This window comes from Ictidomys tridecemlineatus, chromosome 6 (genome assembly GCF_052094955.1).
Source record: "Ictidomys tridecemlineatus isolate mIctTri1 chromosome 6, mIctTri1.hap1, whole genome shotgun sequence".
Taxonomy (NCBI): Eukaryota; Metazoa; Chordata; class Mammalia; order Rodentia; family Sciuridae; genus Ictidomys; species Ictidomys tridecemlineatus.
In genome coordinates this window covers 123,072,172-123,144,260 of record NC_135482.1, presented here as the reverse complement: position 1 = coordinate 123,144,260, position 72,089 = coordinate 123,072,172, and the positions used below count along the sequence as shown (strand labels likewise).

The following is a 72,089-nucleotide window of genomic DNA, read 5'->3' as shown; positions in this document are numbered from 1 at the left end:
GACACTATCAACAGAGTAAAAAGGCAACCCATCGGATGAAAGAAAATAATTGAAAATCATGTATCTGATAAGGGATTAATATCCAGAATATGTGGAGAAGTCCTAAAACTGAATAACAACTTGATTGAAAAAGGAGCAAAGGTCTTGACTGGACATTTCTCTGAAGATGATATACCAATGGTCAATAAGCACATGAAGAGATTTTCAGTATCATTAGGAAAATGCAAATCAAAACCTCAATGAGATATCCCCTAGTATCAGTTAGGATGTGGACATTAGAGTTCTTGTGCACTATTTCTGGGAATATAAAATGGTGTAGTTGTTGTGGAAAACAATATGGTGGTTCCTTAAAAAATTAAAAATAGAATTACCTTATGGTCCAGAATTTCTGAGTGTATTCCTCAAATAATTAAAAGCAGGGTCTTGAAGAGATATTGGTACACCCATGTTCATAGCAGCATTATTTACAGTAACTAAAATGTGAATGCAACTTATGAACCCATTCACAGATTAATGGATAAGCAAAATATACACACAATGGAGTATGTCAGCCTTGAAAAGAAAGGAAATTCTGACACATGCTGCAATATGCATCATGTGGGGATATCATTGTGGGAGGCCATCCTCACACGTGATTTGAGTTACCTTCCTGGCTGGGTGAGAGGCACTTAAACACAGCTGTGTCTGAGTTTCCCCCACCCTTTCCCAGGTCCAAGGGCTTGTCCGTGCAGAGGTGTGCCTGGCTACTGACCTGAAGACCCAATGGTCATCCTTGACCTTGGGATGCTGCCCCCCTTAACCTTCATTGGATGGGATTTTCCCTTTATTTTTTTGTTCCCCAATAAAAGCTCACTCCCTGGGTGCTCTCCCTCTTTTGCTAGTCTCTTTGTAAACCTCACCACCGCATTAGGTGGCAGGAGGCGGGAGCTACGAGAAGCCATCTCCTAGCTCCTACATTTAAGCTGTGTTAAAGGTAATGAGAGTCTGTCTCTTTAATTTAAAACTCACTAGCAATTTCTTATGACTCGAACCTTCTTTCACGAAGCTCACGCTGGTTGCGTGGCAGATATCATGCTAAATGAAATAAGAGGACCAAAACTGATTCCACTTTCTGCCTCATAGAGACAGAAAGTAAAATTGTAGTTTCCAGGAGCTGGAAAGAGAGATGAGTTGTTGTTTAATGGTTGCAGAGTTTCTTTGGGAATATGATAAAGTTCTAGAGAGAGAATGATGATGATGGTTGCACAGAAATGATTGTAATTAATGTCATTGAACTGTACTGAAAATAGTTAAGACAGTAAATTTTATGTTGTACATCTTTGCTACCATATACACACAAAACATAATGGAACATGTCCACAGGTCTGAAAAGAGTCCACTTGGTCTGGAGTGAAGGATTTCACTTGGAAAGCAATAAAAAATGAATGTGAAAGTTTAGACTAGGGCCGGAATGTGGAAGGTCCTTGGGTGGCAGACCAGTGAGGATGGAATTTATCTTCCATACAATAGGAAAATTTGGGAAGATACTTGCCCTTGTGAATATCCAGTTTCTAGGCCCTGACACTTTCTAGGAAGATGAATTAATTCTATTTCTTTGCTTTTGGGAACTAGAAGCAATAATAGAGGAATTCTGCTCCACACCTGGGCTCCCTGAACATTCAGGAATGTGAGGATGAGTCAAAAGACTGCTGTACAATATCAACAGTTAGAGATAGAGCATTGGCCCTAGTGAATGGGCACAGTTCCTTAATGTTCCTTGGTAGGAGCATGTGCAGCAAGATTGCTAGAAGACAAATCCAACACCAGGGATCAGCAGGTCAGTGAGGTAAGGGCTGAGGTGCTAGCCAGGGTGTGAGGTGGCAGGAGGTAGAATAAGGAGGGGCCAACAGGTGGGAGGGACTGGGAGACCCACAGGATCTAATGGAGTGTTGAGAGTAGAAGCAAAGTGTATGAGAGCCTTTGGACTTTGATGGCCATTTGTCATGTGAGGATGGTGCAGTGCTATGAACTTAGGTTGGTCCATTTTTTAAAAATTTTGTTTATTTATTTTTATGTGATGCTGAAGATTGAACCCAGGGTCTCTCATGTGCAAGGCGAGCGCTCTACCACTGAGCCACAACCCCAGCCCAGGTTTTGAAAGGACAACTTGTGTAAATGAGAACAAGGGAATGAAACAGTGTTTTTTTTTTTCATCTTTATATGATGAGAACTGTGGCAGAGCTCACTTGGAATAAATTGGTCACAGAGGGAAGGACTGTCACCTTTCAAGTCCTAGGAAATGGAGAAATGGTAGCTGAAGGTCAACATTGTCAGTGATAAATTAGATAGGGGAGATAGGTCACTTCCAAGGACAAAAGCAGTGACCAGTTTGTGTCCACAGTGCTTTACCAGGGACTGATCTTCTACTGTACCTTCCTCTTGAGCTGGTGGGAGGTGGCCATAGGAGCATGACAGTCATGAGATCACATGACCTGGAGGATGCAGAGAAGTCTGAGAATTGACATCTACCCTACCGTGAAGCTAGGGCCTTGGCAGCTCATCCCATCGCAGCAGAATCTCTGAACATGACAGTAGATAATCTGTTGGAGAGGAACACTTGGAGCCTTCCAGAACTGGTGAACTTGAGGTTGGCAAAGAGGAAATCAAGTGGGGTTTCCACTAGCCATCTGAGTGTCAGAAGAGGATGGTTATGGGCTCTTGCTGGGGAATACTGACCCTGGCTCCAGGGAGAGTGTGGGTCTTTGAACAGGCCTGTGTCAGGCTGTTCTCAGGGAGAGGAGGAAGCAATATTGAGTCCAAATGCCTATGGTGTGCACTTAACAGGCTGCTCATCTGCCCAGCATGCTTGCCTGGCCCCGTTTCCTCTGCTTTCGTGAAATTTTGCTCCTCCTCACCGATATCCTTCCAGGCTTTATTAAACACTCTCACCACGTGAAGTATTCCCTGGGTACCAGAGGCAGAGGGAACCACTCCTTTCTTTGTTCTGTAGATGGAGGTTCACTGCAAATTTGGAACTGACAGGAAGGAGAGAGATGTTCTGAGAGGTCAGAGAATTTTGTTGAATTGTGGATCAACATTAAGGTGTGGTGGGGGGACATCCTTTGAGCTCCCCTCCTTAGTTCCCTTTCTGTTGCTATAATAGGACACCTGAGACGACATAATTTGTAAAGAAAAGATATTTGTTTTGTCTCATGGTTCTGGAAGCAGAGAAGTTCAACATTAGGTACCAGAATCACACCAGTTTCTGGTGAGGGCCTCATGTTGCTCTATGCATGGTGAGAAGTAGAAGGGAAAGTGGGCATGTGCAAAAAAGAGGAAAAGGGGGCAAACTCTTATCATAGACGACTCACTCCCATAAGAAAAACGTTAACCCACTATGAATGCAGATCCCTGTTGGCCCAAATGTCTTTTAAAGGCGTCTCCATCTCTCAACACCATTACATTGAGGACCAATCCTCAACATGAGTTTGGGGAAGGGAGAGAAACCATGTCCAAACTAAAGCACTTTCCAAATTCAGAATGAAACAAGAAATTAGATAGATAGGCAGATAGAAATCAAGATCTCAGTTTCATAAAACCAAGATAAGGTGACTTTTGATACCCCTTTCCAAAATAAAGTACCTGCTTACAAATGACAGCACATTCCATCGGGAGATCACAACCCTTAGTCTGCAGGTAGTCATGCACTGAAAAGGTCAGAGAGCACCCAGCTTTGAAGGGCTGGTTCCATCTTCCATCTTCACTTCATGGAAAGGAGAGACTGATGAGGTTAGGGGTGGTGGACAGCAGCAGGTCAGAGGAGGTAGGAGGGGAGAGGGAGAGGAACATTCAGTGTTATTCAATCAGGCAGCCTCAAGAAATATGAGTGCAGGATGGAGTCCCACCTGGGGCACTGTATGATGCTTATCTTCCTGTCTCACCTTCTTATCTGAATCTCAGTCTTTGTCAGCAGTAATCTTTATTCACTTTTGTGCTCTTAAGAGGAGGACTGGTATGTTAAGTGTTTAGTAGGTGTTTTGACTAAGTGGAATGGGCAGGGGACAGGACCACTTTTTCCAGTTTGAAGACCCCTAGATCTCATGTTCTCTGATGACTTGGGTGAGGGCTGGAGTAGAGCAACTTGGTGAGTACTGTTTCCTCATGCAGATATGGTCCCATAGTTAGCACATTCCAGGTGTCCTCATGGCCTAGTGGCCAAATGGTTGTCTCTTACACTGATAGACCTCAATGCCTAGCAACTAACTCCCCTCAACTTGTACTGATGTTCCTTTAGCCATGCTTGCCTGTCATCTGGACAGTGTCTGAGACCTTGAACATCACAGTGTTTTGTTTTAGTATTTTTTTAGTTGCCAATGAACCTTTATTTATTTATTTATTTATTTACATGCATTGTTGAGAATTAAATCCAATGCCTCACACATGCTAGGCAAGTACTCCACCACCGAGCCACAATCCCAACCCCAACATCATAGTTTTAAACTTCCCTTCATATCACTTCTCCATCTAGTTAAAACCTCCAACAAGTTATTATTCCTTCCTCACTAAGACTCTTCTGCTTCTTAATTGGTTGTTGAAGATGAGGCCTCCACGCCCTTTAAAAAAACCTGTCCTGACCTAGTCTTGGCACTGACTCAGAGAAAAATCAAAATGTTTGCTGAATCATCCTCACTTCCCACAACACCCCCACATTTTTGATAATTATGGTCTCCCTTCCTCAGGTTGAATCACTTGGAGATCTGAAGTCTGCCCCAGCTCCCCTGAAGGTGGTACTTAATGAGCAGGACTGAGTCTCCTCTTGGATGGAACTCCAGAACTGAGGGCCCTGCCTGCTTTCTGCCTTCAGCTGAGGAGGAAGTAAACACATGTAGATTAATATAAGATCATTTTCGTTTTGTTTGTCTTGGACTAAGTACTTGAGAATTCAAACATGTGTACTCTTGACCCTGCAGTGGTGGGGTTATTTGATTCTATTTCAGTCTAACTGCTAAATAGTTCCCCTCCAATGAATTTCAAAGTCACCAGCCTGATACTATTTTAATTTTCTTGGTGGTGCTGAGGATGGAACCCAGAGCCTCACCCATGCTAGGCAAGTGCTGTACCACTGAGCTACAGCCCAGCTCCCTGATACCATCTTAAAAACAGAGAATGCTCTTGTCTTGACTGCCAGTTGTTGAAATACTAGGAAAGTTTGAAGTAATTTACTAATTATGTAAAAAATATATTGGGCATATATTCAAATTGAATTATAAAGCTGAATTATAAATTGAATTACATAAAATATAAAAGACTAAGGTCTTTCAAATCCCAACTTAGCCACTTTTTTGTTGTCTTACACACTTGTTTGCTCTGGTTCTTTGAAGTGTACTTGCTTGCTGTAACATGGGGAAGGTCACTTCTATTTTATTAGTATGACAGAGATAAAAACATTGGCAAAGAGAAGGGACAATTAAATATATTGAAACTACACGTGTATTAGCTACTCTGACAAGTGTCTCTTCGTTGTTGTGTTTTTTTTTTTTAGAATTAGTTTGAACACTTATAAAGTTATGTAAATGTTAGTTATTATAAGTAGTATTACCTTGGCAGAAGTTAATCTCTCTGAACTCTATTTCTTTATCTGTGAACACAGAATAATAGCACCAAACTTAAAGACTGTCATTAGACTTAAATATAGAAGTAAAGGGGGGTATGCAGAGTTATAGAGGAGCTTACAAATATTGATATTCTTATTGATGCTGTTGATGAATTCTTCAAATTGTTGCTTGACAATGATCTCTCCAGTTTTCCCCAAAGGGATCTATCTTTCCAATCTGGGCGGTACCAGTTAATGAAGACTTGCCAGAATCTCTGTATCCTTTTATCCAATCCAGACCTTCTGATTAGATCACACTGTCAATTTGAAAAAAGGATCAGAGCCAAAGTCCACACTGTGTGTAAAGGGGGTGAAGGCTATGTGGCTGCCATTCCAAATTCTGAAAGGGGGAGGGCTCTCCTTCCAGGAAAAGAGGCACAAGTGTTTTTCATGGTTTTGGTTTTCTGTTTTTAAGACAAAATGTGCTTTGGGATATTTTTATCTTAAGAATCATATGGTTGTGAAAGAAAGCAAAGCAGCCACTGTTCAGGTGACCTCTTTCTGCTGTGAATAGTTTGCACCCGATGAAGTCAGCTCAAGACATTTTGAATAGCCTCTGCATACCTGAGACCTGGCAAACAGGTGAGACTAACTATCCTTCAAAGAGAAGGCCTTTAAAAGAGGGGGGGAGGGAGTGGAGAAGGAGTCACACAGGTAACAATTGATCCTCAGCATTCTGTGGAAAGGAAGTACTGGTGGTAAATGACCTCATTTACTCTTTGAATGTTCAGTGAGAAAAGCCAGCTATGTCTCTGGCCCTAGGATCTCACCTGGGTGACAAGCTTGAGCTGTGGAGTCTCTACCTGTCTTTCAGCTGTGAGTGCCTTCACTACCTTCAAGAAGGACCCCAAGCAGGTGTGATCTTCATCCTGGCCCCTCAACAAGCCAAGCCCAGATTGGGTAAATTTGGTCCCAGGCAAATGCAACAATCAATACTATGGCTTTTGCCCACAGGATGAATGTGTGAGTACAAAACAACCATGATTTGGGTGACAGACTAAAAACTGTAGATGCTATGAAGTGAGCAAATTACCCTGCCCTCAAAAAATGGCTCTAATTCTATGCTGCTCTGGGTAGGCGACTGCTCCTGGCAGAGCTGCTGTTTTCAGGCTGTAGGTGGAACCAATGCTATTATTTTTGTTTTATTGGGGGACTGACAGGGTCTGGAAAGGTCTGGCCCTCTGCTTCCAGTTCTCTGGGAAACGTTCAGGGATGCTGTTCAGAAACTCTTGGCGAGATGCAGGCGCTGTGTGACGGAAAGCACCCGGACATGTTCCTGTTTTATCTGCAGAGACATCCTCTTTGGAGACAGGCAGCCATGTCGCCTCCTGACATGTTTTATTGGAAACAGGACCCGTCTTGGAGAAGTGGAGGGCTGTGCTGGCAGCAATGAGCCCCTGGAATAGGAAAGCGCACCTGGAGCACCCCCTCAAAGTAGAGTGGAAAACAGCTGCTTGCCCCAGCCACGCCTCCATTGGCCTTTGCCCCTCCCCCTTTCTTTTCAGCCCCAAACTTTTCTCTTTAGTGGAAAAGGAACCTAGGGCCTCCGCTAGGCAAGCCCTCTCCTACCGCTGGGCTACAGCCCCAGCCCTAAATCACTCTCTCTTTTTAAAGTTTTAGTTTTCACTGGCATCTCCATCACCTCAAATACTTATCATTTCCTTGTGGTGTGAATATTCAAAATCCTTTCTAGTTGTTTTGAAAGTCACAATATAATATTATTGACTATAGTCACACTAGTATAAAATAGAGCATCAGAATTTCTGTTTGTCTATGTTGGTCTTATTTTACTTAGTACAATGTCCTCCAGGTTCATCCATGCTTTCACAAATGATAAGATTTCCTTTTTTTAAAATTAATTTTTAAATTAAAATCAAATTTATTTTAAACTGGAACATAAAACATGAAATTGTACGTATTCATGTGTTAACCCCTTTATTTAAGGTAAATAGTACTCCTGTGTGTATATACATCACATATTCTTCATCCATTCATCCATCGATGGACACTTAGATGGATTCCATATCTTGGCTGTTATGGATAGTATTGAAATAAACATGGGGTGCATATATCTTTTTGAAATACGGATTTTGTTTCCTTTAAGTATAGACCCAGCAGTAGGATTGCTGAACCAATGACAGTTCTATTTTTAATTGTTTGAAGAATTTCCATACTACTTCCTATAATGGCTAATGTACTAATTTATATTCCCATGGACAGTGGGCAGGCCTTCCTTTTTTCCTCAACATCTGAAGCACCACCTGTTATCTTTTGACTTTTTCATAACAGCCATTCTAACAGGTGTGAGGTGATCTCATCGTGGTTTTGATTTGCATTTCACCAATGATTAGGGATATTGAGCCTTGCTGTCTCTTCCCACACCTTCCCCTGCCCACTCCACTTCCTTAACCAGTGCCCTCCAGACCTAATATGGCAGCTTGTACATCACACCCTCCTTGGCCTCACCTTTGACTTCACTCCTTTCCTGGAAGGTGCTGCCAGAACTCTGCTTACCCCAGCCCTTTGGGTCCATTACATTTCCAGTCCAGACTGCCCTGCGGCACTTGCCTTTTCATTGGACTTTGCCTCTGAGCACTGTGGGCTGTCCCTGCTTGGAGATATCTGAGGAAAGAGGGGGTCCTTAGCTAATGATTGACAGGTGTGGGGTGAACAGGACCAGAGCCCATACCTGTGGCTGGGCTTGCAGAGCTTCCTGCAAGAGGGAACTGTGTTTGGCCACAGTAATGCCCAGTGAGGCTCCCTTGTCCTTCCTGTGGATGATCCCCACTCCATTGCCATGATTCCCTTTATCTCCCAAGAAACTACACGCACTCAGTTCTGTCCTAGGGTCTTGTTTGTGGGAACCCAACTACCTTTCCTGACTCCTGATGAAAGACTCTATTCTTTTTGCTTTTTTCAGATTCTTCATTTTTCTTGGTCCCCTCTCATCCCAAATAGAGACCTCACCACCTCCCTTGCCTGCCATCTCCTCTTTCCCTTCAGGATCTTGCCTCCTTTCATGACCTCAGTCTTCAGCTGCAAGGAAAGTTGCCCACATGAATGTTTCTAGCCCCAGTATGTTTGTACTTTTTTTTGTGTGTGTGGTGCTAGGAATGGAACCCAGGGCCTTGTGTGTACTAGGCAAGTGCTCTCTCACTGAGGTACACCCCTATCCTTTGCCCTGATTGTTTGGCACAAATTTTAGTAAAGTCTTTCTAAGACATGCCTACTTTCCCCACCTTGCAAGTGCCTTATTTTCAATATGTTTTAAATTAGATTATTTTCTCCCTTTATGATACAGATACCTCGTGGACTTCCTTGTTTCTATTGTGTACTGCTCAGGCATGAGAAATCAGGCATGTTTGTCTTCCTTTTCCCTCTCACCCTGAATAATTAATCCACAACAATGAAAGTTATGGTCATTTAAAAAAAATTTTGTAGTTGTAGATAGACAGCATGCCTTTATTTTACTTGTTTATTTTTATGTAGTGCTAAGGATCAAACTCAGTGCTTCACATGTGCTAGGAAGGCGTTCTGCCACTGAACTACAGCCCCGCTCCTAGTTGTGGTTATTATTAAAACATTATTTAATATGTATTTTGCCCTTCTGTAACCAAATTAAGTTGGCTACAATTTCTGTATCTGCCTATTCTGGTAGCCTTCCAAATAATATTTCTGTCTCTTTTTAGTCCTTCTTGTTTTATTACCCTATTTAAGTTAAAGTTAATCTTTCTGGAGCTTGGATCTGAGTGTGTGGTTCTCTAGCTTGGAAGCATTTAAGAGCTTCCCATTGTTCACCAAGTCTATCTTTCTGCTCAAGGACCTGCAACATCAGCTTTGCCAGCTTCCTGCTCTCCTCAGCATGCTGGAAACTCTCCTGCTTAACTAAACTTTATTCCTCTGCACTTTGCTTATTTTCAGGAATGTGAGCAGAGTGGTCTTCTCTTGCTCTCATTCCCTTCTGCAAGGTTCTACAGCCCAAGACTGGATTTTAGCTTTTTAACTTCTTTAGAGTCAAGTTAGACTGAGTTTGTAAGTCTAGAATTATTTAGTGTTTTTTCAGCTAGAGGACCCTTGGATTCAACTTAGTTTCCCCGAAGATATCCTGGGTTTTCTTGTGCTCTTCTCTGGATGAAGAAGTAACATCATTTTACAAAATTCTGAACACACATAAATAACTCAGAGAATCAAAGTGCAGGACATTTGTCACTTCTAGAATATTCTTTTGTTCGAGAGGGACATGATTCTCCCATAACATAGACCATTTTTCCATTCAGAATGCAGAATAAGCTAAGAGAAAAATCTCTCTCTTTTTTTTAAAGAGAGAGAGAGAGAGAGAGAGAGAGAGAGAGAGAGAGAGAGAGAGAGAAAGAGAGGGGGGGAGAGAGAGGGAATTTTTAATATTATTTTTTAGTTTTCAGCAGACACAGCATCTTTATTTGTATGTGGTGCTGAGGATCGAACCCAGGCTGCACACATGCTAGGGGAGCGCGCTACCGCTTGAGCCACATCCCCAGCACCTCTCTCTCTCTCTCTTTTTTTTTTTTAAAGAACAATGGCAACAAAAGGTGTCCATTTCTTGTTTTTCATTAAGACTTTGTTGGCTACTTATTGGAGCATGGGAGTGTTTTTGGAAACTCAAAGATAGTACAAAGACTCAAGAGGCTGAAAAATATTTTTTTTCAAGAAAAAAATTATTTTTTCCAAGGAATCTTCATACTGCTTTCCATATTGGCTGCACCAATTTGCAGTCCCACCAGCAATGCATGAGCGTACCTTTTCCCCACATACTTGCCAACACTTACTGTTTTTTTTTTCACTTTTTGAAAATATTTTATTTGCTCTTCTCACTAGGATATAAACTTCTTTTTTAAAAATTTTCATTCTTTTTTATTTATATATGACAGCAGAATGCATTATAATTCTTATTATACATATAGAGCACAATTTTTCATATCTCTGATTGTATACAAAGTATATTCACACCAATTTATGTCTTCATACATGTACTTTGGATAATAATGTCCATCACATTCCACCATCATTTATTATTGTTGTTTATGTTCTTAATAGCTGCCCTTCTGACTGGAGTGAGATGAAACCTTAGAGTGGTTTTGATTGCATTTCTCTAATTGCTAGAGATGTTGAACATTTTTTCATATATTTGTTGATTGATTGTATATCATCTTCTGAGAGGTGTCTGTTCAGTTCCTTGGCCCATTTATTGACTGGGCTATTTGTTTTCTTGGTGTTTAGCTTTTTGAGTTCTTTATATACCTTAGAGATTACTGCTCTATCTGATTTGTGAGTGGTAAAGATTTGCTCCTGAGTTATAGGATCTCTATTCACCTCACTGATTGTTTCTTTTGCTGAGAAGAAGCTTTTTAGTTTGAATCCATCCCATTTACTGATTCTTGATTTTATCATCTTACTCCTCAGTCTGTACCCAAAGGACTTAAAAACATGTGTGCAGGGACACAGCCACGTCAATGTTTATAGCAGCACAATTCACAATAGCTAAACTGTGGAACCAACCTAGATGCCTTCAGTAGATGAACGCATAAAGAAAATGTGTTATATATACACAATGGAATATTACTCAGCAATAAAAGAGAATAAAATCATGTTATTTGCAGGTAAATGGATGGAGTTAGAGAAAATAATGCTAAGTGAAGTTAGCCAATCCCCCCAAAACCAAATGCTGAATGTTTTCTCTGATACAAGGAGGTTGATTCATTGTGGGGTTAAGAGAGGGAACATGGGAGGTTTAGACAAACCCTAGATAGAGCAAAGGAGTGGGAGGCGAAGGGAGGGGGCACGGGGATTGCTAAGGCCAATGTCTCGGCTTGGCACCAGAATCACGAGGCACTCACAGCTTAGTAGGTTCAAACAGCAATTCTTTATTCCAGCTCTCACACCACCTCCACACAGGTCCAGGGGCAAACGCGTTCTGCTGTCTCCCGCACAAACCACCTACTCCACGAGGCTCTCTCCAAATCCCCTTTTAATCTCACGAGAACTCAATGGGAACAAGCAGCAGGAACACCCTAATCCCAGCAATAATCTTCAACTTCCAACTTCCCTAAAACCCATTATCTTAAACTGGCAACGCCTTAAACTCAAGGAGCCGGTTACTTCCTCAAACCTGATCAGCTCTAAACCCGAATCCGCCTTGGTCCTTGAGCAAGGTCACCTTATTAAAGCATGCATGCAATGTTCCATCAAATGTCCTCTAAGCAGCATGGGGTATGCTTGGCAAGGAAATTTCGATGCGTCATTCCTACTTGGTAATGGCCCTCAGCAGGGGATAAAAAAGATGGAATGAGATGGATATCATTACCCTAAGTACATGTATGAAGACATGAATGGTATGAATATACTTTATATACAACCAGAGATATAAAGAATTGTGCTCTATATGTGTAATATAAATTGTAATGCATTCTGCTGTCATACAAAACAAATCAGAATAAAAAGTAAATTTAAAAAATAAGATAAAATTTAAGGTAAAAAATTAATTTTTTGACTTTTTTTGTATGGGTGTGTGGTGATGGGGTTCAAGCCTGGGTCCTTGCACAGGCTAGTCAAGTGTCCTTCTCTGAGCTACCTCATTTAGCCCCAGTTTTTCCCCCTATACCATTTACAAGTGGGAACAAATTCTTCCAAACTCTCATATACTTCTGGATATAGAAGATGTGATTATTACTAAAACTTCTGCTTATGGATAGAAATGAAAACTCCAAAATGAGATATTGAAATAAATGTGAAGTCATACTACATTTTGGAAATAATTGACCAGAGAACTTAACAGCACAGGGACTTAGAGAAATATGAGCTTTTAAAAAGCTTATCATGGAAGCAAACCCCATTTTTATTATCTTTCCTGAGAATAATTTTTACTCATAGAATATTCTACATAGATAGGCTATCAAGGGTATATTGGTATATTTTTGAGAGTAGGAAAGACCACTTTTGGCATGTTATTTGAATTTGAAGCAAAGTTATTTTCTAGTACTTCTTTCCTAAATAACTTGACTGGTTTGAATGCGGTTGTTTTCCATGATACAGGATAAGACTTAGGTCTGTGCTCAGACTTGTTCAATGAGTTTAATGTTTACAGTTAATATACATGAGCTTTGGAATTTATTTTGGTGCATGATAGTGTTAATAAAATAAGAGATGTTAACAGTGTTGGATGTGTGTCTGAGTTCAAAACACATTTTAACATGCTTTTAATCACAGTGTCTTTCAGTGCAGACCATCCATTATCTCTTGTAAGAAAAGAGATCTTTTTAAATTTTCCAAATAATAATTGTATTAAGAACATAACAAAAAATTTGTCATCTTAACCATTTTAAAGCTAAGGGCACAGTTCAGTGGCAATAAGTATATGCACCATCCAGCTCCAGAACTTTTTCATGTACCCAAACTGAAACTCTGAACTCATTAAACAACTCTCATTCCTCTTTTCCTCCAGCCCTGATTACCATTCAGTTTTCTGTCTTTATAAATTTGACTATTTAGGTACCTCATTTAAGAGGTATTTTAAGAGGTATATTTGTCCTATATGGTTTATTTAACTTAGCATGATGTCCTCAAAGCTCATTCATATTATAGCATGTACCTGATTTTCCTTCCTTTTAAAGGCTTAATGATATTCCCTTGCATGTGCATACCATATTTTGTGTATTTATTCACCGGTTGATGGACATTTGGGTTGCTTCAACCTTTGAACTGTTGTGAATAATGCTACCGTGAACATGGGTGTACAAATCTGTTTAGTTTGAGATTGTTCTCTCTTTGGCAAAGGCAGGGAAAAAGGGAAAAATTCTTTCTTGAGTTACTGTGATTCAAAATTTCCATAAACCCATATTTTAGGTTTTTAAAAAGAGACATTGCAATTAACAAAGAGTGCAATTTTTGAGTGATTTCTCTCCTTAAGAATATAAAAGTATTAAAACCAAACGATGCTGACTCTTTAAAGAGCTGCCATCTTAATGTTAGACAATGACTTTTTTTGTGTGATGGTACTGGGAATTGAACTTAGGGGCACTTTACCATTGAGTTTCATCCCCAGCACTTTTTATTTTATTTTGAGACAGGGTCTCACTAAGTTGCCAAGGCTGACTTTGAACTTGAAATATCCCTGTCTCAGCCTCTAAAGTAACTGGGATTACAGGTATGCATAACAATGCATAAATTGTTATCTGGTTAAGATAACAATTTAAACTTTTTTTTTTTTAAATTAGGGAAATTTCCCTGCATGGACTAGTATTGAGAAAGAAGTAATCTGATTTCATGGCATTTATGGTCCTAAGTGGCAGAATTGTTAGTGAAGTCTGAGGAAAAACTAAAATAAGAACCTTATAGAAAGCCACTAAGTATAACTGTGAGATTATGAACATTTACTGATATTGCACTTCTTTTACTTATAAGTTATACTGTTGGTGAGAAGAAATAGTTATGTTTGTGTGAATTTGTGTTTTTCATTTTTTTATGGTTAATCTAACAAAACAACAATGGGTAGGTATCCACAAACTGGAAATACAAACTCCTGAACAATGGCAACAATGAGGTTTTTATGGAGGGATAAAAGTGGCTATTCAGGGGGAGGAATTTCTTAGATAGGGACTGGTGCCCCAGGGGTTTGGAAAGAGGCAGTGTCCTAACTCCTTATAGACAGAAGATGGCAGCAGAGAGAGGCTTTACACATCATTGCACGTTCTAGTCTGGACAAAGGGCTTCCAAGAAATCCTTCAGCCAGTTATAATATCAAGTAGCAAAACGAGTCTTTGATAAGTTAACTTTTCAAAGAAACCAAAATATCAAACTAACCACCAGTCTGAGGTCGTTTTCAGGCAAAAGCCTGTGGTCTTTTGTGATTTAATTTTCATGAAGGTGTTCCTGGGACTTTCAAGAAAATCAAAATAACCATTTCAATGTCCTGACCTCTTGTAGGCTTTGTTGCACCTTTCATTTCCAACTTGCCACAAACTGTAATGTTTTGTAAAGTACCCACTTTATATGCATCTGTCACCTGCATTCTGACCTTTCAAATCCATCTTTGTGTCCTAGAGGCCTAGAATAATGCTCTGCTCATATGAAGATCTTGTTAAATGTATTTTGAAAATGATTAATGAAATGGTAGACACGCTTAGATAATTTTTTTTTTTTTTGCAAAACACTTGACAAAGCCTTACTGTCATGGTGGAAACTTGCAAACTAAATGTGGCTTAGTACATTTATTCTTAAAACTTCAATCTTGAATCTCTTTGGTAAATGAACTCATGGGGAGCTAGAAAGAAATCTTTGGTGGCATTCCACATTCAACATTTTTATTGGCTTAAGTGACCACAGAGAAAGCACGCTCATTAAACTGACAGATGCTGTAAAGTTGGATGGAACTGCTAATAAACTGAAGACACGATTCAAAAAGATCTGGATGAACCAGAAGGATGAGCCAGAACCAGGAAGATGAGCCAAAACCAGTAAGATGAGGCTTAACATGGAAAATGGACAGCCCTGAATGTAGGTTAGAAAAATGTATTTAACTGCAAAGGGAAAATCTGTTTTGATAGGAGGTGGAAGGGCAGTTTTATGAAAAGTTGGAAATGGCATAACTGTTTCTGAACAAGGAGATGGTTAAATAACACAACTCTGTCATTCTATGGGACAATGTACATTGTTGAAAGAATAAATATTTATATATACTGATCTTGAAAGATTTCCAAGGCACATTACTAAATAGGAAAATATCACAGAGAAAAATGATATAGGAAGTGCAAACCAAAATCATTATGCATGCTTTTGTGTATATGTATATAAGTAAAGAGGTTCCTTTACTTCTGATGGGGTTACATACTATAACCCCACTGTAAGTTGAAAGTATTTTAAGTTGAAAATTCATTTAATCCATCAACCTACAAACATAGCTTAGCAACATAGCATACCATAGAGTGTTGGTTATTTTCTCTGGTGTTCATGGAGTTTTGCGGGGGTGATGGGGAATTAGGATGTGGTCTCTGTTGCTGTCACTGCCCAGCATTGAGAGAGGATCTGCCCTCATGGTGCTCAAACCCAGGAAAAGATCTAAGTTAAAAATTCAAGGTATTATTTCTACTATATGTGTACTGCTTTTACACATTAGAAAGTTTTAAAATCCTAAATTGAACCATAGTTGGTTGGGGGACAGTCTGTTTGTATAATTATATGGAAAAAAATATGAACTATATACATTGAGATGTGGATACTGAGATTACTGGATAGGAGAGTGAAATGAGATTGAATTCTCCCCTTCTCCTTTTATTTTTTAGTACAAAGGATTGAACCCAGGGTGTTCTACATCTCCAATTTAAAAAAAAATTTTAAAAGACATAGTCTCACCCAGTTGCCCAGGCTGGTCTCCAATTTGTGATCCTCCTGCCTCAGTTTTCTGACTTGCTGGAATTACAGGTGCACACCACCACCTGGCTCTGAATTTCCCTTTTGATTTTGTATGTTTCTATATTATTTAAAATGAAATTATATATTGTCTATAATTATACAAGTTACATTGTTGCCTTTTTGTTTTAAACTGAGCAAAGTTGACAAAGCTGTTAAAATGATAAATGGAAATTACCCAATGTACCCATAACAGTGGTACATAAAGTGTGTATTTCCTGCCATGAGGAGGAATCTTCTGGCAGTCACTACAGCTTGACAATCAGAGAATGCTCTTCATTCTTTCTTAGGGAAGCTTAAGGCAGTCTTTACCTACTAGGGCAGTACACAGCAGTAGCTTAATGTTGCATAAGTAAATAAATATCTGTGTAAATAGAGAATAAAGTCAAGATTGAATTTGGCTCTATTCTCATCTATTTTCAGGGTGTTGGAGTAGAAAGTGGACTTATTTCTGGTCTACCAAGAGAGGGCAGAAAAAATGCTACAGAACAGGTGCAGTAAGGAGGCAGATTTGGGTATAACATGGGAAAGAGTCTTGCAATTTTAAGTCCTCACAGTGGCCTGCACACCACATCTGACCCAACTGCCTTCTTGTTTGGTCTCATTTCCTCCCATCAAGCCACACTGTGATGTCCTGACCTTCCTCTTTCACTAGAACATTTTCCTAAAAGACATTTATGTTGCTTGTTATCCAGTTCCTGTAGGTGTCAACAGAGAGACCTTCCCTGATCAGCCTACCTTAAATAGCATTTTTTGGGTGCCCAGGCACTTCCTGTTTCCCTTACATGGTCTTATTTTTCTCCATCACTTTCCAATAGCAGATGGTATCTGCAGGGATTTTTTTACAGTTTGCCTCCTTCATCAAGAAAGCTGAGCTTTTGTTTTGTTCAAAGTTATAGTCCCAGTACCTAATATTTCCTGGCACTTAGTTGGTGTGCAATATGTATCACCTAAGGAAATGAATCATTAACAATATGTAGGAATGGAATAGAATGTCTCATGAAGTTGAAATTGTCTCCTGAATCTTATCAACATTAGGAAAGATGGGCTGGGGAAGGACTCCTATTGGACCAACAGGTCCAATCCATCTCCTTTGTGTGGTAGGATGGGCTGCTGTTGGCTTTTGGACTTGATATGTTGTTTTGTTGAGCTGCATCTTCTCGATCCATTCCGTAGAAGTAAGCCTAATAGCCTAACACTTTAGTGCTGCTGTGGGGATGAACAAGGAGGTAATAGATGTAAAGTATTTGGTGATACATATGAAAGGTAGAGACTTTGACCAGCAAATCAATATCTTTCTTTGTTACAGTGTTGAGTTTCTTGAATTATGGACTCACATAGCTGTCATCACCTTATCTTTTTTTCTGCTGCTGTATCTGCACTCAGCTATGCTACCCAATGCTGATGTGGTTGGTCTCTCTTACCCCTGCCTCATACTTTTTTTTTTCATACTTTGTGTAAATGTGTATTTTTTTTCAAGCTTCCAGGTGATCAAACTTTGTTAGAGTCCTTCCTATCTAAAAAATCATCCATCATTTCTCTAGCTTGGGATTTATCAAGTGGAAAAGAGATGACAATATATCTTACTTAGTGCCATCCCAGGTGAAGAGATTTTACATAAGTTTTCTCAATTGACTGCCACTAAATTGGGGAAGTATTCAGGAAGCCCACTGTAGGATAAGGAAATTGAGGTTAGAGTGAGTGAGCTCCCATCTACACTTCTAGCCTCTCAGAATTTGCTGGCTGCTTTCTGGTGGATGACTTGGTTAGGGACAGTGACTAGGGCAGCTCAGGCCATGGACCTTCATAGAACACCCCATTGGTCCTCTGAGTAGACCTGATCCACTCACACCAGCTGTGGCCTGTCTTTTGAAAGTACACATCTATGAAGAATTGTTTGACAACTGTTCTCTAGTTTGTTAATGAATCTCATGCAGGTAAAATTGGTCACTTGGCTGTACTCACTGCTCATAAACCACCAGAGCTCATACACACGGAGGGCTCAGCTGGCAGGACACCCTTCTAAACAGGTTTTTTTTTTCTTCCCCATACAAATTGCTAGTCATTGATTTGAGATACAAATACAGATTTGGAATTATTGCTTTCAGAGTTCAAACTTTAATTTTCAGACTTATGTCCAGACCTTTTTATCGGTTCTTTAAAATGGGCAGTAGTGGTCTGTAATTACTTGGGCTCTGTCTTTTAATACCTTGAGAGTAATAATCTTCATAGTTTGTAGGAGTGAAACTAGCTATTTAAAAAGTTGTGAGTTATTTTAACAGCCTATGTGCAGGGCACTTTGGAAAGTAGGTAGGGATTATGTACCTCTTTTCTAATACCTAGGTGGGAAGTGGGCTTCTTTTTATCCTTTTGAATTCATTTTTAAAATGTATGGCACTCTATAAAATACTCAATTATTGATGTGTGAAATGCTTTGAGGCCTTGGACAGAAAGCTTGTACCTCGAAGGACAGAGGCATTGGTGGCCATCTGGAGACAGCTGCATACATACAGTCAGTCATGCTCAGACAGGCTGGTCTGGCAGGTGTATTTCCCTTGGTATGACCACCAAGAAACACAAAGCAGTTTCATAAGCCAGCTTTGGTTACATACTACTAGAGAGAAATAAATTTCCATGGAAAAGGTACCTTAGAAGAACTTTTTTTTTTCATGCCTCAGCCAGTTTTCTTCTTATGCAAAACTAAAATTTTTGAAAAGAGGCCATCTCAAATTAATTTTTTTAATTTGAATTCTATATATGAAGAATATTTTAAAAATGTTAAGTCCTGTGATTCATCTAGGAGCCAAACTGACCACATAACTAACCCCAGTTTAGTATTCTCTAAGCTTTTTCTAATCTTCACATTGTATCCTTCTTAGGACGGTGTTAGTCAAAATCTGTGAGAAATAGCATGAGTTTGGACAGAAATAATCTTTTTCTTCCTTTCTTACCAATATTTTTTTTTAGTCACAGAGGTTTTGCTTTAACTGAAGCAGGAGAATCCCAGAACAGTGGGTAGATATATCCTGTTAATATACTCATGAGGTGTTATCAAATATAAAATATGAATATACTTATGCAAAATAGCTGTATATGAAGTTAAAATTTGATATTTTACAAAAACTTAGATTTTAAAGAATCAGTGTGTGGATTAGTTATACTTTAACATTTTCAGTGATATCTGAGACTTTACAAAAGTATTTCAGTAACAAGCAAGTAATGAAAGCTATTTATTATTACAAAACGGTCTTACATTACTATTTTTTTGCCAACAGGAAAATGTTTCCCCTCATTGAAGTATGTCGATTATTGTTTTTTGGAAATGTCAAGCATAATGGTAATATCAGGATCCAATTTGTCCTATTAAACTATTACATATTGATCTAAACCCTAGTTTCTATTTCTACAAAGGCCTATTCTATTTTCACTTAAAAAAATGGATGCAGAAGAGAACAGCAAACAAATATTCAAAGTAGAAAAAAACTCATTTTTAATCAACAGACTTTAGAGTCTAGTCTTTCCATTGGTTCTTTAAAAATAGTAAACCCCCCTGTCTCCCAACCCCCTTTTGTTCTGCACCATTAAATTGTACTGTGGCAAAACAATTCCGGCGCAACCTCTTTAAATCAGTGTTTTTTTGAGGTTGGGTACTATGTACCACAGTAATGAAGAAGGCAAATGTTGGAAGGGAAGAGAGGATGTTGAGTTAGCCTTGTTGCAAGTAGCAACTGGTGGTATCTCTAGTCTGTACTTCTTATGCAAAACTAAAATTTTTGAAAAGAGGCCATCTGCTATCATAGGCCATCACTAAGAACTTCTAGTTTGTCTTGAGAGAGGCTGCAACGTTGTTGTGCACAACATAATCACTATTAACATAGCAGGCTGCCTCTTGGCAGCACTGCAAAGTACTCATAACCAAAAGGCCATCTTTTAAATTACATTGTAGGATCTAATACAAACCGTTTACATATCACAATCTGAGACTTTGAAATAGGAGGAACATATAATGGTTTCCAAAACATCAAAAGAACCTATCTTATTTTAAAGTCTTCATTAAAAAAAAAAAAAGTACAACAGAGCTTGAAGCATTAGATAACTTTGTCCATTGTTACAGATTAAAACTTCCAAAGCAAATAAAAGAACCACAATTTTCTATGTTCACCTTTAACTGGGGGAAACTTGGCAAAAAAGGGAAGCACTTGAACTTTCTCAGCATTTCTTTTATAACCTGGCTCTTTCTCTCTCCCGTCCCCAAAGAAGAAGAAACAAATACCAGAATCCTTTGTTTAAAATATGAAAATATCTTACAGGAATAAGCCCTAACAATACAGGATCTTACTGGAACTAACTTTAGTGAAAATTAATACAGGCAGAGAATTAGGGCTTTATTTTGGAGCTTTGGGAGGGTAGAGCCCCATGGAGGCATCTGGAGTTTCATGTGAGGCCTCCTGGGGAGGGGGTTGAATGGTAGCCTTTAAGATGGGAATCTTTTGTCTTGGGAAATGCTGGTGACTGAACCTTGACAGCTAAGCACAGGTTGCTTCATTCTTTCATGCAATCTTTTTCTAACAGCTGGGCAAATGTGTTAAACTGGTTTTCTGGACTTCCCTGAGCAGTATCTAATGAGCAAATAACACAATTCTGTGACATTTAGCAGGATACATATTCCAGACACTGCAATCATGAACACCGTAAAGACAGTCTTTTCTGTGGGCCTGGAGATAAAGCAGTCCACCGTATTGGGACAAGGCCAGGCGTTACACTTCACCAGACGCTGCATGAAGAAGCCATTGTACATGACGTAAAAGACATACATGAAGACAGCTTCGAAGATGACCCGGAAGAAGATGCTGCTGGTGTAGGTCCACCACAGGGACCCTTCAATACGAACCTTCTGGGTTTTGATCTCTTCAATGTCCTTATATTCATTCTTCATCTCTCCCTTCATGAACTTCCTTTTCTTCTCATGTCTCCGGTAGGCCACGTGCATGGCCACCAGGAGTGCTGGTGTGGATACAAAGATCAGCTGCAGTGCCCAAAGCCGGATGTGAGAGATGGGGAAGTGGTGGTCATAGCAAACATTTTTGCAGCCAGGCTGGAGTGTGTTACAGATAAAATCAGCTTGCTCATCTCCCCATACCTCCTTGGCAGCCACCACAAGGATCATGATGCGAAAAATGAAGAGGACAGTGAGCCAGATTTTACCAATACTGGTGGAGTGTTTGTTGACACCCCCCAGGATAGTCTGTAGTGTGCCCCAATCCATCCTGTTCTCTGGGAGGTTGGTGCTGGAAAAGAAAAATGAACATGACATAGAGATCACTAGTCTGGTCAGAATCTGGATAATTATCTCTGGGTCTGGGAAAGTAAGCACTTTTAAATCTCTTCCTGAGCACTGACTCTATCCTCCTCCAAAATGGTGAAGGCAAAACCAATCTGGTTTGCCACAGGATTAAATATATAGCTCCTAAATATATAAAATATATAGCTGTCCAATCTTGAACAAGTTTCTATATGTTCTCTAATAATGAGTAGCTTGTTCACTTGAGTAATTCACCCAATCTTTAGCATATAATAAATATTTGGGGTATGGGGTACACCAATGCAAAGTACTTGTTAGCTTAAAGGTACAAATGAGTTCTGACCAATCTATTGATTCTTCCACAGATTCTCCTGGGATATTCCCAACTCCACCACAGCCATTCAGGGTTCAATAGTTAGATCCACTGGTAGCAACAAGTTTTGGACTGTACCAGTGGAACTGCCCTAGTTTTGACCAACTTTACCTTAAATGCTGAGAGGCCAAGTTCAGGGGATATAATTTATGGAAGTCCACCTAATCCAGTCTTGTATCAATTTTCCCTGCAGAACCCCTTTACTTAAAATATTTCAGTTCATTTTCATAGGCTTGGGATATAGCAGTGAAAGGGTTATTACAAATGGTTATATTTACATTTGACACCCCCTGCAAATTAACATTTCACCAAGGGCCTTGATTCCTTCTTCTATATGGAGAAAAGTAGGAATAAGTACTTTTTTTTTTCAAGTAGAAAAGTTGCTCTGTGCATGGATTTTTGTGTACAGGTTGGTGGCCTCACTGTCACATTGGGACTGACTGGTTAGTACTCAAAGTTTAGATAAGTGTTGCAACAGCATTGTTGTTATGGGTTATGGTTAGAAGTATTTCTAAGAGACACTTTATGAAAAATGACCAAAAATTCAACCAGTGGTTCCCCATGGCTGGTCCAGTGAAGCCTATCATTGTTGTAGTTTAGAACCAAAATCTGCTGGGGCAACATACTCCTTACTGAAAGCAGGTGTGAAGGGGCCCATGGATACATCTTCCATGAGCCAGAGGCCTTCTATTTCATCCCAGGATATGAACTGTCTTCATTGATTCATAGCTACACCCTGTCTGACACAATCGACTTCTCTTCTAAACAAGATTCCATCCTCTCCACAGTCCTCATGAGTCACCTCTTTTCCACCCTTTCTAAGCTGTAATGAATCCTCCTTCTCTTACTTAAAAGCATCCTGCGCTCCTGATTTTAGGCAAGTTGCATCCTGTTTCCTGCTGGACTCTCAAGGCAGGCTCAGACTGAATGTCTCTCATTACCTACAGTTGCTGCTGTGGGACACCCAGATCTGACTGAACCTATTCAATGCCACCTTGATCAGAGGAGGCAGAAGATCCCTGGGCAAGAAAGTTAAGTCAGACTGAAATATACGGAAATGGTAAAAAAAAATTTAGCCTCATTCAGTTTGAAAGAAGAAATGTCACTAGAAAAAAAAAATGGTGATTTAGTTCAGGTTCAGCCCTGACCCATTTAAATTCAGACTATCAGAGAGGCCCTTATGTGAGTCAGTTGTCCTTTGAAAAGTCTCACAGCTCAATCTAATACTGCCTTCAACAGCAAAACCACTGAAAGAAACAGCATTCAGGTTTTAATAAAACCACCTCCTGGAATTAGATTTCCCAGTTTTTCATGGGCACTCACTAAAGGGAAAATAGGACACTCATTGAAATAAGCCTCCATATACCTGGTCAAAACTATGGAGGTGGAAGGGGAATTTGGGATTTATGCTTGGCCCACCTCTATAGTATCAAACACAGATCCTCTACATTTCTATAGAACAGTCTAGTCACCCTCAGTTGAGAAAAATACAGTTCCAAGTAACCTCTATCTTGTTGTTGTTCTAAAACCAAAGTTATAGCTACTTGTTTTTTGAGTATTGCTATCTTGACCAGGCTGGTTTCCAACTTCTGGGCTCAAGTGATCCTTCAGCCTCAGCCTTCCAAGTAGCTGAGACTACAGGTGCATGCCATTGCACCCACATTACTGCTTGCTACCTGCTTTAAAGGCCCTTTCAAGAAGAGGAATAAATTAAAATTTGAGCCCCCAATGGGATAAGAATAACAAGGTAAGATGGACGAAAAAAGCAGGGTGAAACTGTTCTTAATGGACAAACTTGTCCCAGAGCTGCTCTCCTGGCCTCCTGACTTGGGCAGTCACATGCAGGTTCCTACCTGGCCCAGGCCACTCTGCAATTGCTTGGAGCATTGCCAGAGCACGAGTCCAGGGGTTGGTTCACTTCTTTTGGGAAGGCACTAGGTGAATCACCCAGTTCCAGAAAAGGAACAAGGAGTTATTTGCCCCTTACCTTCCCACCCCTTACCTAACTGGTGGGTCCATCGAAAGGACCTGTCCCTACACAGCTCCCCACCTTCTTACAAGTGTCTTTAATTGTGACTGACTTAACCCAGTTTTAAAATGGACTCAAAGGGCACAGGGAGGCATGGCTGTCCTACACATCTCAAGATAGTCTCAGGTCCTCAAGTCTAGCTCTGAGGAATCTGGAAAAAGCTCACTGGGCAGGCTTATTTCCCACCTCCATAAGGAGCGACGGAGGGACTGATGCAAGCATCCTAAAAGGACATGTTTCTCAACTGCACACCACCTCCTCTGAGAGTAAGTGTCCTATGAGTTTTCCTTCCAGTTGGAGAACTTCTCCTGGAAGCAAAAGCTCTTGAAGTGTTAAAAAAAAAAAAAAGAAAGAAAGAAAAGAAAAGCAACCAAAGTCCTAGGTAATCGCCTCGACTTCACCCTAGTACTTTCTTTGCAAAGAGAACGCGAGGAGGTAAAGGTCGGTTTCTTCCCGTGGAGGCTTCCTGCTTAACAAACTAAAGTGAGTTTGCTTTCTAAAAAAAAGCTTTTAGTTGATTTAAAACTTTTGGTGGTGGCAGATAAAGTAGCCAGAAGACTGTGGGGGGAATTAGCCCCTAGTAATATCGGCAACAGTCGCCACCATAGCTCTCGGGTTGGCCTGGTCCCGCTTTTCCCTCTGATACGCGCACCACGCGCCAAACTCGATTTCTAGGTCGGGGGTTGTGCCACCTCGTCCCTTTCCCCAGCGCGCCACCGCAAACCCAGCCCCGGCAGCCCCATTCAACTTCCAGAGTCCGGCCCTGGATACTCCTGCCCAGAAATGGACTCTCGCCACTTGCCTGCGGCCCCCAGGCAGCGGTCACGACTCGCTCCTGTGAACTCCTCGCCAGACCCTAGGGGTCCCTAGACCTCGGCGGTGGGGCATCCGGGCTTAGTTTCCCGGGCCTTCCCCAAGTCCCTCTCGGCTTTGCGTCTCCCGGCCTAGACCGCCCCGGGGCATCACAGGTCGGCGCCCGGCGTACAGCTGTGAGCGGGGGGGCGCTGGCCCGGGGCCTCACCTGCGTCCGGAGAGAGCGTGCGGCGGGGCCCGGCGGGCGGCGAAGGGTCTCGGGCAGCTCCTGCGGCGCTCCCTCGGATCTGGGGCTAGTCCTGGGCGGGGGCCGCCTCCGCGCTCGCTCGCAGCAGGCCGGAGCGCAGCCGAACGGCTCCGAGTCGGGACAGCCGAGCGCGCCGGGCGCTGCGGGTCTTCAACACCTGTCTGCTGCAGCGCCGCCTTTTAACCGCACCCCACACCCCGCCTCTTCCCTGGAGCTACCGAGAAAGTTACGGAGGGGGCGGCTCCTTGCCGCCCGCACCGCCCCCCCCCCCAGCGCCTCGGGCGGGGCACTCCGGGCCTCCCCGGCTCCTGAAGCTTCTTGGGGCCCCCGAACCCCAAGAGGTCACCAAAGCCTCTAAGCCTCCGGAGTCCCCTTGTGACCCTCTGGAGCTTCCCTAGAGTCCAGGGCTCCACGAATGCCCTATTTCCCTTCCCTTCAGCCCCTGGGCAGGCCAGGCAGGAGCCAGCTAAGGCTCTGCGTCTCCACCTCGGAGGACGCCAAGCCCCAGGCCCCAGCTCCCTGCATTTGAAGGAGTAGGTGGGTTTGAAGAGTAGTTGTTGATGTTATTTCTACTCCTACTAGTTCAAGACTACGATTGCATTTGAAGTTCTGTTTATTATTATTATTTAAGCAGGCGTTCCAAGGATGTGAAAATTTATTTGCAAGTCCTGAGATTCCAATGCAGGAGAGGCTGTCACTTAGGGGAACCACAGAGCAGGGCTCAGGGCCTCTGGAAATTGGGTTCAGGGCCAGCGAAGATGGAGTGCCATGAGTGTTGGCTAAATCCCCACTTGTATTTCTCTGAGTTGCCTATTTAATTCCATCACTTTGAAGGGTATGCCAAGAGCCAAGAATGGGTGTGTGTGGAGGTGACAAGTCTTGCTTCTTTTTGCCAAAGCTGGCCACAGGGTCTCTGTCTGCCTAGAGGGAGTCGTCCGGCCATCAGCAGAGGGTGCTCTGGCTCTGACCCTGACAGCTTCATCCTCTTTCCACAATTGGAAAATTACAAGGAGGTTACTTTTTTTTTTTTTTTTTTTGCTGGGGGTGGAGGGGTAGTTGCCCAGATTATTCAGAAAGGAAAGAGCACAGAATGAAGTCTACCAATCCCATCCCTCCCTCCCAGTGCACATACTGCTAGAAGGGGTACTGATAGGATTTCTGGAGAAGCTTCTGGGAAGCATGTCCCGCACACTTTAGTTCTTTCTCTGCGAAGCTTGATGCCTCAATGTGAGGACTTAGGGTTGGGTATTTGGTTGGGCATTTTGATGTCTTGAGATGCTAGTGACAGGAAGTCAGATGAGAAATGAATGTGAGGAGTAGGCCACGTTTGTCCAGTCTCCTCCCACTCCTTGCTTCATGATTCCTGCAGAGCAGCCAGTTCTTAGAGGAGCAGGCTGCACATTCTCACGCAGGGTTTTCTCAGGTCAGTTCTACCTGAAGTGAGGATGATTCATCCTGACAAGGCAGAAATGGATTTCCCATGATTACCATAGTTTGCGTGAAGGTATTGACTTTTCCTTGCAAAGCTGGAGCCCCGTAGGCCATAAGCCGACATCTGCCGTTCTTGCATGGGTGAACGTGAGTACCGTGGGTACCGTGGCTACTACCTCACCTTCTAGTTCTAAGTCTTAGTTTAAGAGGGAGTGTCTGTTCATGAAGAGACAAAGCCCCAGGAGCTGCCCAAAGCCCTGCCACTGGAGAGATGTGCTGAATCAGCTTGTGAAAAATTAGGCCAGTCCTGTGTAGGCAGCTTCCTGGCCTGAACACACCTTAAGGTTGAGAGGTCTTGGGGTGGAGTAGCTGGCCGGTGAGCTCTCCCTTTAGTCTCTTAGGGTCAGTGTTGTTAGGAATCTATTGAAGTCCTGGCTGGGTTAGAATGAAAAAAAGCCAGTGTAGGACGTTGGCTGGTAAAGATGGTTTGGAGATTGTAGATTGATTTTCCCTCAATGAAAAATTTCATCTTAGGCTTTAGTGCCCATATCACAATGACAAGTTCAGCCTTCTTTCCCTTGTATTCCTTGACTTGATTCTCTAAATTTGAATAACGATTGTGTATTGTTGGCTAACTATCACTCCAGATTTTGGAATTTATAGTCAAAACTCCTACGGCTCTGAAGTCTTCAGTTACAATTCAACATTTGATTTTATTCTGTTTTCCCTGATTTCTGTTGTTTTTCTTTGTATTGGTGTTTTCTTCCTAAGTAGCTTTGGAGTTCTCCGAGGGCAGGGAATTTTGTGTATGTGTGTGTTCCAGAGTAGGGGAGAAAAAAAGAGAAGAGGTAAGATGAAAAACAGTAGGGAAAGGTTTGGATATTTGAGATCATCTCCAAATGAACTTAGATATGTACCCAATTAGCAGATTGCACCACAAATTAATATTTTAAAAAATAAATCCTGTAGTCATTTTGTAAATAGGACTGTCATACTGCTGCATTTTTTTCTATTAAAAGTATTACTTTGGTAAATGTAAGCATTGGAAATAAACCATAATTTTCTCATCCTGTTTTCATCTTTTGACACTTTAATCCTAGAGAAGCTCAGCACCAGTCAGCCCTTCTCCTCTACCCGAATCCTTCCTACTCCTTCGTGAGATCAGTAGAGCTCTGGACATACCTGCTGCTGACCAACTCAACTTTAACTCATTAACTGGTAGGGATTAACCAGACACAGAATAGTTTTGGGCTTGGCTTTAAGCAAAGAACTCTGGTATCTCCCAGTTTGATTTTGAATGAAATTAATAGGATGGACAATGGCCAGGGAAGAACAGAGACCTGTGGAGTAACTATTGATGATTAACCAGTGAGGATCTGTGACAGCCACACCTTGTCACATCAAAGAGAAATGAATGCTAATTTTACATATGTTAGTACCAAGTAGGTAAATCCTGGTCCATTATGATTGAACTGAACTTTTATGCAGATGTTGCAAATGATGCACTTGTAAGATTACAAGGTGAAAAGTCTAACATTTAAAGCTATTTGTATTTTAATTTGACAGTTGTTTTAAAATAAATCCAGTAGAAAGATCTGATTGTTGTGAAAGAAATCAGTGCTAGATAAATCATATTTCTTGACATTTTGATGAATGATTATTTGCCTGCTGCCTGTTAGTGCAACCTTCTGAATTCCCTCAGGAAGGATGCTCTGAGTGCACATTAAAAATATATCAGTTACATTTCTGACTCACAAATCATCTGTTGGCAGAAAATGTTGCAATATGAGAAGAGACTTAATAGCATGGAGCCCCTGCCTACTAGTTGGCAATTTTAGGGCAAGTTGAATCCATTAGCTATAGGGCCACACCCTCTTTTCTTGACTTTAATGATGAAATATTAATCATATTAATAACTGGTTAAAAAAAGAGAAAATTCAGCCTTTCCCAAAATAGCAGTTGGAAACTGAAGAGCCCTCTGGCATCCCTGGATAATTAATAACAACTTACATATGATAATGTAATTTCAATGCAGGAGTGGTTCTCCTGTGAACCTTTTTAATCTTTGTAGGTGATTATTATAGGGAACACTGTTTCACTAATAATTTCTCTCTGCATCATTGAATCACACCCTCACTATGTTTTCTGAAAATTGTTAATGTCAGATTATTTAGGGTGAAAAATCAATTGTTGCATTCAAAGGGTAAAAAAAAAATAAGATTTCAGATTTCAGTAATTTAATTGTTCTCTTTACTTTCAAATTAAAGACATCTCATTTAAAATTGCTACTTTTAAGTTGTGACAAATAGTCATAAGCATTTTGTTGTTTTTATTCTATTCTTATTTCACACATAAAATATTCTGGGTAAATTGAAATTGCTGCATTAGTCTTGCTGGGTGAATGTGGGCTGTTTTATGATTATTTAAGCAGACCATGGAGAAATTACAGAGATATTTCCAAATGTATTTGCATCAAAAACACATTTTGGTCAGAAATGAATGCAGAACTATAACTCCTTAGATTGACTGCTAGGAAAAATATACTTCTATAGAATATAAAAATTAAATTCTGTAAGTTATACAGTGGCTTGTCAACACAGAAATATTGCATCATTCACAGAGGAGAAAAGGAGATTTCTATATTCTAATTTATGTCACAGCAATATTGTAATTTATATTATTTTGAATAGTTTTTGAATAGTTAGAGAAAACACAAGATGTACTGCTATAGAAAAAACATAGTCATACATTTGACAAGGGACTGTTGATTACAGGTTATATTATATTTGATAGATTACAGCAGCTTTTCATGAAAAGCTAGTTTCAGAGCCATTTCCACTTTGGTAGAAGTGTTCTCTGATTTAATCTCAATTCTTAAAAAAAAAAAAAAAAGTCTGTGCCAAGACTGGGGTGGTGGTGGGTGGGGATGGGTAGGCAGGTGGGAGAGGATGGGGAGGGTTTGCAATACCTGGAGCTCACAGTAGATGGCACTGGGAAGACTTGCCAGGAACCTCTGTTTGGTGCATACGCTTCATGGATAATAGTCTATAGAGTTTCTGGTTTTGACCTCATTAATGGGCTGTATAATAATTTTTCCTTCTTTGAAAAAATGAAGTAAAATAGAATAGAAAATAAAGTACCAGAATGTGTTGCTAAACCTGCGTCCTCCCCACACAATTATTGGGAATTGAACACCAGTGGTGCTCTACCACTGAGCAACATTCTCAGCCCTTTTATTTTATTTTTTTAAAATTAAGATAAAGTGTTGTTAGCTGCCCTGGCTAGCACTGAACTTGCAATCCTCCTATTTCAGCCTCTGGAGTAGCTTGGATTATAGGTGACCACTACCACACCAGGTAGAGTATCTTGCTGTAAGCAAGGGTAAGTAATGCTTTGTATAAGAAGTTTGTTAGCTATATGTGTCCTGGATCCAGTGCATTTCCTGCTGTAGGTTGCTGTTAGGAAAACTCTTGGAAAGCCTCTGTTCTATTCTATTTTCAGGGCAGATATATTACTTTGGGCTGCAGGTGAAATTGTGTTATTAGGAAGGGGAGAGGCATGGGAGCCCCAAGAGTGGCCTCCTTGTCTAAGCTGAAGTGCAGCAGCAAGCCCCTACCTGATGAGATGTGTTGGTGGATGGGCTGCTTAGGAACTTTTTTGCAGGTTGAGAAAAGACAATTTATCATTATACTTCTTGCACCAGGGCTCCCCTTTCTGATCTGAGAAGCACTAACAGCATCTGATTGTTGTTTTACAAACTAAATAAAATAATTTGTCTGAAAAGGTATATAAATAGTGCATTGGTATCTAATAGCAACTGTCATGAATGAGCCATTTTAGTGGATTGTATGTAAATAACCAGATGGAGAATTTTTATGTCAAAAGCATACTTTAGATAACTGTGCTTTGGGAAAGAGGAGGCAATAAACATAATGCTTTTTATCATCTCTTTACTGGCTTTGAAATGAATCAGTGGTGGTGTGGAATTTAGAATATTAGACTATTTTGAAGATATGGGGCTCCCATATATACACTTTCGGTGGGTAGAGATAGTATTGGGAAATCTGCAAAATCTTGATATTAGCCTCTTAATCATTATACAGTGGGAAACATTCACTTTTTCTTACATGCTGCACAACATGTATGTAGACTACTAGGTTGATAGGTTTTGAAAAGACACAATCCCTGCTTATAGTTTACCAAAGAAAAACAATAGACTGTTGTGGATGTAACATAATTGAGTGACTCAGTTTAGAGTATATAATTGACACACAAAAGCACATACACATAAATGAAGGAATCTCTGAGTATAATCCAATACAGTGGTGTCTGTGTTAATTATTTATCCACAATTTGATATTTCAAAGTGTGTCAAATGTTCATTTATTGCAGAACTCTGTGAAGAAAGTGTTTTAAATCTCATTTTATACAAGTGAAAATTGAGCCTTAAGAATCCACATACATAATGGGGACTGAGGGTGTAGCTCAGTGGTAGATCACTTGCATAGAATATGTAAGTCCCTGGGTTCAATCCCCAGCACTACTGCCTCCCCTCCCCCAACAAAGCAAAACAAAACAACAATAGTAAGTTCAAGGCCTGCCTGGGCAACTTTTACTAATTTTGTTTTTGTCCTTTCAGAATTTTTACATCCAGATGATTTTTGACTTGCGATGATTTAACCTACAAATTTTTGACTTGATGGAGTGAAAGCAAAATGAATTCAGTAGAAATCAGGCTTCAAATTCTTCATTTGGGTCTTTTCCTGGGCTAGTGATGTGTGGTATGATCTTTTCTCATGATTCTGGGCAGGTGGCAGTGAACTGCAGCTTCTAGTTAGCCCCCCAGTCAGCCCAGACATCACAGGGGGAACAAATGACACTTTATTGTGTGCTGTGTTGCTAAACTATGATGTTTGGTACATTAGATATATTTTTGATTTATGACATTGTCAAGTTATCATGGTATGCCCATGGGATGTAACCCTATTATAAATGGAGGAATGTTCATTTGATATGTAGGAATGTGGTACAAACCTATACATGTTTTGAATCTATATAAATATTCATTACTTTTTTTCTTCCTTTTGCATGAAACTTAAAATAAACTTTGCTTTTCTTATTTGATTTATGATGGGGATATTTTTATGTAAGTAAACAAAAACTTTCCTCATTCTTTTACATGTTTTCCTTGATCTGACTATATAATAACAATGAAAAATCCATAATTGATTGATATTTGGATGGTTTTCATTCTTTTGCTATTGTTTACATAGCTTCTGCTTCCCATAGGATATAGAATGCAGAATACTATTATTCCCTTGGTAAAAATAATAAAAACCTGATGATATGAAAATCATACTTTTCTATGGCAATTCCAAAGCACATTTAACTGAGTAAGCTTTGAAGAACTGAATTACAGGGAGTGATGGTGAGCTGGACACAGCTGTTTCCATATCTGGGGGAAGTACTCTATATGTGTGGGAAGGTAGAGAAGCAGGTCTCTGTAAATGAACAGATGGTAGACTTAGGGAAAAATCAGTCGAGACTTTAATAACAGTGTGAGTGGCCATATTGTTTGGCATTTGGAAGTGACCTGTTATGGTTTGAATCTTAAGTGTTCCCCAGAAGCTCATATGTTGACCTTTTGATCCGCAGCTGCTGGGTTAGGAGGTTGGGCTTGGTGGAGGTGATTTAGGTCATGAGAGATGTACACTTGAAGGGGATATTGGAACCCTGGCCTTCTCTCTCTCTGCTTCTTGGCTACTATCAGCTGAAAGCTTTACTCTACCACTCACTCCCCATGATGTTCTGCATCACCACAGACCCAAAGCCAACAGAGCCAGCCAACCACGGACTGAAATCTTTGAAATCAAGCCAAAATAAACTTTTTCTCATTTTAAATTTGCATTTGTCATACCAACAAAAACTGACAAGAAATATTTGACCCAAATACAAAAATAAATTGTTTAACTCAACAATCACTGTCTCCCAATTTTACTGCAAAAATGGCCGTGGCAGGGAAAGGAGAACTAGATAATTTCAAGTTCTTGAATTTCGGAACTATGCTAGAATTGAATGAAAGAAGAGCCAAAGTAATGTGAAATATATTTCTCAGCCTTCTTCTTACTCAAATACAGACAAGATCAAAGAGGCAAGCCATTCCACCGTGAAGTTATAGAAAGGTATGTATAGTGAAGTTAGTTGAAATGTCCTTGTTTCCATTAAGTATCAGAGATGCATCCAATTTAATTAACACTTCAAATTAGTCTCAGCTCAACTTTACTCTTGAAATCTGCATGTGGTGGTATACACCAGTAATCCCAGCAGCTCCACAGCTCGAGGCAGGAGGATAACAATTTTGAAGCCAGCCTCAGCAATTCAGTGAGACCCTAACCAACTTAGTGAGACCTTGTCTCAAAATAGAAAGTAAAAAGCACTGGGGATAATGTACCCCGGTTCAATTCCCCAGTAAAAAAAAAAAAAAACAAATAAACAAATAAATAAATCTGAATGACCAGATTCTAATTCCAACCACCTGGCAAAGAGAAGAACTTGCATTCACTGGAAAACAAAACAAAAACAAAAGCAAAACACCATTGGAAATTCTTTTATGTGCCATGTCCAGCATTCAGTAAAAAAAAAATTACAAGTCATGTGAAGAAACAGGAAAAAGAGACCTATTATCAGGAGGGAAAAATAGTTAATAGAAATAGACACATAGACTAAAATAAACCATATATAGTACAAACAAATCATAACGAGGCAGCAGTGATTGTGCCACACAAAACGTAATTCAAATTAAGATAATGAGAATTTAAATAGATGTTTTAAATGGTAAAAGGGCCTTTTCCTTAAGAAGACATCAATCCTAAATGGGTATCCACTAACTAACAGAGTACCAAAATACATGAGGCAAAATTGAAGGCACCAAAGGGAGAAATGGCAGACCCATATTCATAGTTAGAATAATTGGGTAATTGATAGAATTCACAATAATTATTAAGGGTATAGAATATTTAAACAATATTATCAATTAACCTGACCTCACTTACATTTACAGAATACTATGTGCAGTCACTGCATAATACACAGGCTTTTTAAGTACATATGAGAAAAAAATGTCATGAACCGTGAAGCAAGACTCAATAAATTCCAAAGAATAGAAATAACACTGAGTTTGCAGAACTAAATCGATATTTATATATCTAGAAATTGTCAAATATTTAGAAATTAAGTAACAATAACACATGGGTGAAAGAATAAATCACAAATTTAAATATTTTACTTTTATTTATGTGTGCAATTTATTTTGGCTGGGGGTTGAACCCGGGGCCTTGTGCATGCGTGTGTGCTAGGCAAGCATGCTACCACTGAGACACATCCCTAGCTCCACAGGATTTTAAATGAATGGAAATAAAAACACAAATATCAAGAATTTTGGATGCCTCTGAAGCAGTGCTAGAGGAAAATTTTTTTGCTTTGAATACATAGCTTTTAAAAAGGAGAAACGCTTAAAATTGATTACTACATTTCCACCTTAAGAGTTTTAAATGAGGAACAAATGAAAGACAATGTAAGTGTTCCTTTCTAGGAAATAACAAAGACAAAAAGCCCAGTAAACTAGAGAATAAATAATAGAGAAAACCGAACTAAGTCAAAGTTTAGTTCTCTGAAAATATTAATAAGATCAATACACTCCTTGTGTTAGTTTGATCTGGCTGCCATAACAAATACTACAGTCCGAGCAGATTAAATATCATCAATTTATTTTCTCAGTTCTGGAGACTGGAAGTCCAGATCAGAAGGATTCCAGAGTGATCAGGTTCTGATGAGGGACCTTTTCCTTGCTTTCCTTTTCCAGAAAGTAGGCTCCTTGTAGTGTCCTCACAGAGCAAACAGAGAGGAGAGCAAACTCTTACGAAGGCACTAATCCCATCATGGGACTTCATTCACCCGAGACCTCATTTATACCTGATTCTCTCTCACAATCTCCATTTCCAAATACCACCGCACCAATTCAATCTTTAGCATTCCTAGCAAGATCAATCAATAAAAAAAGAAAGATGTGTTGACTGGCCAAGATGGTCTATGCCTATAACTCCAGCAGCTCAGGAGGCTGAGGCAGGAGGATAGCAAGTTCAAAGCCAGTTTCAGCAATTTAGTGAGGCACTTAGCAACTCAGCAAGATCCTGTCTCTAACAAAATATTTTAAAAAAGGGCTGGGGATGTGGCTCAGTGGTTAAGTACTCCTGGGTTTAATCCTCAGTACCAAAAAGAGAGAGAGAGAGAGAGAGAGAGAGAGAGAGAGAGAGAGAGAGAGAGAGAGAGAGAGAGAGAGAATGAAATCAATGGGAACAGAAATGAAATTGGGGAAGGCAGGGGTTGTAGCTTAGTGGTGAGCACTTATTCTCAGCACTGCATATAAATAAATAAATAAGTAAATAAATATCCATTGACAACTAAGAAAAATTTAAAAAAGAAATGAAAGAAGGGAAATCATTGAATGTATAACAAAAAATCTTTCTCATAGAGAAAATTCCAGGTCCAGATGGCTTCACTGGTAAATTCTATTGACATTTAAGTGTTAAATAATACCAATTAATATTGTAATCACTAGCCTTGTGTGTGTGTGTGTGTGTGTGTGTATGTATGTATGTATATATATAATCTTATACATATGCAGATCCCTCTATAGGATAATGTCTCTGACCTGGATTTGCTGGATCAAAAGGTAAGTACATTTGTAATTTTAATAGATATTTCCGAATTGTCTTTCATGGGAGATTGAACCATGTTTTCTTTTTCTTTATTCACATGATTTCTAAGTATGTTTTTCATGTAGGACAGTTTCTCAACCAAGATATACAGTTACTATATAAAATTTTTCTTTCAGTGGCAGCCTGAAGGGGATATGACAATAAGTTTACCAGATGGAAAATCCTGTTAAAAAATAAATAGATAAAAATAAAACCATACACAAGATAATGTTAACAATTCTTATCATATTTTATGAATTAAAAAATTGTTTATAAATATCTTTTGGTAAAATTTTAGAATTTTATTACTTCAAATGATGGATTACATAAAACATTTTATGGTGAACTTCGAAGTCTTTCCTTATTGATGAGTACAAATTTACTTTTATTGGATCATGAGCTTTAACTGAAAATAATTGTTATTTTGATAAAATATATGTATGTATTTTCAACATGTAATGACCTGAACATATTTTTATTTAATGATTATGTTTCTTTTAATAATAAGCCATTGCCTTTGTTGAAATCAATTTTTTTCTTCTTCTGTGTATGAATACACATGTATATTAGGCAGGTGTTCTACAATCGAGTGCATCTCTAGCTCCTGAAATTGTCTTTATTTCTAAAATATAAATTATTACTGATTCTTAAATGATATAAAAAATGTTCTAGGCTGTATTGATTTTTTTACACTATAAGGAAATACTCTATGCTATCGCTTATTATTTTTTTCTACTGTAGATTCTGAAGATTATTGTTTATATTTAAAAGAAAAATTAAAAATTGCACACACTCTGTTTTCTATTCCTGAGAGTTTATTTGTAATATTTTATTATAGATCCCTGAATTTGTAAATGTAAACACTGGTCACTTATAACTCACACAAGTGCCATTTTAGTTTCACTGGAGACAGAACCCAAACTAAAGTCCTAAAAATTAGAGCATTACCTCTGAGCATACCATAAGGGGTGGCAAAGACCTCCCACTTTCTACATAGTTTTGTTCCCTTGTGGTCCTTTCAGAGTCATTCAGTGAATATTTGATAGATCTGAGAAGAGAACACACTCCTCACATCGCCCATGTGAGCTCTAGAGAGTTGAGAAGTGTGCGTGGATAAAAGGGAAATAAGGACCAAGCAAAACAAGCAAACCTGAGCCTATTGCTGAGGACTCCCAGGAGTCAGGCTGGAAGAAATGAGGGCAAGGTCTCTCTTCAAGGCTTCTGACTTTCTTCTCCACCACCACCTGATTGCCCAGAAGTCAGCTGTCCGCAGTGGGGATACAAATAGAATCTTTCTTTGCTTTCTGAAGTCAGCAAGGATGTCACCTGTTGAGCAAAACATGGTACCTGTGAGCATGCTCTTTGAACTCCTGCCACACACATTTATTGAATGAATTTTGTGGGTAGTTTTTCCCCCTTCATCGCCAGAATTGTTATAGGGCAATTTCAGATGCTGTCAATTTTGTTTTATAGATATAAACCCTGGTCCCTTATGACTCACACAAGAATCACAATTTTTTATTAATTGTAAGTAATTACTAATAATTACTGAAAAACAAAAATGACATAATTTGAGATAGTGATAGACTGATGATTCCTCTGAAGTCCATGGTGTATCTGGTCTGTCCTCTGGTACATTGCTGAACTAGTATGTGGAGTTGTAGGAGACTCCCAGATATAGCTGTCCTTGGAGGCCCATTTATCAATTGCCCTTGTGAAACTCTCAAAATTTTAGTTTATAGTAGCATTTATACAGTTATTTTATTTTACTTACCTCTTATCATAACTACTATTATAATAGGCCCTCTATTGTCTGAAGGTTCCTTATCATTATTCCCTAGCCACTATAGATTAACAACTATGTACATAGTATTTACTTTGCTTTAGGTATTATGAGTAATTTAGAGATGACTCAAAATAAGAAAGAATGAGTTAGGCTCTATGCAAACACCACACCATTTTATATCAGGGACTTGAACATTCTAGGATTTTGGTATCTGCAGGGCTCCTGGAACTAATCCTCTGTGGATTCTAAAGGACAATTGTATGTTATTTACCAGGTAGTATAGAAGCAATTTGATAATTTGACAAGTGACATGGCTATATCTGCAGTTAAAAAAAAAAACCTACTTGGTGACATTGTGCCTTAGTACAAAGAAAATTTCTTTTCAGGGTAAGTTAACTGGTTTACTGATTTTTAAAGTACAAGTACTAGGCAATTGACACACAAACAAGTACAGAATCCTGCAGAATGAAAATTGAAAGTCTTGTCTATGTCCTGCTCATGAACCTTTTGGTGTGAGATTGTCTACTCTTCTATACATTTGGACACACATACACCCGGAGTTGTATGTGTGCACACAAGGGTTCACAGCACATGCAGTTTTGCCATGTGAGTGCTTATTGATCTGTCTTGTTTTGTTTAACAACTTCTTATTACTCCACAACATAGTTCAACTCTAATTTGCTCAACCATTTTCCAAATGACTGAGAGGGAATCTGAGGGAAATGGTGTAGACTGGGTTTCACTGAGGTGGAGTTGTTAAGAGGTCACTTGAAGATATGAAGAGGAGACAGTCTGACTTAAAGATTCCAAGTGAAGCTCTCAAGGTTTTGAGGAAAAAGAAAAAAGAAAGAAAGAAGGAAAAGGCTTCTCGTTCTTACACCATTTTTCAGTCTTTCCCTTGATTTTTTTTTTCAAATTCTGTTTGCTTTTTTCCCCTCTATTTACAACAGCCAAACACCTGCTTTTCTTTTTTCTTTTTTTGTTTTTACTATTTCTTTCTTCTTTTATTATCTTTTATTGATTTTATTATTTTTTTTTAAATACACAACAGTAGTGGCCAAACGCCTGCTTTTCTTCACACAAATGAGTAAATGTTTTGCAAATACTAATGTCTCTAAGTTATTCTTTAACATAGGATATGTAAATCATTTACTTTTTTTTTTCAAAAACACCCTTGGATATGAATCTTTGTGCAAAGTAATTTTTGTATAGGGTAAATTCTTTAAACTGGATTTACAGAATCAAAAAAATAAACATGTTTACAGTATTGGCATGTCCTGTAAGAATAGATTTCTTCTTTTTTTAATTTTTAAAAATGTTTTGAGACAGGGTCTTGCTAAGTTGCTAAGGCTGGCCTTGAACTGTTGATGCTCCTGCCTCAGCCCCCTGAGTTGCTGGGATTACAAGTGTAATCATGTTGATGCCCAGATGGGAATGATTTTCTGATGTCCGAGGAGGAGACAAGTGACAGGCTGGTGGAATGAATGCTCATGGACCAGGAAAGAGGCCATGGACACTCTCCATGTTAGGGAACAAGTTACTTCCAACCTTGCCCTTGTTTGACTCCCTCTCCCAGTCCTGTGCACTGGGATGTGGTGTTTGAGGGCAGAACATAGCACCTTGGAAAACGTGCTCAAGAACAGCTGAGCCCCACAGTCCATACCTGTTCCTGTTTCCCAGTCTCCTGAGGGCCGTGTGTTGGAGGATATCAGAGACTCTGGAATTTTGAGTTTTTGTTCCTTTCCTTATCAACTCTGTGGCCTTAGGCAAAATAGTTCAGCCCTCAGGGGCTGTGTGTCCCTTTGGGGGATGGGGGTGACACACATACTCCAAGTAGAACACACAATACCTGAAGTAGCACTTGACTTAAAGTGGACAGTGGGTGCTTGAGAAACCATAGTTTCCAATTTAAAAAGATCTCCTCTTTATAATGAAGGAAGTCATAGCTGAAAGAAAAAAACTACTGGACCCAGGTGTGTCCCATCTTTAGAGAAGTGATTGGAATTATCATCTTTACTCAAATAATTTCTCTGTGCCTGTGATATCACTTCCCATCCACATCCAAGACTGTAAATCTGAGAGGCCCAGAGCAAATGGGGACACTTGGTTCTCACCCTGTGACAGGCTTAGCAGCTCCTGACCTTTTGCTAGTATCAGAAAAGATAAAAGGAGAACATTTTGAAAGACAGGAGAAAGAAGATAGTCCCAGGAACACAAAGCAAAGGAGCTGGCAGAAAAAGCAGTAAGGTCTGTTGCAAAGGAAGCAAAAAAATGAGTAAACTAAGTGGGATAAAGATGGAAAGGAGATCCTGAAAGACTTATCAGAGTTCTTTAATGTGGCTTCTTTTGTGAGAAGAGTGATGATTGAAAGTAGTAGGGTCTTGGAAAGAATAATTTCCAGACTTATCAAACACTGGTAGACCAGATGGATGCCAGGGAAGTCCTTAGAAGTACTAAGGGTGGTCACAGAAGTGGTGTGACTGGTGTGGGGGAGGGCGTCCGAAAATGACCGTATCCTGCACTTCCATTCTTTCCAGGGAACAAGTTATGAAAGGTGGAAACTCCTATTTTGGGAATCAATCTAGAACATTTAAATACTGTTTTTGTCACCCTATGGCTGAAAGTGACACAAACTTACCATGCATTTCTGGGAATGGAAACATCAAAAAAGAGAGCTATTTCAAGGACCCTGCTTGAAATGGCATGTCTGGGACTATTCCTGAAGATCAGCATGAGGATGGCCCAAGAAACTTATGAAAATATAGATTCCCAAGCTCACCTCAGGCTGACTGAATTATACTTTGGGGATGGCATTGGGACAAATTGTATGACCCCACCAGGTGATTCTTAGGCACATTGAAATTTGACAAGTTTGGCTGTTCTGTGAGAACCTGGAATGAAAATACCTACTCAGGGAGTTTGCCTAAAGTACAGATTTCTAAGCTTTGAGATCAGAAATTCTGGTCCAGTAGGTTTGGGGATCCATGGTTAGTAGTCTATGTGAATTTGGCCCTTGTGATCTTTTTGTTTTTTAACATTTATTTTTTAGTTTTTGGTGGACACAACATCTTTGTTTGTATGTGGTGCTGAGGATCGAACCTGGGCCGCACGCGTGCCAGGCGAGCATGCTACCGCTTGAGCCACATCCCCAGCCCCCTTGTGATCTTGTAATTGAACTTGGAACTCATTGTGGACTAAAGGCTATATCCCCCTCCCAGATCATATGTTGAAATCTTCACCCCCAATGTGATGGTACTACAATGTGGGGCCTGTGGGAGGTGATTAGGGGGAATGGAATTAGTACCTTTAAAAAGAGACCCTAGAGAGCTCTGTTGCTCCTCCCCATGTGAGCCCAGAACAAAATACTCCCTTCAGTGAACCAGGGAGCAGGCCTTCTCTAGACACTAGATCTGTTGGTGTCTTATTTTGGACCTCCCAGCCTCCAGAACTGTGAGAAATAAATCTCCCTGGTTTAAAAGCCACTCTATCTATGATATTCTGTTATAGGAGCCCAAGCTAAGTGTAATTTTGACAGAGGCACTTTAGGGTATGCTTAAGATTTTGACCCCATTGTGGCTCCAACTGAGGGGAGTCAGTCATCTGTTCATAGTAGAGCTGTGGTGAACAGACAGGAGGTACAATATGGTAAGTTTCAAATTCCAAGCATCTAGGAAGTAGATTAGAGGTTGTGGCACATTTTCAGCCAAGAGCATCTCTGGTATTGGGGCCGAATCCAAATACTAATTCTTGAGGAGTGTCTGTTTCCTGTGAGCAGTTTAGAAGACCATTCATAGATCTCTCAGGGCTGAAGTTCAACTCAAAACAATAAATTTCCCTCTGGATTTTTGCCTCCCCTTTTCCAAACACAGGAAAGTTTAATAGATACCCATGATCAGCCAGAAGAGACTGCTTCCAGTTGTACCAATATATTTTGAATAGAAAACTAACTGAGTGAATAAGAGATGAATAAGAGCAACATGGTATACAAAGAAATAATTCCTTATAGCTTAGGGCTAATCAGAACTTAAAATACCACATTAATCCTGAATCCATAAATTTAAAAATTATGTTAGAAAAAAAAGCTAGAAATATATTACTTTAGTACCTGCCTAGTAAATCATGCCTAGAAATAATTTAGACTCACAAGTACCTTCATGTTTCTGAGGCTGATGAATGATGGACTATCTGCTGCCAGTGGTAAGATCTTTAAAGAAATTCTTGGCTGTTTTCCACTTAATTTCATTCCTCATCTTGGTGAGTTTTTCTCACTGCAGTCTGTCATCTGAATGGTTTCAAGGCATTCTGTTAATTCACCAGTTTTTTTTTCTTATTAAAATGACCTGCAAAAATCTTGGCTAAATGGGCTCTGTTTGTCAATCAGCATTCACCTAGTACTCCCTGTGGTTTGGAGAAACCATGGCAACTGCAAGCCTGGCAAATAGGAAAGTTGTTCACTGGGCTTCCGATCTCCAGGGCAGGGAAGTTAATGAGCCTTTTCCCTTTCCCAGTAGCCATGCCACATATTTGGGGAAGAAAGTGCTGGTCTCTCATATTCAGATTAGTCCAATGTACACTTGTTAGTGCTCACTATGTGAAGAGACAGGTTGGGGTGGGGAAAAGGAGTGAGATCATCTCTGCTTTGACTAGGAGCCCCTGTCCTGGCATAAAGAATGCTCGAAAGCACAAAACACCTTCAGAGCAAGGCTGGGCAGGAGGGCAAGGAGGGAGTGGTTCTGCTGGGGGTGAGGTAGGGGACCTCCACAATGAAGACTTCCAACCGCTTTAGAAGGACAAGCTGGAGGAGGGGACAGAGGCAGGACTTCCATGTAGGAGATAGCTTAAGCAACATCCAAGAGGTGGGGATGAGTGAATGACCCTTGGGAAACAGCACGTGCCCTGAGGAAGCTTAGGAACAGGGAATGTGGAGTGGGAGATCCACTGGGAAATCCATGCTGAGGGCAGAGGGGTTGGAAAGCTAGTGGCTCGAAACACCACAGAGAATAACCCAAGAAAAGCCTTCTGTCTCCAGCCAAAGGACAAGTAAAGGGGAATCCTAGCAAGACACAAATGTTTTAGACAATAGCATCTTGTCCCAGAAAAAACATATCCCTACCACTGTTACGCCAGCAAAGATAATTACTATAATCAGGACAGTTGAATATTGATGGAGGGATGGACCCAAAGGTTAATGGATCAGAACAGAAAACCCAGAAATGGACATGTCCAATTGTTTTTTGGCAAACAAGAACAACAACAACAACAACAACAACAATAGCAACAAAAGCAGTTCAATGGAAAAACATCAAACAGTATTGGGCCTATTGGGCATTCACAGGCAAAACATAAGAATCCTAACTTAGTCTCAGATTTATATAAGAATTAACTGAAGATGGACCACACACTTAATTAAAGGGTGGGTATGTAAAATGGTACAGTTGCTGTAGAAAACAGTTTGTCAGTGTCTTAAAATTGAACAGTGTACCTATCAAGCAGTCCAGCAACTGGACTCCAGGGAATTTGTTGTAGAGAAATGAAAACTTGTTCAAGAAAAACCTGTACATGAATGTTTATTATTCACATAAATAAAAAAAAAAACCAGAAAAATTTCAGATGTCCTTCAATTGGGTAAATAACTAAAAAACTCTGGTACATGTATAATATTGAATACTACTCTCAATAAAAAGAAACAAACTATCACAAGGATGCGGATGAATTTCCATAGAATTATGCTGAGAGAAAAAAATCTGATGCCCAAAGGTTATATACTATATGATTCCTCTAATATAACATTCTTGAATGATAACATTATAGAAGTAGTAGCATATTAGTGTTTGCCAGGCTTGAAGGTGGGGAAGTGATGGGTGAGAAGGGAGGGATTTGGGTGTGGGTAGAAAATGGCAACATAGGCTTTTTACAGAAATGTTGGTATTCTGACCATATTAATGTCAATTTCCTGGTTGTGATCTTGTCTAGAAGCACTCTGACTTTTGACTTACAAGTTTCCAAATTTACAATGGTACTAAAGTAATTTTCAGTAGAAATTGTACTTTAAATTTTGAATCTGGATCATTCCTGGGATAGCAATATGTGATCTGATCCTCTTTTGTGATAATGAGCTGATAATCCCAGCCAACTCCAGGATGATGAGGGGAATCCACAGATACAGTGTGCTGTGAACATCTGTGATGTTCAGTGTGCTGGATGGATTAAATTTATTATCAATGTATTATACCTTTAAATTTATGAAGGGTTCATCAGGATGTAACCCCATCATAAGTTAAGGAGCCTCTGTACTAAAGTTTTGCAAGATGTTGCAAAAGAACACGAGATCTTTCTTTCTTTCTTTTTTTTTTTTTTTGAGAGAGAGAGAAAGAGAAGTTTTTAATATTTATTTTAGTTTTCAGTGGACACAACATCTTTATTTTATTTTAAGTGGTGCTGGGATCAAACCCAGGACCCCGCGCATGCCAGGCAAGCGTGTTACCGCTTGAGCCACATCCCTAGCCCTCTTCATTATTTCTTATACCTGCATATGAATTTAGAACTATTCCTAAATATTAAGTTTTTTAGAAGAAAGGAACATTTATAGGATGGCTAGGGAATTATGAATATTGACTGGAGTTTTATTATGATGTGTTTTTAAACATTTCTTATTTATACATAAATCCTTTTTAGTTTTAGTTATACATAACAGTAGAATGTATTTTGATATATCATACATATAGGGAGTATAACTTCCCATTTTTGTGGTTGTACATGATGTGGAGTTACACTGGTCATAGATTTATATATGAACATAGGAAACATATATGTCTGATTCATTCTACTGTCTTTTCCATTCTCAGTCCCCACTTCCTCCCATTCCCTCTGTCCTAATCCATGAACCTCCACCCCTCCCTGCATACCACCTGTTGTGAGTCAACATCCACATATCAGAGAGCACATTTGACCTTTGATTTTCTGGGACCACTTATTTCACTTAGCATGATAGTCTCTAGTTGCATCCATTTACCAGCAAATGCCATAATTTCATTCTTCATGGCTGAGTAATTTATATATGACATTTTAAAAAAATCTGTTCATCTATTGAAGGGCACCTAGGTTGGTTTGATAGTTTAAGCTATCGTGAATTGAGCTGCTAAAAACATTGATGTGTCTGTATATGTTGATTTTCAGTCCTTTGGGTATATGCCGAGGAGTGGGATAACTGGGTCAAATGGTAGTTCCAGTCCAACTTTTGTGAGGAATCTCCATACTGCTTTCCAGAGGGAATGGCATTGTGTTTTTTAATTAAATTTTTTATTTATTCTAATTTGTTATACACGATGGCAGAATGCAATTCATTTCGTATTACATATACAGAGCACAATTTTTGAAGTCACTATACACAAAGTATTTTCACACCATTTGTGTCTTCATACATGTACTTAGGGTAATGATGTCTAACTCATTTCACCATCATTCCTACCTCCTTGCCCTCTCCCTCCCCCTCCCTCCCTTTTGCCCTATCTAAAATTCCTCCATTTCTCTCATGCTCCCTATGCTCCCCATCGCCATTATGAGTCAGCATCCTCATATCAAAGAAAACATTTGGTCTTTGGTTTTGGGGGATTGGCTTACTTACTTAGCATTATATTCTCCAACTACATCCATTTACCTGCAAATGCCATGATTTTATTCTCTTTTAATGCTGAGTAATGTTTAAACATTGATATGACTGTGTCCCTGTAGTATGCTGTTTTTAATTCCTTTGGGTATAAACCAAAGAGTGGGATAGCTGTATCAAATGGTGGTTCCATTCCAGGTTTTCCAAGGAGTCTCCATACTGCTTTCCAGATTAGTTACACCAATTTGCAGTCCCACCAGCAATGTATGAGTGTGCCTTTTTCCCCACACCCTTGCCGCCACTTATTTGTATTCTTGATAGCTGCCATTCTGACTGGAGTGAGATATAATCTTAGAGTAGTTTTGATTTGCATTTCTCTAATTGCTAGAGATGTTGAACATTTTTTTCATATATTTGTTGATTGATTATATATCCTCTTCTGAAAAGTGTCTGTTCAGATCCTTGGCCCATTTATTGATTGGGTTATTTGTTTTTTTGGGTTTTTTTTTTGGTGTTAAGGTTTTTGAGTACTTTATATATCTTAGAGATTAGTGCTCTATCTGATGTGCTTGTAGTAAAAATTTACTCCCAAGATGTAAGTGCTCTATTCACCTCACATTGTTTGTTTTGCTGAGAAGAAGCTTTTTAGTTTGAATTCATCCCATTTATTGATTCTTGGTTTTAATTCTTGTGCTATAGGAGTCTTATTAAGTAAGTTGGGGTCTAATCCGACATGATTAAGATTTGGGCCTACTTTTTCTTCCATTAGGTGCAAGTCTTGGGTTTAATTCCTAGGTCCTTGGCCCACTTTGATTTGAGTTTTGTGCATGGTGAGAGACAGAGGTTAATTTCATTTTGTTAAATGTGGATTTCCAGTTTTCCAAGCACCATTTGTTGAAAAGGCCATCTTTTCTCCAATGTACATTTTTGGCTCCTTTGTCTAATATAAGACAACTGTAGTTATATGGGTTAGTCTCTGTGTCCTCTATTCTGTACCATTGGTCTACAGGTCTATTTTGGTGCCAATACCATGCTGTTTTTGTTACTATTGCTCTGTAGTATAGTTTAAGTTCTGTTATAGTAATGCCACCATTACTACACTTCACTCTTCTTGCTAAGGATTGTTTTGGCTATTCTGGGTCTCTTATTTTTCTAGATAAATTTCTGATTGCTTTTTCTATTTCTATGAGGAATGTCATTGAGATTTTGATTGGTATTGCATTGAATCTGTATAGTGCTTTTGGTAGAATGGTCATTTTGACAATATTAATTCTATCTATCCAAGAACAAGGTAGATCTTTCCATCTTCTAAGGTCTTCTTTAATTTCTTTCTTTAGAATGCTGTAGTTTTCATCTTAGAGGTCTTTCACCTCTTTCATTAAGTTTATTCCCAAGTGTTTTATTTTTTTTTTGAGGCTATTGTAAATGAAGTGTTTTTCCTAGTTTCTTTTTCTGAGGATTTGTCACTGATATACAGAAATGCCTTTGATTTATAGGTGTTGATTTTATATCCAACTACTTTGCTGAATTCATTTATTAGCTCTAGGAGATTTATGGTGGAATGTTTTGGGTCTTCTAGGTATAGAATCATATCATCGGCAAATAGTGCTAATTTGAGTTCTTCTTTACCTATCCGTATCTCTTTACTTTCTTTCATCTGTCTGATTGCTCTGGCTAGAGTTTCAAGAACTATGTTGAATAGAAGTGGTGAAAGAAGGCATCCCTGTCTTGTTCCAATTTTTGGAGGGAATGCCTTCAATGTTTCTCCATTTAGAATGATGTTGGCCTGGGGTTTAGCATAGATAGACTTTACAATGTTGAGTTATGTTCCTAATATCCCTAGTTTTTCTAGTGTTTTGAACATGAAGCTATGCTGTATTTACATAAATGTATTACATTTATTGATTTCCATATGTTGAACCAAACTTGCATCCCTGGGATAAACTCTACTTGAACCCCACTATCTTTTTGATATGTTTTTGTATTTGATTTGCCAGAATTTTATTGAAAATTTTTGCATCTATATTCATTAGAGATATTTGTCTGAAGTTTTTTTTTCTTTGGTGTGTCTTTGTCTGGTTTTGGAATCAGGGCAATATTGGCCTCATAGAATGTGTTTGGAAGTGAAGTATTTCATGAAGTAGTGTTAGTTCTTCTTCAAAGGTCTGGTAGAACTCAGCTGTGTATCCATCCAGTCCTGGACTTTTCTTAATTGGTAGGCCTCTGATGGCATCCTCTATTTCCTTGCTTAAAATTGGTCTATTTAAATTGTGTATATAATCCTGATTTAGTTTGGGCATATCATATGCCTCTAGAAATTTGTTGATGCCTTCAATATTTTCTATTTTATTGGAGTACAAATTTTCAAAATAATTTCTAATTATCTCCTGTATTTCTGTAGTGTCCTTTGTAATATTTCCTTTTCATCATGGATGTTAGTAATTTGAGTTTTCTCTCTCCTTCTCTTCATTAGCATGGCTAATGGTTTATCAATTTTATTTATTTTTTTCAAAGAATCAACTTTTGTTTTGTAACTTTTTCAATTGTTTTTTTCATTGATTTCATTTTAATTTTAATTATTTCCTGTCTTCTACTGCTTTGGGGGTTGATTTGTTCTTCTTTTTCTAGGGCTTTGAGATGTAATGTTAGGTCATTTATTTGTTGACTTTTTCTTCTTTGAAGGAATGAACTCCATGCAATAAAATGCCTTCATAGTGTCCCAGAGATTTTGATATGTTGTATTGGTGTTCTCATTTACCTCTAAGAATTTTTAAATTTCCTCCTTAATATCTTTTGCAACCCATTGTTCATTCAATAGCATATTATTTAGTCTCTAGGTGTTGAAGTATCTTTTATTTTTCATTTTATCATTGATTTCTAATTTCATTCTATTGTGATCTGATAGAATGCAGGGTAGTATTCCTACTTTTTTTGTATTTACTAAGATTTGCTTTGTGGCATAATAATATATGGTCTATTTTAGAGAAGGATCCATGTGCTCTTGAGAAGAAAGTGTATTTGTCAGTTAAGTCTACTTATTGATTGTATTATTGAATTGTATAATTTCTTTGTTTAGCTTTTGTTTGGAAGATCAATCAAGTGGTAAAAGAGGTGTGTTAAAGTCACCCAGAATTATTGTATTGTGGTCTATTTGACTCTTGAACTTGAGAAGAGTTTTCATATATACTTATAACTATTATCCTTATTCTTGTTGATGTATAGTTCCATTAAGCAGTATAAAATGTTCATTTTTATCCCTTTTGATTAACTTTAGCTTGAAGTCTACTTTATTTGATATAAGGATGGAAACCCCTGCTTGTTTAAATAGACCATGTGAATGGTATATTTTGTTTCAACCTTTCACCTTCAGTCTGTGGGTGTCTTTTCCTATGAGATGAGTCTCTTGAAGGCAGCATATTATTGGGTGTTTTTTTTAAAAATCCAACCTACCAGCCTATGTCTTTTGAATGGTGAGTTTAGGCCATTAACATTTAGGGTTATTATTGAGACATTATTTGTATTACTGGTCATTTTTGTTTATTTTTGGTATTTAGCTTGACTTGGTTTTTCCTTTGTTTGGCTTTTCCTTTTTTGTAGTTCTTCCCTTTGCAGATTTTCATTTCCTCCTCATGGATATTTTGCCAAGAATGTTCTGTAGTGCAGGCTTTCATGCTATAAATTCTTTCAGCTTTTGTTTATTATAGAAGGTTTTTATTTCATTGTCAAATTTGAAGCTTAATTTTTCTGGATATAAGATTCTTGGTTGGCATCCAATATCTTTTAGAGTTTGATATATGTTGTTCCAGGATCTCCTGGCTTTGAGAGTATGGGTTGAAAAATTTGCTGAGATCCAAATTGGTCTTTCCTTATAGGTAATCTGATTTTTCTCTCTTGCAGCCTTTAAAATTCTATCCTTATTCTGTATGCTAGGCATTTTCATTATAATGTGTCTTGGTGGAGATCTGTTGCAATTTTGTACATTTGGTGTCATATAGTCCTCTTGTATTTGGTTTTCCAATTCATTCTTCATGCTTGGAAAATTTTCTGATATTATTTCATTGAAGAGATTGTGCATTCCTTTGATTTGAAACTCTGAACCTTCCTCTCTCCCAATAAATCTTAAATGTGGTCTTTTGATGGTATCCCATAATTCTTGGATATTCTGTTCATGGTTTCTTACCATCTTCACTGTGAGGTCAACTATATTTTCAAGATGGTATATTTTGTCTTTATTGTCTGAGGTACTGACTTCCAAGTGATCTAGTTTGCTGGTGATGCTATCTATTGAGTTTTTTAATTGGTATATTGTTTCTTTCATTTCAAGGAGTTTTTTTTTTTTAAGTATCTCTCTTTTTTTCTTGGAGTAATCTCCTACAACATGTATTTACTTTCTTATCTCTTTGTTGGAGTGATTGATTTTTGCCTGTATCTACTCACTTAGGTCATTCTTTAATTCCCAAATCATTTTAGTTATGTATATTCTGAACTCCTCCTCTGACATTTCACCTACTGAGCTATCTTTGGATTCTATTGTTGTAGTATCTTGGTTTGTTTGGGGCACTTTCCTCCTTTGTTTTTTCATGACATCTGTGTGTCTTCCTCTCTTGAAGTGTAGATCTGAGGTATTACAGCTTCTGCCCCTTTGTCTTATAGTGTCCCTATAGGTTATCAATACCCACTTTTAAGGGCAAGCTCAATATTACAGTACTCAATATACCCTATGTGCAGCCATATATCAGTTAGCTTCTATTTTTACATTTACAGTTTTGTCACTTTAATCAGAAATGATGAGTTTGGTTATTTTCTACCATAAATAGTCAATGGGTTTGCATAATGGCTTACAGTTTCTAATGGTAGATGTGGGGACTGGAAGATTGGCTGAAATGTTTATGAGGTAGGATGTGAGAATATAAAGGTATTAGATCACATGACTAGTGAGAGGCTAATCATAAGAGTGGCTGTTAGTAGGAGAAACAAGATAGGAAACCCTGTACAAGACTTCCTGTTACCTCAGCAACAGGATAACTGTTAGCACCCCAAGTAGAGAAAAACTCTGGTGCAGCCAGGCCCAATGGGAACTTGGTGATGTCTTACCAGATCCTTATTGTTGTCCCTTGATAGAAGTGGCGATATCCCAGTTTTGTGGTGGTGGTAGCCTCAAGCCTATATGTACCCTGATGTTGGGCCGAGGAGCCGCGCTTTGGTGAATAAGGAACCCCAGCGTAGGGTAGCTTCCCGGGGCAGGCGCTGGATAGGATGTGGTGTGGTGGGGAAGGTGGCAGGCCTCTGTCAGGATCTCCGGGCTGCCTGACATTATGTTTTAAATGTTTTGTATGAATTTGTTACCAAGCAAGGGCTTGCTGCCAAATACACATAGAACTCAATGCTACGGCACTGCTTTTCATAAAATGAGTTTTATTGTTGGTCAATCAATGAGAATATAGGAAATGTCCTCATATCTGTCTCTCAAGTTGGCCATTAATGAAGGGACTGGTCAAGGGTAAGGGGAAACAGAGGGCTTATGGGCTGTAATCAGGAGTCTTTTGGTGGAACAGTCTACACCCAGTACACTGGTCCAGGTGGAATATGGACCAGGTGAATAATTCTGGTTGGTCCTGCTACACTTGGCAGTACCCCTTGCTTCTAATCTACATCCATGAGGTCCTGTTCTTCCTCAAGTTCTACACATCCTCAGAAACTTTTGGTTGAACAGGCTCTCAAAGTCATTTTAAGCTATGAGACATAGCTAAGGTTCTGTGCCTGTTTCCTGAAAAACCAATTTGAACAGTACTTAGGAATAGAAAAATTGCAATTTTATGAATCAGTTTCATATTCTTAAAAGATCCATACTGGACTATTTATAGATGAAATAATGTGTGTTGGGTTGGCTTTAGAAAAACCAGAGTAAGAGAGAAGCAGGTGGGTGGGTAGGGGGATTGGTTGGAAAAGTGTTTAGCCATGAATAGATAACAGTTGAAACTGAGGAATACATATGTAGGTTCACACGTTACAAGTGGTCACCATTCATAGAGCTGTGGGAGGTGAGGCAGGGTTCTGGCTAAGCCCAGGACTTTGCAGATAGTCTGCCTTGGTGTGATTCTCAGCTCTGCTACTTATTAGCTGTGACCTTGGGCAAGTTATTTATCTTTCCATACCCTATGGGGCTAAGATCTTACAAGGTAATTGTACAGATAAGCCATATTACCAAGGAAAAATGTAGGGTGAGGAAAGAATGTTTCTTGGTGGTAACTTCACTCAGGGATGGGGAAAGGAAGAGAAGCCAGAAGAAGCCAGAGTCATAGTTGGAGGTGGGTTGGGAAACCCAAGATTAAGTCAGGAAGTATTTAGGAATCCAGAAAAAATATTTTTAAAAGTCATAGGTAGAAGAAATCAATGGATTTGGTGTTGAGGAAGTCATTGGTGCTGATAATGGCTTTGATTCAGTGGAGAAGATGGACCCAGATTCAGTGCTGAGAAAGAGATAGGGAGAGGAGAAGTGGGTGCCCTGATGGGAGGCTGGAGAAGATGGCAAGGGGGGTAACATAGGTGGAGGGAAAGAGCATCGAGCAAGGTTAAAGAGCAGAAGGAAAGGAGAGAGGAAGGTGTAGAAGACAGAAAAAAGGGTTTTGTTTCTGCCCCTTGGCTATTGTGAACGATGCTGCAGTGAACATGAAAGTGCAAGCCTCTCTTTTCACTTCTCTAGCCTGTGCACACAGAAGCGTGATTGCTGGTAGGTCCAGTTTTAATATTTTGAGGAATTTCCATACCATTTTTCTTACCATTTGCCCCAAGTTACTTTACCACCAGCAGAACAAGAGGGTTCCGATTTCTTCATATCCTCGCCAGCACTCATTATTTACTTATTTATTTATCAGTTCTGGAGATGGAACTTAGGGCCTTGTGCACACTAGGCAAGAGCTCTAGCACTGAGCTACACTCCTAGCCCCATTTTTTTTTATAATGACCATCTTAATAGTTGCAAAATGATATTTCATTGTAGTTTTTATGCATACTTGAACAAAGAGAATGTGGTATATACATATAAACGGAATATTGTTTAACCTTAATATGGGAGGAAATCCTCTCTTATGCTACCCTGTGGATGAACTCTGAGGACATTATACTTGGTGAAATAAGCCAGATACAGAAGGACTAACACTGAATGAGCCTACTTATAGGAGCTGTCTAAAACAGTCAACCTAATAGGAGCAATGAATACAATAATGGTGTCCAGGGTTGGCCATTGGGTTTGAGGAAACGGGGAGTTGTTATTCAACATGTATAAAGTTTCAGTGATGCTACATGAATAAGCTCTAGAGATCTGTACAACATTGTGTCTGAAGTTAATGATATGGTATTGAACACTTCAAAAATTTTCCCAAAAGGGTGAATCTTATGTTAAATGCCTTTGTACACACACACACACACACACACACACACACACACACACACACACACACACACACAAGGAGCACAGGAAACTTTTGGAGGTAATGGATTTCCCTTTATTCCCTTGAATTAGTGTTGGGATCCCAAGTGTTAACATAGGTCAAAATTCATCCAATCAGACACATTTAAATAGTGCAGTTCTGTGTATCTTATGTGTACATAGCATTGCATATTATAAATAAATATGTATAGTCCCGAAGGAGAGAAGTGTTCTCAGGAGCAGGGTGGGAAGGAAATCCCTCTTCCATCCAGGCTGGGACTGTACCAAGGATGCATTATCTGCCCTGACCCTGCCCTATTCCTGTTTATAGGCTTCATTTTATACCTAAATAGCCACTTCAAAAGAAAGGAACATCAGAGGACAAATCAGTGATGACTAGTGATGATGAAATTGTGACTTTGTTTTAAAAGGTTAATTCTTTTTTTTTCTTCTTCACAAAAAAGATGATTTATTGAACGTCATGTAGAAATGTAACATACTTTTCTACAATAAAACTATTCAACTTTATATTTCTTGAGGAAATATGTTATTCGCAATATACTTTCATTAAAGCATTGTTAACAACAAACTACATTAGATTCTGGGGTAGTTTCCTTTGGTGTTCTCAAAGGTTTTTCTAAAACATACCTGATATATCAATTAAAAGTGAGAGTTAAAATAAATTCACAGACTTACAAAATGTGTGATTTGTGCTTAAAAAAATTTATGACTAGTTGTTAGATAGTCACCATTTTGGAAATGATTTCAACAGTCAATGAGATGTTTTATAAATATTTTGGAATATCTAAAAGCTTTATCCCATTCAACTGATAACACCCCCAAAATTAAAATGTAAGTTGTTGCAAATGATACAAATATTTTAAAATTAATAAATTATTAAAGTAAAAAAATAAGTCCTTTCACAGAAATATAAAGGACACTTATTACTAACTTCTTACAAGAAAGAAAGTTAAATTACATCTTTTTAAAATCATAACAGTACTGAAAAAACACAGATGTGCTTGGAAAGTCTATAAATTTTCTTCCCCCACTTTAGGAAATGTTTTGAAAAGCAACAGATTCCCTTCTTTAAAAAACTACTACACCCATCACAACTACTCCAGCTGTCATTTTACTATAAAAATAGTTACAAATCAATGTTAATTTAGATAAAAGTAAAATGATCTTTATTTTTTAATTCTAGCATGATTAAAAATGGATTAAGAAGGTTAATTATTGATTTTTATAGATTTGTACTAGAATATTTAGATGAACCGATACAACCATGATTTGCTTTAGACTGTGAAGAAAATGAGAATCACTTTTTTGTTTTTCTGGAGAGAGGTTCTGAACAGTTCCTTTAGGAATCAAAGTGCCATAGCAAGCCTTCCTATATGTTTATTATTCATTAGGAGTTTTCTGGCTTGGTGCCATTATTCATCGGTATCCTGACAGTGCCCTGGGCTGGCCATCCTTTTGTACAGAGGTTGCATTTGTATGTGCTTCATTACTCCCAAGAGTGACCAGTCTGTGGCTGGCTGACTCATCCATACCCACCTTCCCTCTGTGTTCCATCTGGAAATCCCTGGGGAGAGAGAGATTTCCCCATCTCTGGGTGTAAAGTCACTATGGACTGAAGGGCTTAGGTAATGAGTCTTTCAAAACAAGCTTTGTTTGAAGCCTGCCATTGTGGTTTGGGTATGGTTTGAGTGTGTTGCCCAAAGCTTCATGTGCTAGACGCCTGGGGCCATGTGTGGTGATGTTGAGGTGGAGGAACTTTTAAGAGGTGGAGCCTATTGTAAGGTAGTTAGATCCTGGGGGCACTTCCCTTGGAAGGGATCAATGCTACTCTATCAGGAAGACCCTTGAGAGTAGATTGTTATAAGTGGGACTGGCATTCCACTTGCTTACCTTCGGTCTTGCCATGTGATCTTTCCCTCCAAATATGCTCTGATCATGAAGTCATGTTTTGATGTATCCAGAGTTGAGCAGATGCCAGTGCCAAGATCTTGGAACTCCAGAACCTTTAGCTGAATAAACCTTCTTTACTATATGTCACCCAGTTTCAGGTGTTTCGTTATAGTAACACAGATTGGACTAGGAAAACTGTTAAAGATCTTCCTAATCTTGTCTTTATCAAGGCTGAACTGACCCAAAGGACATTTTCCAAGAGTCCTACAAGCAGTCTGCCTATCCCTCTCCAAGCTGAGGACCTGTTAGGCTGCTAAACTTAACCTGTGCTCATTTATCGTGAGAATGCAAGAATCTCTGTTGAAGTCTTAGCAACTTTAAACACAGTAGCTGGTGGCTTCCCTAGCAAAAGTAACACAATCAGCTTATCACACCACTAGTGATGGCAGCAAGGGACCCAGAAGGAACGGAGACCCATAGCACATATGAAGACTTAAGCAATGGGGTTGAGCTTTATTGATTTGATCACATTTATGTTTTTTTCATAACAATTGGCAAACAGGCTAGTTTTAAAAAGCATCCCACTTCCATATAGCTCCATCTACATTCAGGAAGCAGTAAAAATATATTGTACAAAGAACACTTTCCACCTTGAAAGTATCATGACAGTTCATAAATTTCTCAATAGACAATGCAAAACAATATTTACAAGATAGACCCTTTTTAAATTCAAAATTGAGATACCTGTGGTACAGTTCTAAAACTAACATCATATGTTTTCTCAGATAAGGAAGGCTGGTCATTATAAAAATACTTTATATAAATTCAACGTCAGAACTAAAACATTCAATCCTATAAAAATATCTTTTACTAATAAAAGTATCAGTTTCTAGAAAAAAGTTCTTCAACAACAGCCATAAAATGAATTTTCAGGAAAACCTACTAGGTCAGATGATCCACATAAAATGAACTCGTTAAAGTGACTTCAAGGCTCAGTCATCAACCAGTGTGTTGTTTTCAGAGATGAACCATGTATTTGATTATGTCACATGTGAATGGCACAAGTATTCTACAAAAAGTGAACTCAAGTATCTACTTATTATGAAAGTCATTTATAAAGACAAACTTTACAGCCTAGAGAGGGGATTTGCAGGTTGTCTTCTCCTGGAGAAGACAAATGTTTTCTTAGGATGTGACAACACTTTTATCTTGAAATGCTTAACTTGGAAAACCTGTGATTGCATTTTGACCACTATCGGAAATCAGCTCATTCATTTCATTTTGCTTACTCTCTTTTATGGCATGGTTGGGGTGATTTCTTTGGGTCTGGGTTCTTTTGGATCTCCTAAAACACACTTTCAGCAGCAGATAACACAGCTCGGCCACATTAAGCAACATGCAAATCACAGATGCAGAAATCATAAAAATCGTAAACACAGTTTTCTCAGTTGGTCTGGAAATAAAGCAGTCAACAAGATTGGGGCAGGGCTCAATCCCACATTTCAGCACCCAGGGCAGGTGGTACCCATTGTAGAGGAAGTAAAACACATACATGAAGGCAGCTTCGAAGATGATTCGGAAGAAGATGCTGCTGGTGTATGTCCACCACAGGGACCCCTCTATTCGAACCTTCTGCTTTTTTATGTCTTCTAGGTCTTTGAATTCATTTCTCTTCTCTCCTTTCCTGAACCTGCGGGCAGTTTCATGTCTGTAGTAGGCCACATGCATGGCCACGAGCAGTGCCGGGGTGGACACAAAGATCAGCTGCAAGGCCCACAGGCGGATGTGGGAGATGGGGAAGAAGTGGTCGTAGCACACGTTCTTGCATCCTGGTTGCAGAGTGTTGCAGACAAAGTCTTCCTGTTCATCACCCCACACTTCCTGGGCAGCCACCACAAGGATCATGACTCGGAAGATGAAGATGACTGTGATCCACACCTTCCCAATGCTGGTGGAGTGTTTGTTCACACCCCCAATGAAAGTGTGCAGGGTCCCCCAATCCATTGTGTTGTTTTATTCCTAAACAGGCAAAAAGGCAAAGTGCCTGTGAATTGATAAAGTGGTATCACGGTGATGTCATAGACATAAGCAAAGTTCTTTTAGACTGTGATATTTTATAACTTCAACACCCTAATCTGTTAGTAAGAGTTTTTGTAAGAATGAAGGTCCACTCTAAACACATTCTGCTGTTTTTGACCAGAAATAACTGTTTTGAGGGAAGGTTTAGGTTTAGGACCATTTCAGTTCAATTGAATTCAGATTACCTATTATGCTGCTATTGGCCATTAATCCCGGAACAAATTCATGCCCAAGCTCCCCTTGCCCTTATTTTTGGTACTAGGGATTGAAACCAGGGGTGGGCTCTACCACTGAGCTACATTTCAGTCCTTATTTACTTTTTATTTTGAGTTAAATACCACTAAGTTGGTATTTTATAACTTTAACCCCTAATCTGTAGTAAGAGGTTTTCTAATAAGGAAGGCCCACTCTAAACATATTCTGCTGTTTTTTGATCTCACTAAATTGGTCTCACTAAATTGCTGAGGCTGGCCATGAACTTGGGATCCTCCTGCCTCAGCCTCTGGAGTTCCTGGGATTACAGGTGTGCACCACTGTGATGGGTCAAATTCCCTTTTAATCACTATGCAAATACACATTATATCAGTTTGTTTTTGCCCAAGGGCTCATAGAACTTCCACAGATTTTATTTAATTAGATGGCTTATCTAAGCAAAAAAAAAAAGAAAAATCATTGTTAGAATGACATTATCTGGTTGATCAAGCAGAGTAATAAGGGGAAAAAGAAACCAAATACTTATTAGTTCACTCTGTACAATATTTTTATACTTACATCTAGCTTGAATCACATCATTGGCCATAATCATGTATTCTTAGGAAAGCTAATGTATCAACTACCTCCTCCAAAAGAGAATCAGAAAGTTTTACACAAATTGCTTCTTATTCTTCCATGTAACCGGGTCTCAAAAAATGAGTCTTGTTCACACAAGACTTTAGAGTCACTGTTGAAGGGGACCAACTGTCACTGTAGCCCAGAGCCTCCCTCTCTGCTAATGACTGATTAAACATCCCAAGAGAAAATAGACTCATTTGCATTTATGGAAATGTTGGTTATAATTCAAATAGCTGCATTTTTATCCTACATTGTTAAGGAAGACTAAAGAACTGGTCAGCACTCTCTTAAAACAAAACAACAAGACAAGATGAATGATGGATCCTTTGAGAAACTTTGGAAAATGGGAGACACTTGCCTCAGAAGAATGCACTCAGGCAATTTTTCATACACTTTTGAGGTACGATGGAGTCACCAATGTCCTTCTGCCCACTTGTCTTACATTTTCTTGTCCCTAAATGGGTAAGGGATGCTGGTCAACCTTCCCCTCTAAGCTCCCAGGTCCTGTGCCCTTGTCCACTAACCTGACCTCTGATAATGTTAGCTACTCCTCAAAGCAACTGGGTGAATGAAGGCAGCCTGCCCAATTCCAGAAGTGCCTGGATCCCCACACTAACCCCCCTCCCTTTGGAATGGGAGGCTAATGTGCACCTGAAGCAACATCTTTTATACCCTTAATACAGCCAGCAGTCCTGTGGTATAAAAGTCCAGCTCCCATTTCAGTGGGCTTTCTGAGAAACTCAGCTTTTGCCCTGGGTTTGGCTTTTAGACACCACAGTTTTCTCAGAAAGATACTAGGGCTAGGTGTAAGGAAGCATCCACAACCATCCCTCTGGTAACTTCTGTACTGATTCTTCCTCCTTCGGAACCAGGCCGTGGAAGTTGGGGCACATCCTATAAGGGGAGGGCAGAAGGGTGCCTTCAGGTCAGAGCTAGACATGTCCACATCTTGGTTCAAAAACTTTCTCCTTCCTTGGCCCGGGGGTCAAAATGTTTATAGGTCTAAAAGTTGTTCAAATACTATGAGTACAAAATGTTTTAAAATAGAATATGATAGGAACATTTGGATTCTTAAATCCAAACTCATATTGATTTGAAAGGCTCACACTGTGGTACAAATGGGAACCTCACAGGATGGAAGTAACTTAGCCTAGATGTTAGGGGAAGAACTGTAATTTTTTACATTAAAAAGAAAAGAGGAGTAGGATTTCATAGCTGAAGATTTGAAAAGATAGGAAATCGAGGCTTCTCAATAACCATTCTCTACAGTTAAGTGAGTCAAGTAAGAGAAGAAGGGAGGTCTCCCTTAGCCCAAGGAGTGGAGATTTTAAAGTCACAGAAAGAAAGAAAATGACTCAGACCCCCACACTCAAGTGGAGTGGCCCAAACCTATAAATATGATTCAGCAGGTTAAAATACTACATGAGGTAAACCTTATAAAAACAGAACATAAAAAAGTTAAAAAGTTAGAATAGGAAAAAGAAAAATAAGATAGTTGAACCCAAAATCCAAATTTTGGGCACAATCCTTGGATCAGATGGTATAATTTTAATAGACAATCAATAAGAGGTAGAAATTAGTTTCTTCTTCTTCTTCTTTTTTTTAAATTAAAAAAAATTTGTGATGCTAGGGCTAGAATCCAGGGCCTTAAGCATGCTAGGCAAGTGCTCTACCACGGAGCCACACCCTTAGTCCAGAAAGTCTATTTTAATGTCCCTATTTTATAAAAAATAATTTATTCTAAAAACATTTTTTTTTGGTACTGGTGATTGAACTCAGGGGCACTTGGCCACTGAGCCACATCCTCAGACCTATTTTGTATTTTATTTAGAGACAGGGTCTCACTGAGTTGCTTAGCACCTTGATTTTGCTGAGGCTGGTTTTGAACTCGCCATCCTCCTGCTTCAGCCTCCTGTATTCCCAGCAGCTTAGCAGGGATTATAAGTTATAGGAAGTTATAGAAAGTTATAGCCACCAGGGCTGGGGATGTGGTTCAAGTGGTAGCGCGCTCGCCTGGCATGCGTACGGCCCGGGTTCGATCCTCAGCACCACGTACAAACAAAGATGTTGTGTCCACCGCAAACTAAAAAGAAAAAAAAAAAAGAAAAAGAAAAATTCTCTTTCTCTCTCCATCTCTCTCTTAAAAAAAAAAGAAAGTTATAGCCACTGTACCTGGCTAAAAACTATTTTTTAAAACATGAAAGAGATGTCAAGCGGGAGCATACTTTCTGAGAACTTATTCTATTCTTCTATTCCCAGAAGAATTAGATATTAGAGTACTAGAAAGAGTGCAGATGGAATCTGCATTTTTCTGTGTTCTAGAAGCTTTATTTCTCTTTGCTTTTTTTGAGATAGTTTTTAATTTAAGTGCATAGTTCAGTAGTGTTAAGTATATTCACATTGCTGTGAAATAGATCTCTGGAACTCTTTCATTTTCCCAAACAGGAACTCAGTATCCATGAAAATAAGTCCCCATTTTTCTCTCCCTCCAGACCTCAGCAGTCGTTATCTTCTTTCTGTGTCTATGATTTTGACTACTCTACATATATCATATAAGTGGGATCATAAGTACTTGTCTTTTTGTGGTTGGCCTTAGTCACTTAGCATAATGTCCTCAAGATTCATTCATGATATAGTGTGTGTCAGAATTTCCTTCTTTTTAAAGGCTGTATAGTATTTCTTTGTATGCATATACCACATTTTGTTTATCCACTCATCTGTCAATCAACATTTATGTTGCTTCCACCTTTAGGCTTTTATGAATAATGCTTTTATGAATAGAGTACACTCTATTCTATGATTTCTGGATCATATAAGAATTGTTTTTGATTTGGGGGGATTTTTCATAGGTGATCTAAATGTTATTATTCAGAATGAGAGAGTGACCCAATGGCTGGAGAAGGACAAATATCTTGGTTTTCAAAACAAGAGAAAAATCTATGCATGGAAACCCAAGAACCTTCTGGTATTATGGCCAGGATAAGTATTATGCCATGCTGGTATTACTAAGCCCTAAATTTCCCAATACATTACTGCAGTCACTGGGAAGACTTAGTGGCCTCCAGGAGACTCTTACCCACCCAAAGAGCCATGGCAGCAAGGAGGTGACAGACAGCCAAAGATTTAGTCAGGATGAAGGGGGCCCTGGGCTCCACTTGCTCTTCCCACCTTGCCTTGTCAATGGGCAAAGGCACTATGGCCAATGTGGGGGCAGTCTAAGGAATGGGCCTGGAAAAGAAGTGGGGGCCATGGAAGCCCTGAGACTTCCCTTGTAAAAACACATAGCCCCAAGGATAATCTTTCACAGATACCTTGTTACAGAAAATTGGAAGGCATAACAATCTTGGGGAAATTGTCACTCATTACTTTCCAAAATTACTGCACCATTGGAACCATTTGTAATGCCAATAAAAGAAATCCCTCTTTGCTTTCCTGTTTCAATAGGGCTGGAACCAATGGGAGGAGCTATTTCAATAAAAAGTAAACTATTAACTCCTTCTTTTTAAACCAGAGGTTTGTTTTAACTGGCATCTTTCTGGCTGTCTTATAAGGAACAAATAGAGGTCGCCTTATAAGCAAGTGGTTATATTTAAACTTAAAAAGGTAAAATGTATCTGGTCTTGTGGCATATCTAATTATAATAAATATATTCATGCCAAATTCTTGATACTAAAGCTCCAGTCATAAATATTTAGCTCCCAAAATAAATAACACAGTGACCTTACTTAGGAGGATACACAAAGTATTATAAAGATCAATTGCTTTTTCCTTTCACAATTCAAATCACTTAGGTCTATTGGCATTCTAACAACAATGTGATTTCTTTGTCATTTTAAAACTTTTTATTTAAGAATTTAATCACTATGGGTTTAAGAGTGTGATTTTAGTTTCACTGGAGACAGAACCCAAACTAAAGTCCTAAAAATTAGAGCATTACCTCTGAGCATACCATAAGGGGTGGCAAAGACCTTTCACTTTCTACATGGTTTTGTTCCCTTGTGGTCCTTTCAGAGTCATTCAGTGAATATTTGATAGATTTGAGGAGAGAACACCCTCTTCACATCGTCCACGTGAGCTCTAGAGAGTTGAGAAGTGTGCGTGGGTAAAAGGGAAATAAGGACCAAGCAAAACAAGCAAACCTGAGCCTATTGCTAAGGACTCCCAGGAGTCAGGCTGGAAGAAATGAGGGCAAGGTCCCTCTTCAAGGCTTCTGACTTTCTTCTCCTCCACCACCTGATTGCCCAGAAGTCAGCTGTCCGCAGTGGGGATACAAATAGAATCTTTCTTTGCTTTCTGAAGTCAGCAAGGATGTCACCTGTTGAGCAAAAAAATAGTACCTGTGAGCATGCTCTTTTGAATGAATTTTGTGGGTAGTTTTTTCCCATCATCCCCAGAATTGTTATAGGGCAAGTTCAGACGCTGTCAATTACTCAATGCTTCACACTTTAAACTCATTCAAAACAAAACAAAAGGTGCTCTTTAGTTATTCCTCTATCAAAATAATAATAATAATAATAATAATAATAATAATAATAATAATAATAATAATACCACCTAACCCCAAACCTCAAGGCCACCCCTCAAGCATTAAAAAACAGTCATGAGAAAGAGTTTGAGGAATTGGTATCCCCAAATCAGCAAGTTTTCTTTTTAAATCTCATACTCATTCTTTAATTCAGAAGAATTGATATTTTTTTTTCTCTAGAAATCTCAGGTCATTCCAGGGATAACCCAGTAGTAGATTTTTAAATGTAATGATGAAAAATTTCAGCAATTGTGTTTTTAAAGTAATGACTAATGATGACAATATATTTGGGATTCATATACTTCTTCAAAATTAACTCAATAAAATCGGAACTTTTTTCTATGAGTTTAAATATAAAAACAGACAATCCACAGAATTCCATGTTTCTTACTTCACTGAAGAATTGGAAATTTCAAAAATAATTTCCATTAAGTTTAACTTCCTTTCTCTGGGTCTTGTTAGCAGTGTCTGCTCATTAAAGCAAATCTCTGTCCTTCCCAAACATATAAGTTCAACTAGATTTAAATGGCTCTGGGAAAAAAATGAAAAAGGCCCCCTAGGGCTCAGTTCCTTGCTCATGGGTTAAGCAAGTAAAACAGAAATCTTAAGCTCTGACAATGTACCCATTGGGAAGATTTTGCCCTCACAGACCAAAAGTTAGTTTTCCACAAATTTATGTCTTTTAACATTTTGGCTAATTTACACAAACTACTAATAATTCCTGGAAAATTCAGATTGAATCAAAAGATGCACAGTGAAGATATGTAAGTTAGAATTTTCCTTTCATCCTACTGAAATGCCAGACCATACTTATGTAATCCCTTTCCTTCTTAACTCTCTTATAATTCAGAAGAGAAAAAGAATAAGGTCACCATTACCTGTATCAGAATTTGTCTTATAAAAAAATCATCCACCAGTGGATCACGTGGACTGACCAACACCTTTCAGGTTTTATTCCTGGTAGGGATGGCAAAGGGGGACCCTTCATGATCTCCAGTAATGAGACGGACTAGAGACTTGGTGTTCTCCCTCATAACCGGCCCCACCTCCCCCATACTTGGCACAGTGCAAACAACATCACCAAAGACTCTACATGGTCCAAACAACGCACAAAGCTCTCCACAGGAGCAGTTTTGAGAAGCATCCTGCAATTCTAAGGAGATTCTTTGGGTCAGGACATTTTCTTCTAGAACACTGCTTAGATTTTGCTAGAACTGGGGCAAGAAAAGCATAAAGTCTACTTGAGGAAAAAGAACAAAGGCCCATGGTTAAACTCAACCAAGTGACAAACTGACAATGAGAGTCCATTTAGGGGACACTGAAGTTGCTGGGCTAGGTCCCCCGCCCCCTCCCCATCACTGCTGCAGGTCCACAACCTCTTCAGGCTGCCATAATTGCGTGCAGACCTCACTCACCCAAGTCTATGGTCCTGCTCCTCCGGAAGGGAGGCGAGCTCAAGTCAGCAAAACATAGGATGTCAGGGACATCTAGGGCTATTCTTTATCCGACAGGAAGGACAGACCCGTGGATGCACTTCTTAACTGAGATGTGTCACTAATTATTTTTAATTACTGTTGTCCACATGACTGTCATCTGCATTTCACAAGTTCCTCAGACTTAAAGTATGCAGCTTGTACTGGTCAGTTCTCTCAAGGATTCTCCTCCCGCTCCAAGTTGCAAGTTTGACTGAAGTTAAACACCTTCCCTGGTTCTGACTTTCTGCTTCCCACATTCAAGCGCGACACGTTGGAGATCTCCTTCCCCCAAAGCGAAGAAAACCCACAACGCACCAGATCCAAAACACAATGAAGGAAATGGAGGAAAGGGGCACGGCACCCCCCCTCTGTCCACTTACACACACAATATGATACATTTATAAAACCTGTCGTGCAAGTCAGAGGGGCACCATGCTGCAGTCAAACCAGTCCATCCTCGTTCCTCGGAGCGCGCAGAGGAGGGGGCGGCGCTGGTGGCGCCCACCCGCCTGCAGGACGCAACCCGCCGGCGGCGCGCAGACCGGAGGATGCGGATGAGAGGCCGATAAGGATGCCTGGCAGCCCTAAGCGCGGCCCCTACCCCCGTCGGCGACTCTGTTCTGCAACTACAGGCTCACCTGGGAAAGGACGCCAGGGGCCTGGAAGGGGACAAGGACATCGACTTCACCCACTCCGGCTTCTCGGAGGAACCCCTCTGCCCGCCGATCCCCCGAACAGTCCCGCCCGCTCGCGCCCTGGGGGTCGCCATCCCTGTCGCCGGGCGTCGGGAGCCAGCGTACCTGTTCGCGGGGACGCGGGCTCTGGGCGCGGGACGGCGCCCTCCTCTCCCGTGGGACCGACAGGTCGGCTCCCGCGCCGCCGCTCTCCGGCGGGTGGTGACCGAGTGGGAGTCGGGCTGTCGGCCTGGCTCGGGGTGAAGGCCCCGCTCCCACCTGCAGCGCCTTTTAACCGCGCCCCACCCCGCCTCTGCCCTGACGCGGCTCCCGCGGGCTGCGGGAGGCGAAAGCGCGGTCACCCGACTCGCACCCGCCCCTGGGATCAGGGTGGGCCCCTCCTTCTGGGGCAGGGGGCGCGGGGCGGGGTTCTCTCTCGGAGGTACAGGGAGTCGGGGGCGCAGGTATGACTCTATCGCTGGGGCAGGGACGCAGGGCGCAGGGAGGGTCCCTTTGTCTGAGGTGTGTGTGTGTGTGTGGGGGGTGTCAGCAGGCAGGGCTGAACCCAATCTGGTCGGGGGGCAGGGCGGGTCTCCAACTGGAGCCAGGGCTGGATGCTTTCGAGGGGCCAGATTTTTGGGGTCCGTGGTTGCTGGGACCCCAACGAAATGGCCCCTGGGCAAGTGGGCCCACTTCCACTAGGGAGGCTTCCTATGGAGCTGCGCCTTGTGGGGAGCAGAGTTGGGGCGGGCTGTGTTCTCACCAGGACACATCCTCCTCTTTTCTGAACACTCAGGTGCTCTGACAGCCCGCTGAGTGCAGATGCACCGCCCTCACCTCGAGAGCAGCCTGGGGGCTCTTTATTCATTAATGACCCTTAGAGGAGTTGAAGCGGTTGTCTTTATTAGTTACTTCACATCCTTTGAAGCCTCCTTCAGGGATGCAGAGAGGGCATTGCACAGGACCACACAGCATGGAGAGACCCTGTGTGTCCCTTCTTTTCGCAGGCTAAGCTTGGAAAGATGTGGGCCAGCATAGGAGGGGTATAGGGGTTGGTGGGGTGGAAACGGAAGCTATTTAGGGACCTGGCTTTACAGGTTCTGACCTGTCTGTCCTACATCAGACTAGAGATGTGTAACTTGCTTATTCCACAAAATTGGTTGGTAATTAAATGTCCCCACCTTAACCATATTCTAATTGTTGGGTCATATTTGCTCATGAAACAGGATGAATGGTAGTTTCTAGTATGTTTCTTTCAGGTCGTGGAAGTTAGTTAGTCAAGGCTTTATAAAAACCCACCTTGCAAACACGCTGAGAATAAGGACCTTAGAGAATTGGTCTTGAGTCAAATAAATTTGGAATGGCTTTGAACCCAAGAGTGAAGTGACACAAATTTGACAGACACAGGCAATCCTGGTGTATTTGTTTCCTGAGCCTTAAATCTTTGCCTTCTCTTCTGCCTTCCACAGGCTGTCTGTAGTGTGTCTTCTAATTTCCTCTTCATCACTCTCCTAAACATGCATTCCAGGCAGACTCATATGTTTGTATAGGAAAATAACTTAATTTTTCTAAGCAGATTGTAAATTTCTCTTAAGCTTTTCTTTCTTTTTCTTCTTTTGCGTTCCCATAGTAATAGGTAAAGTACTTTGTGCATAGGTGCCATTCCATGAGTATTTGTGTATTGCCTGGCAGACTGAACCAGCATAGTAGATAATCCTGGAAACAGCTGGCTTTTCTTAAAGCATGCCATCAGCTGGTTCCTTGCAAAACTGTGCCTGAGCTTTTGCATTCTCAACCAGTGAAAGTTGTCCCAGGACCCAGGCAGGATAGAACAGTCATATCAAACTAGTCACAGAGAATGTATTACTATGCAGGTGTTTGAAAGGAGAACCACCTTTACACTGAAAAATTGTCTAATTCAGATTATCTGTACTAGCCCCCAAGTGATTTTTAAAATTTTGTCATTTTATTCTTAGCATTTAACCTCATCAACTCAATTTTTACTTCTCAACAGATAGTCTTATTGCAGCACAAATTAAATGTGAACTCTTGAATTTACAGACTTGATGAGATGTTCACTGGAAAACTGAAAAAATTAGCTAGTTAAATATTTTACACCAAGGATGCAAAGGCTTCTAGAGTGGTAAATGGATTGCTTTGAGTTTGTGTGCCAACATGAAAAAATATTCAGGAGATGATTACAACCCTGTAGTTTCCTTAACAGTATCATGACACTCTGAAAGCAATACATTTGAAGTCCAATTGTAATTGGTTACATAAAATTCATTTGATTCCTATCTTCTCTCTGCATCTGAATGGTGATTTCTGGGGCTATAAATTTAATGTGAAGTGAGATTCTGCAATATGAGGAGACATGAAAGGAAGATGGGTGAGAGACTCTTTTGAAAAATCTATTAATTTTCTGACTGGCCTTTTGTGCCTTTGCATGAAAAATGGAGGAGATTCTGTCCCTCCTTCTGCCTGACTACGCTGCATGTGCTGCTAGAGAGACTCACATGGGATTGCTCAAGCCTTCACCATCCTACCTAACTGGAGTGCCTGGACTCTGCCTTTTAACTGACATGGTCCTATACCCCTGGGAGAGAGGGAAATGTGTAGTCCTTTTGAATAAAAATGAACACTTGTCTATTCATTCAAGAGAAAAAAGTCCTTATTGTATGGGGTTTGTCTGCTTTTTCCTTATGATTGAATGGGGGTTATGTGTTTTGCAGGGAGGACACCAGAAGTTAATAACCATTTCTATCACATCATATCAAAGGTACAAACTATAATCAACATGTCTTGTCACTGCTGGTGTTGACCTGGATCTCTGGGTGAATTATTGATTGTGTCAGGTTTCTCCTCTGCAAGATTACTTTCCCCCCTTAGCTCTGTACTTCTTGGAAGGAAGTCACTCTACACAACCACACTGAAGGGGTGGTGTTGAGGCTACATCTCCTTGAGAGAAGAGTAGCTCCCTCATCATCTGTTATTCTTCTGTACATGAGATTAGTTCTTCTCCCAATTTGTTCATTTATTCAATCATTTCTTTATACCAGTATAGACTCATGGATAATTTATTTTGTTCTTGGGATTTAAAATGCATTACTACTTTCATTGTTTTGTTGTTCAAATTGTTTTTGCTTTGGCCATTCAGAGCTCTATCATTTGGATCCTGTTCCCTTTTGATACACATCCATCTGTATGTCTCTCTCTCTCTCTCTCTCTCTCTCTCTCTCTCTCTCTCTCTCTCTCGTGTGTGTGTGTGTGTGTGTGTGTGTGTGTGTGTGTGTGTTTCAACACTTTCTGTCTGGGACTACAAAATGTTCCAGGTTCATTTGTGTATCTAGCTCTGAAATCAGCCATTTTTCCAAGGAGTTGCAGTCTTTAATTGGAGCACTACTGTGTGTGATATGGGCTTGCATATTCATTGTCTTCTCACTCAACTGTGGGCTCCTTGCTGGCAGGAATCATGACTGTATTATCCAGCTCCTTGTACCTCTGCAAGTTCTAGTGCTTTGCTTGATGTACTCTGGATTCTCCACAGGTATTTGTTGAATGAATGCACTTGAGAAATGTTTGTTGAGTGGGTTAATTACAAGTATTAGGAGAACAATTTGATTTGTGAAAATACCAAAAAGAATAGTTCCAACACATCTTCTAATCATTCAGCTGGCTTATACATGATAGGGAAGAAGCTATTGTGATCACTCTTAAAATGATTAGATTCTAACAGTGAAACATACTATTTTAGGAAAAGGGGATGTCAAATATGGAGATTTCCCCCCACCCCCAAGTCAGAAGTTAAAGTGATCCTCCTGTATGGAGTACAGTACTATGGTCATTTGCCCTATACACTCAGAAACAACATTGTAGTCACCAAACCCAGAAGATATTGTATTCTAGGTCACAATGCCAATGTCATTATTTTCTTTTAGAGATACCCCTGCCTCTTTGTACAATTGGTTGGAAGGCCCACTTGAGAGTCCAGTACCTCCACACAAAACTTACAGCTGAACCTAGAATCAGGGTCAGAAAGGCCGATGGTTTGCAGAGTTATTTCCATCAAGCAGGGTAGCCTGTAAATCGACCTTTTTGGTGAAGTATCTGGTATACATCTAGAGGCAGGTTCACATCCATCTTTGATTTTCTGCTTTCTAAACTGCACAGCTCTTATTTAACATATCTTTGCTTCTTAAGCTTATTTCAAAATATACCTAGTTGGGTTATAATTTTTTTCTAATACATATACCTAGATTGTTTTTCTTCTTTAATTGGTTTTATTTTCTAATGAACTTTATTTTTCTTTGTTTTTCAGTCATTTCCATGGTTTCTTTACTAACTTACCAGTTTACTTATAGTAGTTCAGTATTCATTCTTGGGTGACATTTTTGAGACCTTAAGTATATGTCCTGAGGTTACATATGATAACTCAAGTCTTGTTTCTGGCCACAGAAGAATATGTTTTATAACATAATAATATGACACAGAATATTGTATCACAATATAAAGGCATATAATACATAAAAAAGCCAAATTCTGTCCTGCAGGGTATTAGAGGAGAGATAACTTAATGAGATGAAAGATCTGGAAAAAAAAAACAAAACTTCACAACCTGAGCAGAAGGGAGTGAATGTCTGGGAGAGTCTGGGCCCTGGAAGTGGCCACCGGGTGTTGACGAGAGGAGTCACGTTGGTCTGGCTGGAGTAGAGGTCTTGTGCTGGGTAACAGAGGGGCCTGGTGGTCAGGCAGGGCTGAATGTGTGTGTGTGTAAGTGTGTGTATGTATTGTCACTCAGGGAGAAGTTTTGAGACAAATTAGGATTTAAGGACCAAGAACAAAGCACCAGATAGAAACCAAATCCAGAGATTTTTAATAAGTTTCATATTTATTAAGAGCTAGTGTGGTGTGACTGTCTGGTTTATCAAATGTTTCCTCCAAAATCCATGTTAGAAGTTAATTGCCATTCATGACCTTTCAAAGGTAATTAGGCCAGGAGTGGGATTAATGCCTTTATGAAAGGGCAAGTTCAGCCTCCTAGTGCTTTCTTTGCACTTCTACCTTCTGTCGTGTCAAGACAAAATGTTCAAGTCACCATCTTGGAATCAGAATGGTCTAACCTACTGCACCTTAATATTGGGTTTTTGATGTCCAGAACTGTGAGTCAATACATTTGTGTTCATTGTCAATTACCCAGTCTGTAGTGTTGTGTTTAAGCAGCACAAAACCAACCAAGACATTGTTCTGCAGTCATTCTAATTTTGGATGGAATCAATAGAATTTTAGTGTCTAGTAAGGTAGGTGCGTCTGCCTTCATTTCTATGCTGGCTAGGTCCCACCTAGTGTGAGCTCATGGCCCTGTGCCACATTTTGTCACAGGAGACAGACAAAAACTGCACAAGGAATCCATCACCTCCAGGACTACATAGTGGTCATTTATGGAGAGAAAGCTGAGCGACTGCTGTGTGTTCAGGGAACAGAGGTGGAGCTCAGCTGGGAGCTTTGGTCTTTGGCTCTGTGATCCCTAACTCAATTTGCAACAAGGTAAAGGGATCATGCAGAGGCCACATGGCCCTTAAGCAGGGGCTGCTGGATGGGGTAGGGTTAAAGGAATTCTTAGTGGCTTTGTAACCTGATAGTCCATGGGACTGGGAGTAAGACACACCATGGACAGTCACCACTGGGGAGGAAAGGCACTGAGTCAGAGATTAGGTTTGTAGCCTAAATGAGCCGGAGAGTTGCATTTCTCTGCCACCAGCAGAAAGAGCTGCTGGCAAAGACAGCCAACTCCGGAGTGAGTGGTGTTGGTGATTGTGGGCTCTGAGCTGCCACAGGAACCCACTCTTGCTCCTGGTTCTCACCACTTATCCCTCATTCCTGTCTGTTCAGCATTTTCCAGTCTACTCTGTACTTTTCCCAGACATAGTAAACATACCACTGTCCTTTCTTGGACTTGCTTGTCATGTAGAGCTCCTGACCCTCTGCCTTTCTCTCCACACCTGCTCTCCCTTGCCCCACACCCATCCATCCTTCCTCTCTTCTATTCCTGTGTGCACTTGTTCTGGCACCCTTGCAATTGTTTCCTCAATTGTTCAGTCACATGGTGGGGGGTAGACCCCCAATGTCTTTGTATCATTGTCCCTCTCCTACACCAGCACCTCAGCCTCATGCTCAAACCTGGTGCTTCTATGTTAGCCATGGATGAATCAATTTAGTTCAGGAAGAATTGAGTCCTTTAATAGTGAGTTCTACAAAGTTTAATTAAATTAGATCTAAGGATGCCTCTTTATTTGAATCCTTATACAAAAAACTGCAGCCTAATTTAGCACAAATAACATCACTGAATCCACCAAACATAGTAACTGAGCTTCAGTCAATCACAGGTGGCCACATGATTCAAATGAGAATCAATTGGCTGAACTGAGTAAGCTGTCTCTGTAGTTACTCTGCTTTTTCTCCATAAATGACCACTATGCAGCCCTGGAGATCTTGGAAACTGTTCTGGTTCTGAGGACTGCCTGATTCTAGAATACGAATAAAAGCCATTTTAAGTATTCAAACTAGATTTGTTGTAATTTTAAATTTTGACACCAAGAAGCACTGATTAGGAGAGAAGATGGAGGTTTTGAACACTGGGCCTTGTAAAAAAGGGAGCCTGGGGGCCTGGCATGGGAGGGAGAAGGAAAAATCAGGGAGGCTGGGCCGGAAGAGGGGTGAGTGTGGCAATGTCTGACGGGGTGGGGACGGTTTCCTGAAGGGTGGTGTGTGAGTGAGTCAGAGCACTCCAGAAAAATAGAATCAATAGGAAGGGTGTACATGTGGATATTCATAGAGAGATTCAGTTTAAAAAGTTGGCTCACACAATGTGGGGCTGGCAAATCAGAAGTCTGTAGGACAGGATAGAGACCTAGGGAGGAGGTGGTGATTCACCATAAAGTAGAGGCAGTCTGGGGCAGAGTCCTTCTCCTTCAGGGGATCTCAGTCTTTTCTCCTATGGCCTTCAACTTATTGGATGAGGCCCACCCACATTATGGAAGGCAATCTGTTCTACTCAAAGATTCAATTGCTATTCACATTTTTAAAAATGCTTTCAGAGTGACATCTAGACTGAGGTTTGACCAAACATGTGAATACCATGGCCTAGCCAAGTTCATATATAAAATTAATCTGCACAAGTGGGTTCATTTATACTCACAGCTTGTGCCAACTGATTCCTACCGTGTGCAAAGTTTTAGGGTCACCATTGTCCACAAAATTACTTCTCCTTTGATGGGCTCACAGTTGAGCAGGGAGTCACCAGTATGCAATCAAATGCAGAACAGTATTGAAGACTGTGGTAAGGCCAAGGCAACAAGCATCACAGATAGGCTAAGACTATCAGAGCAAAGAAAAGAAAGGAGAAATTGCAAGACCTAATTTTATGCAAAAAAGAAAGAAAGAAAGAAAAATGGTTGGAAAGCAGCAGGAAAAAAAAAGCAGAACTACTACAAGATAACCATTAATCTGTGTCTGTTATAGATGGTTTACGAGTAATTTAAATCTTTGTTTTCTCCCCAAAATGAATACATGATACATTTATTATAAGAAAATAATATAAATAAATGAGAAAAGACTGAGATATTTAGTATGACAGTCTTCATCCTATCTCTAAAAATAATGAGGAATATATTTGAAATAATCGTCTATGAGTGTGCCCTTTGGAAATGAAGAAATCACCTACTGATAGCTGTCAAATTCAATAAGTACTATTGCATCTTTTTAGAGCTATGAACTTACATTGAGTTTTGTGTGTTTACTTTTTTTCCTTGAACAGTCTCCAAAAATACAAGTCTCATCATGTGAGAGTGTTAGCATATGCATATTACCAACACAAGTTTTTAGGGCTTGAACTGAAACCCAGTATGTTGAAATTTAAAAAAAAATTGACAGCCTGGAGATTTAGCATGGACTATTAGGAAACACTGTCAGTAAATGGGTACTGCTATGGAAATGAGACCATTTATTTTAAATCTCCCCTTTTTTCTCCTTGGTAGTTTTCAAATGAACTTTCCCCACAACTTGCTTTCCACCTTTTCATTGACAGTGTGGAAGTGTTTGCAGTCATCAAGGTCATGGTTCTTCCTTGTAAACTGGTGTGTTTCTTCTGGCCCAGCCTCCTCCTTCCCTGATTTTTCCTTCTCCCTCCCATGCTGGACCCCAGGCTCCCTTTTCGCAAGGCTCAGTGTTCAGACCTCCATCTTCTCTCCCAATCAGTCCTTCTTGGTGTCAAAATAAAAAAATTACAACAAATTGGCTTTTATTCACATTCTAGAATCAAGCAGTCCTCAGAACCAGAAGAGTTTTTTGAGACCTCTAGGGCTACGTAGTGGTCATTTATGGAGAGAAAGCAGAGCAACTGCAGTGTGTTCAGGGCACAGAGGTGGAGCTCATCTGGGAGCTTTGGTCTTTGGCTCTGTGATTCCTAACTCAATTTGCAACAAGTCTGAAACTGCATTTTTAGCTGATTCTGGGTGTTGTTTCAGAGACCACAGACTGCTGGGGTTGGGGGCATGTGAACGCAAGAGGATTGGGCAAGAAGGCCCTGCCATTGGGAGAAGGCCTAAGTTACTGGGGATCCGGACCTTTCTGGCGCCCTTTGTAAAACTTTGATCTAGTACCTAAGATACTTTATCTTTTCAAGCTCCTGTATCAGGACTCCAAAGCTAAAAGAATCTAGGCAGATGGAATCCTCTGTCTTAACTGATGAAACA

General features: G+C 39.8%; 2 protein-coding genes and 2 long non-coding RNA genes across 8 annotated transcripts; 2 read left to right on the top strand and 2 right to left on the bottom strand.

The window, feature by feature from the left end:
* The first annotated feature begins 5,776 nt into the window (after positions 1–5,776).
* Positions 5,777–7,552, top strand: LOC144378407 (uncharacterized). The gene is made up of 3 exons (XR_013440061.1): positions 5,777–6,214; positions 6,447–6,595; positions 6,924–7,552. It is a non-coding gene; the product is annotated as an uncharacterized LOC144378407 (long non-coding RNA).
* An 11,737-nt stretch (positions 7,553–19,289) lies between these two features.
* On the bottom strand, positions 19,290–25,057 carry Gjb2 (gap junction protein beta 2). 2 transcript variants are annotated; one of them, XM_078015705.1, is made up of 2 exons: positions 24,798–25,057; positions 19,290–21,360 (listed from the first exon to the last, which is right to left on the bottom strand). In XM_078015705.1, exon 2 carries the CDS (start codon positions 21,336–21,338, stop codon positions 20,658–20,660), a length of 681 nt encoding a protein of 226 aa, XP_077871831.1. In that variant the 5' UTR covers positions 21,339–21,360; positions 24,798–25,057; the 3' UTR covers positions 19,290–20,657. The 2 variants fall into 2 exon arrangements, with proteins under 2 accessions (XP_077871831.1, XP_077871832.1); XM_078015706.1 differs by lacking the exon at positions 24,798–25,057 and adding an exon at positions 24,579–24,737.
* On the top strand, positions 24,019–32,245 carry LOC120888411 (uncharacterized). The gene is made up of 4 exons (XR_013423283.1): positions 24,019–24,259; positions 27,368–27,485; positions 29,581–29,623; positions 30,907–32,245. It is a non-coding gene; the product is annotated as an uncharacterized LOC120888411 (long non-coding RNA).
* A 21,996-nt stretch (positions 32,246–54,241) lies between these two features.
* On the bottom strand, positions 54,242–63,589 carry Gjb6 (gap junction protein beta 6). 4 transcript variants are annotated; one of them, XM_040281341.2, is made up of 3 exons: positions 63,466–63,589; positions 60,805–60,980; positions 54,242–55,799 (listed from the first exon to the last, which is right to left on the bottom strand). In XM_040281341.2, the coding sequence occupies exon 3, from the start codon at positions 55,757–55,759 to the stop codon at positions 54,974–54,976; it is 786 nt and encodes a 261-aa protein (XP_040137275.1). In that variant the 5' UTR covers positions 55,760–55,799; positions 60,805–60,980; positions 63,466–63,589; the 3' UTR covers positions 54,242–54,973. The 4 variants fall into 4 exon arrangements, with proteins under 4 accessions (XP_040137275.1, XP_005338676.1, XP_040137274.1 ...); XM_005338619.4 differs by having other exon boundaries at positions 54,242–55,774; XM_040281340.2 differs by lacking the exon at positions 63,466–63,589 and adding an exon at positions 62,606–62,701 and having other exon boundaries at positions 54,242–55,774.
* Between the last annotated feature and the right edge of the window lie 8,500 nt (positions 63,590–72,089).

Bases quoted from the DNA above. Each gene is read 5' to 3' on its own strand.
- Gjb2 (XM_078015705.1), bottom strand. From the start codon at position 21,338: ATGGATTGGGGCACACTACAGACTATCCTGGGGGGTGTCAACAAACAC.
- Gjb6 (XM_040281341.2), bottom strand. From the start codon at position 55,759: ATGGATTGGGGGACCCTGCACACTTTCATTGGGGGTGTGAACAAACAC.